Consider the following 72,089-nt stretch of genomic DNA (forward strand, 5'->3'; position numbering starts at 1 on the left):
AAGGAACTCTGGATTGACGTTTCCAGTTGTTGGAGTCTGAGTGTGGGAAAAACTACTTCGTATTATCACTTTTGTGCATTTTCTTTTCACTTTGTTTTTTGTTTCTTCACCTTAATTTTATTGTTTTATTTTTAATTTTTGGCTCTTTTTATTTCTTTTTCGTTTTTTCATTTTCCCCATTATTTTAAAGGAACATCTAGAATTCCGGGTTGTCAGAGTTAAAAGTGGAAAACCACTTTTGTGCAAATTACTTTTGCACATCAGTTTCATTTTTTATAACAAATTATTTTTTATCTGTTTTTCACTTAAATTTTATAGTTTTCTTTTTTGAATTTTTCTTTTTTGTCCTTTTTTTTTAAAATTCATTTTTGTTTGTCTCCTGCTATTGGAGCCTGTGCGTGGAAAATCTCTTTTGTGGTTCAGTTTGCGTGTGTGTATTGAAGGAAGGAAGGAAAGAGGCTCCTGAGGCTCGCTCCTACGCTGGGGATCATGGACATTCTTTTCCCTTCCCCGAACAACATGGACAAGAGTGTTCTGCCTGTCCTGCCCACGCTGACTCAGGAAGGTAGGGGCCTGGAGGGGCTCGGAGGGGACCCTTCCCTGAGCTCTGCGGGGTGGGTGAGCCCCCAGCCAGCTGCTATCCTCCTGCCAGACTTCCTGCTGGAGGCAGTAACGGGCTAGCCAAGCTGTCTGTCTGGGGGCCTCGCCCTCCCTCGCTAAGCTCCTGGCTCTGTATTCAGGGGACCATGCAGAGCCATGGGTGGAGCTGGGGCCTCACCTGGGTGTTGTCTGAGTGTGAGAATGTATATGCTGTGCTTAGGTGGGGTGGAGCATAAAGTGTTCCATAAACGTTAGATGAAAACGACTACCAAGGGGTCCATTCTCAGTCCCCTTCATGCAAACGTTACTGCTTTTACTGCTTCTTAGCCATACCTGCATGTGCGCACAGCTGACTGCTGGCTCAGGCTCAGGGCTGAGGGCTGGAGGTCTGGTGCAGGTGCCCAGGCTCAGGCCTTGCCTGCTGTGCCCCTCTCCTGCCCTGCATTGCTACCTGATTTTTTCCCCTTGACATCGGGCACAGTGTTAAGAAACTGCAATGTCCGTGAAGGAAGAGGGCCTGACGCCTCGTGCTGGTGACACAGGCACGGAACCCGTCTCACCTGCTCTATGGCTGACATGCCAGAACTCTTTTTTAAAAAATTTAAAAAAAAATTTTTTTTTTTTAAATTTTGGGTCACACATAGCGATGTTCATGGATTATCCCTGACTCTACCCAGGAATTACTCCTGGCAGTGCTGGGGGACCGTATGGGATGATAAGGATTGAACCTTTCCGCTGTGCTAAGGCTTTGGCCCCAAGCCCCAGGAGCTCTTGCTGAGGCAGTCACCCCTTTCACTGACTGCCTGAGCCCAGGAGAACTTCTGTTTTATGGGTCTGCCTGGCAGTACTGGGGGCCCACAGAAAACAATGATTTTTAATAACATGTATATATATATATATATATATATATATATATATATATATGTATCTCACTATCACTGTCATCCCATTGCTCATCGATTTTCTCGAGCGGGTACCAGTGATGTCTCCATTATGAGACTTGTTACTGTTTTTGGTATATCGAATATTCCAAAGCTTGGCAGGCTCTGCTGTGTGGGCAAGATACTCTCGGTAGCTTGCCAGGCTCTCCGAGAGGGACAGAGGAATCGAACCTGGGTAAGCTGCATGTAAGGCAAACGCCCTACCTGCTGTGCTATCGCTCCAGCCCCAGAATAACTAATATTTAAGTTTGAAGATGTGCTTGTAAAGGACACTGAAAAGACATGGCTAGAAAATAGGGTTGAAAACCCAGGAGAGTTGTGTTGCGGGTCGGAGAGGCCTAGCAGAGGACGAGTGTCTTCACCATAGACAGACCCAACAGAGAAGGTGCCAGACACCGTGAATACTCACACACCCCTTTGTTTACTCTTGGTTTCCTCACCAGGAGCTTTACTAGTTGTAGGACAGAAGCTGATGTCCAATTACCAGTTACTACCTTACACAAACAGCCCGTTGTAAAGACAAGCGAGACTCCTAACCTCAGCTAAAGAAGCTGCATTAAGTCCTGATGCTTTCCAACACTTTTTTTACCTGCATTTAATATTATATAATGATAGCGTGTCAGTGTTGCACTGTGAGTTTGCACATGAGCCCTGGTCAAATTGTTGAAGTCTGTAGGGGCAGGGAGGTCAGTTTCAAATGTCAAGAGATTTTCAAGCACACCACACATCTTTCCATTGTACTGTGCTTTTATTTCTGGAAAACACACACACACACACACACACACACACTTCAACTATATTATATGTGCTCTCATATATTTGTTTAAATTAGTTTAATATTCCATTATCTTTCTGTAACTATTTTAACTTTAGAAGATAAGTTTTGTAAATTAGAAAGCTTTTTTATGTTAATAATATATATGTTAAGCATGTTATTTTATAACTTATAAGGTATGAACAATTTTTAATTTACCTTATTTGGTTTTTCGGCTATGCCCAGTAGGTCTCAGGGCATACTCCTGGCCCAGTCCTGGCAGGGCGCAAGGGATCACATATGATGATATATGATGTTGGGAGTGGTCCTGGGTGCAAGGCAAGCTTCCTGTCCGCTGGACAGGAATTCAGAGTTCTAGTCCCCCAAAGTATGTTGTTATTTTAAAGTGTGTTATAATTATTTTGGAATTTAGAGATAAGTTTTAGTTTATGAAACTAGTTCAGGAAAATTAATTTTTGAAAGTAACCATCTTTTAAAGTTATGTCATTTGTGCATTTTATGCTAACATGCTTATTAGCATTAGGTCCTATCTCATAAGTGCTTACATAAACCAATTTTATTTTTATATCCCTTGAATTTCAGATGTTTCTACCATCTGGGAACTTGTATCAGATTTTATTCAACAGCAGTATTCACTCTCGAAGGTAGGTTTTACAGTTTAATATAGAAGTCTTAAGGGCCTTTTCTTACTTTGCTGAATTCTGTGGGAGAAGGTTGGCAAATTTGTTGCCCACTTTAACTTGCAGCCTTGTGATTTTGTGATGCTCATGTGCTTGGATCCTGTAGCTAACAGATTTAACAAACATAATTTAATCATTAGGTGATGAATTTCCAAGATCTTTTCCTTTAGCGATACATGCATGTTACTGACCACTTGGTATGTGCAGAGGTACTTGGTGAGTTCTTTTTATCTATAATCTAATAGTTCCTCACTATAAGAGTTATAGAAAGACAGAATGCCTTTTCTTGCCTTCTGTGGGTATGAATGGAAATATAAGAATGTAGGGACAGGGCCGGAGTGTACCTAAGGGCCAGAAATAGTACAGCAGGAAGGGCATTTGCCTTGCATGTGGCTGACCTGGGTTCGATCCCTGGCATCTCATATAGTCCTTAAGAACCACCAGCAGTAATTCTTGATTACAGAGCCAGGAGTAACCCCTGAGCCTAGCCGGGTGTGACCCCCAAGAAAATCTCTCAAAACACAAACAAGAATTTAGAGACTGAGCTCAACTTACAAAAAATGAGACACTTCACCCAATGTTGGTCTATTTCTTCTTATTAAGACTTGAGTTTGGATTCCGTAGAACTGGGCAGAGACTCAGTTAGGAAGGGAGACAGCGGGAAGGTATGGAAGAGCAGGAACCAGTTTTCTGGAGTACTGCTTTCACTTTCTTGCATTCTTTTTTCTTGCTCATTGTAGATCTGTGATGTGTGTGGGGTGGGGTGTGATAAAGGGTATAAAGGGTATATATAAAGGGTATAAAGGGTGTGATAAAGGGTATCACAGGTCATACACCCTGTGATCCTCAGGGAGCTATGCTGGACTTCTTTTTTTTTTTTTTTTTGCTTTTTGGGTCACACCCGGCGATGCACAGGGGTTGCTCCTGGCTCTGCACTCAGGAATTACCCCTGGCGGTGCTCAGGGGACCATATGGGATGCTGGGAATCGAACCCGGGTCGGCCGCGTGCAAGGCAAATGCCCTACCCGCTGTGCTATTGCTCCAGCCCCTATGCTGGACTTCTTGCTGTGTAAAACATACACAGCTTGTTGAACTCTCTCTGGCACAGGTATGTTTTGTACCTAAGTATAAGGTATGAAGTAGTTCCAGGGAGAAAGAGAAAAGCATTTGTTTTTACTTATCTAAGATGTATATATGTCTTGGATGCTGGGACTTCTGATTTATTTATTTTTACGTTATTCATAGTTGAGTTTTAGGCATACTCTGTCCTACCACCAGTGCCACCCACAGTGTCGATTTTCCTCCATCAGTATCTCCAGGTTACCTCCCAGCCCCCACCCCCCACCTCAACCTGCCTCTTTGACAGGCACATTTTAAAGTTTGGTTGTGATTTGGATCTCTTGCTTTCATTGCTGTTGAGTTTACCACTCCTCTCTGCCACCCATGTATGATGTACCCCTGAAACTTCGTCCCCCCTTTATTTCCCGCATGCCTCTACTTCCCTGCTTGATTTCTTTCTTTCTCTGTTCTCCTTCCTATATCCTGGGGTCAGGGGTCATCTAGGCAACACCCCTCTCCCCCAATACACTGCATTCCCTTGTCCACTTACTCTGTACACTCCTGAAAGCAAGATAAGCTTGCATCTGTGGGGCTTCTGATTTGTTGTGAAAGACAAAACACCTGAAAGGAGAAACGAGAAAGCAGAAATAATCCCATTCCTTTCAATTCTTTCCATCTAGGGGTTGGAGCAATAGTACAGTGCTTTGCACAGTGCTTACCCCGGTTAGATCCTAGGCAACCCATATGATCACCTGAGCGTGCCAGGTTGATCCCTGAACTCTGAGCCAGGAATAAGCCCTGAGCACTGCCAGGTGTGGCCTCAACCAAAAAAAAAGTGTTTTTTCCTTCATCTAATAGTAAATTATTAAATTTTTGTTTTGTTTTGGGGCAACACCCAGCTATGCTGAGGGCTCACTCCTGGTTCTGCTCAGGGATAACTCTTGGCAGTGCTCAGTGAATCAGTGATTTAACCCGAGTTGGCTGTGTGCAAGGCAAGTACCTGCTGTGTTATCTCTTTACTACATAAAATTTTAAGTAGCATACAGTAAAGGTCAGAGTAGCCCTAGACAAAAAGTCAATGCAGTGATAGCATCCCTACACATTTTCTTTGTCTTCAGTCTTTTTTTTTTTTTTTTTTTTTGCTTTTTGGGTCACACCCGGCAATGCACAGGGGTTACTCCTGGCTTTTGCACTCAGGAATTACTCCTGGTGGTGCTCAGGGGACCATATAGGATGCTGGGAATCGAACCTGGGTCAGCCGTGTGCAAGGGAAATGCCCTCCCCGCTGTGCTATAGCTCCAGCCCCTGTCTTCAGTCTTTTAGTGACAGATTAGGAAGGTGTCATCAGGAAAGCATCATGGATTGGTAGTTACCTTTCATATGAAATTATTTGAAAACATTAGTCATGAGCTGTTAAAGCTACAAGGGATTTTACAGACCACAGAATTCTTTTTGTTTGTTTGTTTAAGTTTAATCACCGTGAGATACAGTTACAAAGCTGTTCATGATTGGGTTTCAGTCATACACTGTTCCAACACCCATCCCTCCACCAGTGCACATTTCCTACCACCAAAGTCCCCAGTTTTCCTCCTGTCTCCCCCTCCCCTCACCCCCCTCCAAGTCTGTCTCTATGGCAGGCATTTTCCTTATCTGTCTCTCTGTCTCTGTCTCTCTCTCTTTGGGCATTATGGTTTGCAATACAGATACTGAGATGGGCTCTTCTCTATCCCTCTCCCCCAGCCCTTGAGGCAGGCTTCCCACAGTGGACTGTTTCTTTTGTTGTTGTTGTTTGTTTTTTGGAGACCACAGAATTCTTTTTTTTTTTTGCTTTTTGGGTCACACCTGGCGATGCACAGGGGTCACTCCTGGCTCTGCACTCAGGAATTACCCCCTGGCCATGCTCAGGGGACCATATGGGATGCTGGGATTTGAACCCGGGTCGGCCGCGTGCAAGGCAAACGCCCTACCTGCTGTGCTATCTCTCCAGCCCCCTTCTTAAGCTCTAAGTTTGATTCTCTCTCTCTCTCTCTCTCTCTCTCTCTCTCTCTCTCTCTCTCTCTCTCTAATTGAATCACCATGAAAACAGTTACAAAGCTTTCAGGTTTAAGTCTCAGTCTTACAATGATCAAACACTCATCCCTTCACCATTGCACATGTTCCACCACCAAGAACCTCAGTATGCCATCACTGCAAACTCCTATCTCTCTGTCCAATTGGCTCTGAAAGGTGGCGGTCGACATGCTGCCACAAAGGGGAAAAGGCTGAGGGGCAAAATCCCCCCACCCTGCCTGTGTGGCAGATGATTTTCACTTTACTCTCTCTCTCTCTCTCTTGTTTTTTTTTTTTTTTTTTTGGCTTTTTGGATCACACCCGGCGATGCTCAGGGGTTACTCCTGGCTTTGCACTCAGGAATTATTCCTGGCGGTGCTCAGGAGACCATATGGGATGCTGGGAATTGAACCCAGGTCGGCTGCATGCAAGGTAAAGCCCTACCCGCTGTACTATCGCCCCAGACCCTACTCTCTTTACTTTGATTACATTCAATTTTCGACAGAAAAGCAACTATTATTATTTGGAATTTTCCCCAATAATTGGACCTGCTGAAAAGGCATCATTAGATAATTTGTTTTCCATTGCTGATAATGAAGAGCATATGATGTTTTGGAATTCTGGTATTTTAGTAATTAAGTCCACAGGTATTTCTGCCAGTAGCCGCTGTGTTCTGAGATTGGTTTGTATCTCTGGGGTCATGGTCTTTCAGGAGTGGAGGAGCCATTCTTGGGCAGCCGCTTGGGGTCTCATCTGGGCGGGTAGCAGGGCTGGTTCTGCCCCCCACTCCCCCATCGAGAGATTTCCTGAGCGCCCCATCACTGCAAACTCCTATCTCTCTGTCCAATTGGCTCTGAAAGGTGGCGGCCGCCATGCTGCCACAAAGGGGAAAGGCTGAGGGACAAAATCCCTCCAGGGGTGACATGGGGCCGTAGCTTAGTTCACAGTCGAGGAGTATTTCTGCCAGCAGCCGCTGTGTTTCCAAGGTTGGTTTGTGTGCCTCTGGGATCATGGCCATTCAGGAGCAGAGGAGCCGTTCTTGGGTGGCCGCTTGGGGTCTCGTCTGGGTGGGGAGCAGGGGATTCTCTTTATGTTTTGGGAAAATAATATTAATTATTTTTTTCTTGATACCGCCAGTAATTTTGTCATTTTCTTTCTTTATGTTTTTAGGGAGTTCAAATTCCAGATCTTGGAATATTTACTTTTATAAGACAACGACTGGAAATAGGAAACAACAAATTTATCATAGCCAAGAGGCCTTTGTTTTTTCTATCGGAGAAACTAATACAAAAACATGGTCTTAAACAGAACAAAATCTATGTTCCTGGTAAATATATTTAATGCTTAAACCTTTCCAAAATATGACTGACCTGGAAATGAAGACGAAAGAGCAGACCTTGATGAGTTGTTACTTTCTGATTGAGAGACTCACTTTCCATGTATACCTACGGGAGGGAGGGCCTAGCTAGGAGAGTAATGGAGTCTTCTGTGTGAGAACAGCTGAAGGTGACCGCAAAGCAAATCTATATCACATCACATCAGATTTCAGTCATGTTTTAGACATGAAGAAATTAAAGGTGCATTTTAAAAAACAGTTCATTTAGGGTTTCTGGCTTGAAAAAATTAGTAGAGGCTGTGAAAAATTTCTCATTTATACACTTTTGCTTCTATAATACATAATTTATAGAATTATGTATATGATGTGGATCATATACATACGATATGTAATGATGTGACAAACCATAATGATATAACAACTGGGAGGCAGGCATGCATTCCAACCTCTCATGGAAGATAGTTCGACTGAACACTTCAGAATTATGCTCTGATGGGAATCCCAAAACCCTCTGGGAGTGACCCAAAGGAAAACAAAACAAAAACTGTACATAAAAGAAACAAATTTGTTTTGAGTATTTTCAGAAAGTTGACGTTTTTTAGTATCTTCAGAAAGTTGGCGTTTTTTTTTTTTTTTTTTTTTTTAGTCAATCATCTTTTTTTTTTTGCTTTTTTTGGGGGTCACACCCGGCAATGCTCAGGGGTTCATCCTGGCTCTGCACTCAGGAATTACTCCTGGCGGTGCTTGGGGGACCATAAGGGATGCTGGGAATCGAACCCGGGTCGATTGCGTGAAAGGCAAACGTCCTACCTGCTGTGCTATCGCTCCAGCCCCGACAGTTCATATTTTGAGCAAAAATGCATTAAACCTTTAGGGAAAGTTGTACTGATTGTTATCTATTAATAACCAGTTGTGTTCATTGTTTATAGGAATGCTGATTGAATATAATTAAAGGCTTCAGGTGAAGGTCAATTGTATTTTTGAATAGTGAGTGAGACTCATAGTTATTTGTACATTGATTTTATATTTGGGGAGCTCAAGCCCAGCGGTGCTTAGGCCTTGTACCTGGCTCTGCACTCAGGGTTGCTTCTGACAGAGCTCAGTAGCCCACAGCAGGTTCTGAGGAGCAGAGCCAGGTCCGGTCCATGGGAGGCAAGTGCCCTACTTCTGGGCCATCTCTCCATCCTTATTTGTACACTTTTGTATGTGACATATGTACTTGCTTTTCCTCATGCAATTTAACTTTTTTTCTCCTCAGGTGACATCCCAGTTGTCCCACTAAGCTTTGTTACAGTAACGCTGCAGAGCCCTTTCAACAAGGATGTGGTGGAAGGCTGCATAAAAGAGACACTGCAACTTTTATCACGATCTATCTCTATGAGAAAACACGTCGAGTTTACTTTTAAGGGAATTGGTGTCCTTGCTATTAAGGATGACAAAGTGAAGATGAAATTTTTTAAAGACTTCCTTTATGGTGTAGATGGCAGCGGATCTTTGGTGTATACCTTAGCAAATGTAAATCAATGTTTTTATTATAAACCCTCCAATCTCATCATAACTCATAATTAACTGAGGGTCGTCACTTAAGAAAAACTTAGTTTGGGAGGCTGGAGCGATAGCACAGCGAGTAGCCAGGAGTAACCCTTGTGCACTGCCAGGTGTGACCCAAAAAGAAAAAAAAAAAGAAAAACTTAGTTTGACATAGTTTGAGTGACAGTTCTAGTTAGAAGAAATACTTATTACTAGATAGTTAATTCTGGAAAAAGGACTACTACAAGGATAAAATAAGTTTAAGTTGTGTTAACTGAAAAATACAAATAATAGTAGAAACTCATGATTCAGAATGTTTCATAGTACTTGATAATTTTAAAAGCTCTTCCACATATATGAGACTGGAGCAAAAGCATAGCGGGTAGGGCATATGCCTTGCATGTGGCTGACCCTGGTTCGATTCCTCTGTCCCTCTAGGAGAGCCCGGCAAACTACTGAGAGTATCCCGCCCACACAGCAGAACCTGGCAAACTGCCCATGGCATATTCGATATGCCAAAAACAGTGACAACAAGTCTCACAATGGAGACGTTACTGGTGCCCGCTCGAGCAAATCAATGAACAACGGGACGACAGTACTATACAGTCTCAAAACATCATCACATGACCATTACTGTCTATTACTATCCTGAAGGTGTGAACCAGAGAATGGTGTTCTGACTATGTGGAAAGCTGAAGCCAGGGTGCTATAACTAATAGGACTGGAATTCAAGTACAGATTCTTTATTCTTTCATTTTGTTGACATTTTTTAAAAATAAAGTCTACAATAAAATCTAATTCGAGTCAAGGAAACGTATTTTTAGCTTTTAATTTACCATATTATAAAAGAAATTTCATAATTGACTCCATCAGTTTTGGCCATTAAATAACCTCATGCTCAGATGGACATAGAATTAAAGGGGATTGAGAATTCAGTAGTCAGCAGAACTAGTTGAGTGCTGAATGTACTTGGGTACATTTCAGGGCACCAACAATGACTTTCTATGAATCAATTGGATTATCATGGCATGTTACAGTAATCCCCTGTCCCACAGAGCAGGTCTGACTTTTAAAGGAAGGCTAATTAATCGTGTAACAGCTATAAACATAGTCTAGTTCTATCCTTCAATTTGTCCTTTCCTTGAGCTCTTGCTGAGAGGTTGGAAACGGAGTCAGATGTGCATAATGAGGCTTTTACCATTTTCCTTTTTTTTTAAATTTTCTTTCTTTATTTTTGTCTTTTTTATTTTTATTTTTTTTTGCTTTTTGGGTCACACCCGGCGATGCACAGGGGTTACTCCTGGCTCTGCACTCAGGAATTAGCCCCGGCGGTGCTCAGGGGACCATATGGGATGCTGGGAATCGAACCCGGGTCGGCTGCATGCAAGGCAAACGCCCTACCCGCTATGCTATCACTCCAGCCCCTTTTACCATTTTCTTTAGAATTCGACTTCAGATAAGGTTGCTAAGAGGGGTCCTAGCCCTGTGTGTATAGAAAGAAAACAGGTATAATTGTGTTTTCTATGAAAACAAAAAGCAAGATTTGAAAAATCGGAAGCAAAGTCAAAGTGCAGACCACTTCTAATTTTAAAGGATTCTGCAGAGCTTCGTTGCTTCATTGTGCATTGTAAAAAGATGTTCTAATTGCTCTGTCACTAAGACAACTTTCAATGAACAATCTTGAAAATTTTTCTATGAGAAAAGGTTTGGATAAGTCGGGGGTGAGCACAGTGGTGTGTTTCTAGCGTCTGTTATTGACAATGAGCATAATAATTAAACACACTAAGTATATTTAATTGTGGAACTTTAGTTTAATTCTATACTTGCTGACTTCTATGAAATACGATTTGAAGATTGCTATAAAGTAGTGAGTTATGAGAAACTACTTATTTCAGTGATGCAACTTTTAATAAAAAACATTAGAGTCTATTTTGGGCATCTCTTCAAAGTAGTTTTTAAAACTTCATTTATTGATTGAATAACAATGAGATACACAATGACAAAGTTGTTCATGATTGGGTTTCAGTTATATAATGTTCCAACACCCATCCCTTCACTAGTGTACATTTCCCACCACCAGTGGGGTTTCCATTCCCCCTCACCTCTGTGGCAGGCACTTATGTTCTCTCTCTCTCCCTCCATATCCATCTCTTTTTCCTCTTTTTCCTTTTGGTCCTTATGGTTTGTAGTACAGAGACTGAAAGGTTATCGTGTATATCCCTTTACCTACTTTCAACTCAGTTCCTGCCCAAAGTGATCAGTTCCAACTGTTATTGTCATATTGGTCCCTTCTCCCCAAAGTATTTTGAAAGTTTATTTTTTTAATCCAGAAGTGAGTCATACATATCTATAACTTATAGCCTCAATGTTAAATTGAGGCTATTGATACATAGTATATGCTAGCGATTTATACAGAGTACTGCATACAAATTCCTTAAATCAGTTCCTATTTTTATTACCACATACCTAATGACTAAGACTGCACAGTTGTTAGCAGTGTGGGGATTTAAACATGAGTCTCTCGGACTCCAGAACTACTTTAAGTACTTGACTTGAGAGTGATTTATAGAAGTAGACTATTTGCTTACTGTCATGATTGTTTGGATAAGTTGGCTATCTTCTAAAAATAAGCTATTAGCTGAGGACAAAATGAGGAAATGACTTGAGAAAAGGCATCAATAGATTTTTACTAGTGTGACTGTTATCCCGTTGCTCATCGATTTGTTCGAGCAGGCACCAGTAACGTCTCTCATTAAGAGACTTATTGTTACTGTTTTTGGCATATCCAATATGCATGGGTAGCTTGCCAGGCTCTGCCGCGTGGGCTCGATACTCTCGGTAGCTTGCTGGGCTCTCCGAGAGGGACTGAGGAATCGAACTCAGACTAGTGTGACTATGAAGAGTAAATCTTTTAATAAATGACATTGTTCCACATTGAACTTTAAGTTCTAGACTTGAACCCTTAAACAGAAACAGCAATAAAGAGTGTCACTGTAACCTTGCCTTGAAACATCTGTACTTTGATTTGTTTGTATCTGGGACAATCGCTCTGTCTAATGTTCTTGATCTTTGTCTTCTAGAGGCCTTACACGGCAGACTCGGTAATTTCTATCACAGAGAACGATAAGATGCGTCCCATCAGCGTCCTTTCCTTTCCAAGGTCAGTGCTTTGCTCTATAGGTTCCTCCAGGCACCAGCAAGTCTTCCTTGCTATTGGACTAGCTAGCATTGTTTCTCCTCTTCTGTTAGTACCCTCCTTCTTAGTCTAGGCTCTTTCTGCAGAATATGGCCATTGCAGATACTTTTTGTAGTCAAGAAGCTGGGGCTAGAGCGATAGGTACAGCTGGTATGGTGCTTGCTTTGCACCTGATGAATGGGTTCGATTTCCGGCATCCCATGTGGTCCCCTGAACACTGCCAGGAGTAATTGCAGAGTGCTGAGTGAGGAGTAATGCCTGTGCACCCTGGTGTGGCCCCAAAATAAAACAAACTAAAAGCAATGGGAACTAGGATATTCCTGTTTAAAACTGCTCTTTGCTGTCTGGAAATTCTGCAGTACCTCTAAACAACATTAGTCTCTGCAATATTAGTTAAATTCTTACCTACTTGGGATCTTCTTTACTTTTCACCACTTCAAGTGACCTAAATTCTTCTTATTTCTGCCCACCCCAGCTCCTATTTGAATTCTGATTTTTGCCACTTGAGGGGGTGAGAGAGGCAGGGTCTGATAGAGCAACTTTAGACGAACACAGTGGCAGTGCTACTAGTATCTGCAATGGAGATGATTACCAAAATAGTAATGAAAACTAATACCAATAAAAAGTAAAATACTAGCTGTCTAGAGGGTGATTCCCCAATGTCTAAATAGCACTTAATACATTAAACACAACTAAGTGACATGTATAATTTTGTCTGGTTTTTGGAGGTACAAATTTAATTATAATTTAAATGATATTTTGTTAAATATTTAAAAAATAAAGCATCATGATAAAGTACTAAGAACACTGCATTAAGAATTAGGAGACTCATTGTGTCACCTTAATCATATGCTTAGTCTTTGTTCTTTTTTTTTTATTATTCTTGCAAGTTATTTTATTCAAAAATTTTTTTTTTTGCTTTTCGGGTTACACCCGGTGATGATGCACAGGGGTTACTCCTGGCTGCACATTCAGGAATTACTCCTGGTAGTGCTCAGGGGACCATATGCGATGCTGGGAATCGAACCTGGGTTGGCCGCGTGCAAGGCAAATGCCCTACCCTCTGTGCTATTGCTCCAGCCCCCGGTCTTTGAATATTTTTATGTTCTTTTTCACAGTTCTTCAGGGCATATTGTTTGGTATATATACATTAATCTCAGTATTTTAATAGGTTATTGATTTTTAAATGTATTTCTATTGATCCTAAGAATACATTCCTCTATAAAAACTGTATTTTCCCCCTCCCCATCCTAAAGATACTGTATTTAAAAATTTTTTTATTAATGAATCACCGTGAGGGTACAGATACAGATTTACATATTTTTATGCTTGTGTTTCAGTCATACACTGCTTGAGTATCCATCCCTCCACCAGTGCCGCTCTCCATTGATGACCTCCCTCCCACCCGCTCCCATCCCCCCGTCCCCCCCACCCCCGCCTCTGTGACAGGGCCTTTCCTTTTGTTCTCTCTCTCCTTTTGGGTGTTGTTATACCTGTTATTTCATGTGGAAGAAGACAAAAACAAACAACTACTCAGATTATTATTTTCTTATGGTTTTAGGCTGTCACATATTCTTGTGTTTGTTGCTTTGCATCAATCCCCTATATAACATAGCTTAGGTGTGAATATTTAATTATGTCTGGAAAGGCAAACTTGGTCATCCCTTTGGATATTTTGACCTATGCAATCCAGGAGGGAAATAATCACTTTGAGTTAAAAGTAAGACATGGAGGAGCTGGAGTAATAGCACAGCGGGTAGGGCGTTTGTCTTGCATGCGGCCAACCCGGGTTTGATACCCAGCATCCCATATGATCCCCTGAGCACCGCCAGGAGTAATTCCTGAGTGCATGAGCCAGGAGTAACCCCTGTGCAATGCCGGGTGTGACCCAAAAAGCAAAAAAAAAAAAAAAAAAAGTAAGACACGGAAACTGCCATTAATTAGAAAATCTAGGAATGATCATGAGAACATACTCAAAACAATTGTTTTATTTATGTGAAGTTTAGCCCCCAAATTTACCGGTATTGTGCTTTTACCTCTAACCCGAGGCCAAAGAAAATCTCTAATTATATATAAAATTAAACTCCTGTTCCCATGGTAAGTTTCTTACTTTTTCTGAGAAGAGGATGGAGAAATGTGGAGAAAAAGAGCAGAGAAAAGAAATTCTTATTTCTGAATTATTTCTTTACCTATTTAATCTTTCTCTTCAATATTTCAAAAAACCACCTTTCGCTATTACATCCCTATGACATCTGGTTGTAAAAGACAAAGACATTAAAACAAATCAGAATCTAAAACTTAAATCTCATCTTTTATATAAAAGATCTATTTTTGAGACCTCAGTATAGAAGTGGAAGGTTTTGGCTTCCAGACTTGGTCTCAAAAAGGGTGAATCTGATTTGTATTCAGCAAACCAAAGCAATAAGCCTCTGACGAGGACATAGACTGATTGCAGAATTTTCTTATTTATTTATTTATTTATTTATTTTTTGCTTTTTGGGTCACAACTGGCGATGCTCAGAGGTTACTCCTGGCTCTGCACTCAGGAATTACTCCTGGCGGTGCTCAGGGGACCATATGGGATGCTGGGATTTGAACTCGGGTCGGCCGCATGCAAGGCAAATGCCCTTACCCGCTGTGCTATCACTCCAGCCCCCTTTTTTTAAAATAAATTTATTTATTTAATCACCATGAGAACAGTTACAAAGCTTTCGGGTTTAAGTCTTAGTCATACAATGATGAAACATCCATTCCCTCACCAGTGCACATTTTCCACCACCAAAACCTCCAGTATACCCTCCACACCCTCCCCCCACCTGTGTGGCAGATGATCAGATGATTTCCACATTATTCTCTCTCTCTCTCTCTCTCTCTCTCTCTCTCTCTCTCTCTCTCCTTTGATTACATTCAATATTTTGACACCAGACTCACCATTATTATTTGGAATTTTCCCCCAACACTCAGACTGATTGCAGAATTTTCCAGCTGACTGATTACACTTCTTATAATTGAGAGTTTACATTGTCACCTATTTGGGTCTAGTTCAGTAGACAAAAAGCCTTGCTTTATTCTTAGGACTGATATGAAGGAGAGTGAGAAAAAATTACGAATGGAAACTATTACTGAAGAAAGTGAACAGAGTAAGCCAAGAACAGCTTTAACAAAAGAAAAGTCAGGCAAAGATGATGACAGAGGTAGGTCGAATTGTTACTAAGTACAGCCTATCTTTATTAATCACTAATCTAGCCGTATTCCTTAGCAACTCCAGCTTCTACAGCAAGTAAAGTTACAGTTGTGAATGATCACTGTACTATCTAAGAAACAACTCCTCTTCCTGGAATCTTGTATCTTGCCCTAACCAGGTAAAATCCTCAGGCTTTTTCAACTGTGCCTTTTGCTTTGTGAGACTCAAACTCAGTGCCTGTGAGATCCTGGAAGGTCATGTAAATGAACAAAGTTTCTTGTATGTAACATAAAAATGATATTATTTTATGATAAAGTAATATATGAGAATAAAAATTGCTATCTGGCTAAATAAGAGATTCTCATATTAGTGTCTTCAGTCTAATGTAATATGTTGCTTTTGCAGAAGAAAGCAAAGATAAATATTAGGAATTGGGAGACTTTTGAAAAAGATACTAGTATGCTCAGAAGTTCTAGGGTACTCTTTGAAGACTGTTCTTTTTAACAGATTGTTAATTTGTAGAAATGTGGGCAAAGTTGCATAATTTTTTTAATTGAATCATTGTGAGATAGACCATTACAAAGCTACTCATGATTGGGTTTCCGTCATACCATGTTCCAATACTCATCGCTCCACCAGTGTACATTTCCACCACCAATGTCCTCAGTCTCCCTCCGACCATCCCCTACACCCCCTCTCCTAGAGGCACCTTTCTTTTTTTCTCTCTTTTCTTTTGTTCATTATGGTTTGCAATACAGGTTCTTAGAGGTCATTGTGTTTGTTCAGGGAGTTCAGTATTTTTATTAGGAGGGTAAGGCTGGAGTAGCACTTCTAAACTGGTGGAGGCTTTGGGGTATGAATGTGACTGCTGAGGCTTCCAGAAGTACAGGGAGGTGGGGGGGCGGTAGCCCATCCCAACCCTGAGAATGTCTGCATACCTGAATTTTGAGCAGATTATGTCTCTGTGGGATCCATCCTGAGACAGTGGAGTCAGGCCAGGGCTATGGCGGAGGTTTTGGATTGTGGGAGCAAGCAACTGCCGGGGGTTCTGGTTGGGCAGACACCAGGCTGACCCACCCCCCTTGATTTACCCCGGTTTGCTCAGTCTTGTGCGGGTCCAAGATTAACTGTGGCTTTTGTTTTCTTTAGAGATTTATTTATGGGTCTCTGAAGCAAGGCCAGTAGGAGAGCTTATATGGTGGTGCTGGAGTCGGTTTGAGGGGTGACTGCTGAAGCTTCTGGGAGAATAGGGAAGTGGGGGGAGGTAGCCCACCCTGGTTCTGAGAAAACCTGAAGATTTCAGTTACAAACACAGCACACACAAATTTTCAGCTTGTTAAAGTCTTGATGACCTCTCAGTGTCTGTGTTGCAAGCCATAATGCCCCAAAGTAGAGAGAGAGTATGGGGAATATTGTTTTCCATGGAGGCAGGGGAAGGGTGGGGAAGGGAAGTATACCGGGGATATTGGTGGTGGGGAATGTGCACTGGTGAAGGGATGGGTGTTTGATCATTGTGAGATTATAACCCAAACATGAAAGCTTGTAACTATCTCACGGTGATTCAATAAAATTAAAAAAAATAAATAGTCTTGTTGAGGTTAGACCCAAGAAAGAGGGGGTCTGGCCAGGGGCATGGCTGTGATTTTGGATTGTGGGAACAAGTGGCTGCCAGGGGCTCTGCTTGGGTTGGCATTGGGCTAACTGCCCCCTCATCCAATGTGCCCCAGATTGTGCAGCATTGTGCAAGTTTGAGGCTAACTGCTGCTTTTGATCTCTTTAGAGATTTATTCACGAATCTCTGAAACAAGGCCAATAAATGAGCTTATATGGCTGAACCAGAGGTGGTTTGTGGGTGTAGCTCATGTGTACCTTACTTTTGGCATTTAATTTCTCAGGAAACTTGGTCCTGAGTTGTTGGGGCCCAGCCAGAAGCAAGGAGGTGGTTGGGGGGTGTGGGAAGACTGAGGGCATGTCAGGTTGCTGGTGTACTTGCCCGCAGGTCCAGGGTGACGCCCTGGTGGTGCTCTGCCCCTGGGGCCTCAGTGCTGATGGCAACAGCTGCCGGGCAGGGACCAGGACTGGGGCCAGGGCTGCCACCATTTCTGGCTTGGGCACTCTGAGCGGGCAAAGCCGCCAATCCCACGGAGCCTGCCCAGGGGCGCAGGCCCCCCTCCTGGGTCTGCAGACAGTTGGTGCTCAGGGAGATCCTCCTGCATAGCATGTGATGGGTGGTGGGGCAAGTCAGGGAAGAAAGGCTGCAGGATGGTCCCTCCAGTAACGTGCTGCTGGCCCCATGGTGGGAGCCCGGGCGCCCCCCCAACACTGGAACCCACGCACTCTGGGGGCACCGAGCTGGGCCCGGGGAGCCTGTTCAGTCACTTTGAGACCTGCTGCTGCCCCTGCACCACGAGGCCGAGAGCTGGGGAGCTGCCTCCGGCCTCTCCAGCCCCGCCGGGTCAGCGCCCTGCGAGTGACCCCGGGTCGGCCAAGGCACCCTTGGAGGCAGGGCACCCAAGGGCCAGCTCCCGCACAGACCCCACGGCGGGCCAGGGAGCGGAAGGCTGCCGCCCCTTCACCGGCTCTGGCGCTTGCCGTCTCGGCCCCAATTCCCAAAGTTGCATAAAATTTTAGGACTTTTCCAGAGAAACCGAGATCCTTAACTTAAGATATTTGTTTTTTAAGGTTGACTATTGATATTTTAAACAAAATGATGTTGATTGGGCATAACCATCAATGGATAAAATTAGATTGCAGATATTGGTTTTGTCATATGTGACTTAGAGGTTTACATATTACATCTTACAGGATTACATTACTAAAAGTTTTTTCCCCAGTTGTATCTGTTGAACGGTCTTTAGTGAACAGATTTTTCTGTTAAGCCACAATGGGGCAAGGGACAATAAATATGTATCCTAGGTAAATATTTTTCTTTGGTAAAATCATGAATTTAAAAGATCTCTTAAATATTAGTCACCTATTTAAGGTGAAAGAAGGCTCACTTTCATTTGTTATGCAGCCATGTTCTCACTAAAGCAAACTCAAGAAAAAGTTATACCCACTGCCAAAGATACCATCTTGTGTAAGTCAGAGGAGAAAGAATCTGAGGCAAAGGAAGTAAAGAAAGAAAGGTAAGGTATTGGTATTTTTTCTATTGCTCTGTTCAAAATATATTTTGAGTCAATTTTGATGTGAGGAATTTAAATATGTCCATTCATTTATCCAGTATTATTTATCAGGATCTGCCAGATTCCCTGTCCCTACTATGTGCTGTTCACTAATTCATTTTCCTTAAGTGACGTTGGACACAGAGCTATGGCCGCATCTTCAAAGACTTTGCATCCATTCACTCTACCTTAAAGCCTTTCCATCACATTTTGCAATGTTACTTCCTTACATTCCACAAGCATTTACTCAGTTGTTGCCTTCTTGGTATGCAATCTTCCCTTACATTTGTGATATAATACTTCCCTCCACCACACCCTGACATACATAGCATTTATGACCACCAAACATGTTGAAAGAATCATGTGTTTATGTGTGTGTATTACTCATTTAATCTCGTGTGCCTAGAATTGTGTACACAGCGAGCACTTAGTGCTTTTATGTTTTTTAGATTGAATATGTTTTGTGTCCATCTCACAGGGTTGATAACTGAGCCTTGGCAAACTTACCCGGTTTGTCTAATGCCAGTCAGCTTTCCTAGCAAAGAAACTGAATTTTGGATCCAGATTTATCTGACATAAAGTATAGATTCATAACCTCTGTACATAGAGATATGTTAAAGAAAACCACCAAGTGGCTGGAGCGATAGCACCGTGGGTAGGGCATTTGCCTTGCACGCGGCCGACCCAGGTTCGATTCCCAGCATCCCATATGGTTTCCCGAGCACCCTTGTGCATCGCCAGGTGTGAACAAGAAAGAAAGGAAGGAAGGAAGAAAGAAAATAAAAAAAAGCACCTAGATATTTTTCTTATATTTTGCTTCCAAATAATCACTTGCTTCCAAATGATTCGTGCTATACAGGTCAACTATATTGAACATTAGTTGATGTTATGTTGTCTTTATAGAGTTTCATTTTCAGATTGTCTGAAGAAAAAGAAGCCTAAAAGTTTCAAACACTCTTCTTGTGAAAATCATAATAAGGCTGGACAGGTACAGTGTCTTCAAACAAAACCTAATCAGAAGTTTTCTCTGACTCATTTGTCCAGTATGTGTGTGTTTCTAGGAACTGAACTGACTTTTGTTTGTCAAAGATAGTCCTAGAAATTTTTTTTATGGTTATAACCCATGGTTATGGCTTAGTACTTGGGACTCCATATTGGAAAGTAACAAATCCATTAGTTAATATCTACTGGTTAGCATAAGTAAGGTTGGGAAGGGAAGTATCCAATGTTCAGTTGCTATAAACACTTCTGATCAAGTAAGAATTCAATAATCTTTTTAAAAAATTCATTGGATCACTAAAAGTCTAATTTTAAAGTCATTAATATACTCTTTTGTAAAATATTCCTATTCATACTCCCAGTCTTGGAGAACTTGTGAAAAGAACATAAAAATAAAGTGAAAATTAAGTTGCCCTAAAATTTGTTGCTGTAGGAACTGTGCTATGTCTGCCTGCAACGGGCACAGCAGACTATCCCAATGTATGACAAGAAGGAGGAGAAAAAGAAAGAGCTGGAAGAGGAAAGGCTCCTACATCAGTGCCTAATGTGGAAAGAACAAAAATCCCTTCTTAAACAAAGGGTAATTTGTTTTGCACTGTTCTGGGGACCAATACAGTGTGGGACTAGAACATGAGCCTCCTGCATGCAAAGCACACATTCTAACATGTTCTATCTCTGGCCCTTCAAATACCAAGTAGTTAAATACCACATGGGAGAGTATTTATCATAGTATCATAGAAAATGATTATAAAATGCCACTTGAAAACATCATTATACGGCAGAGTCTCAACACTACCACAGTGAGCTCCCCGCCACTTGAATGGTCCTGGGTACCCCGTACACAAAAATAAAACCATGCTATCATATATCATATCATATTTAAACATGTATGTCTTCCTGAATTAAATTGTGGAATTAAAAGGGCGTGTTTAAGTTTTCACCAACAATAAGCAGCACTGGTATGGATATAGCACAGCTGAATCTTTGCATATATCACTAATATTATCCCCTTTCTGTCACCTTTCTGCTGGCACTCTCGCCCCATAAGGACCAAATTTTCATGGTGGAATTGATAGAAGTATATGAATTTATTTTTTATTTCTGAAAAAACAATCATGATCAATTCCCTTCCCTTCAAATTCATGGCTATCTGAAGCAAATAAAAGCAGAATGTCACCTTACATTTGTTCTATCTGAATTTTTCCAATAATTATCTTACTATCCTCTCCTACATTTGTGATTTCATGGTTAACCATTTGTGAAATCTTCCATTCCTCTTCCTTTCTGTATCCATAGAGATGGCACAAACAAAAACATTCCCCCAAACAGTTTTATATATAGACAGAGCAATAAAAACAACAGAAAATACTGTTGCAACTAAATGCAGAGGGTTTTCTACCTTTGAAGTAGCATAATTAAAACTTTAAAGACACTATTTTAATATCTGATTTTCCCCTCCTTTTGTTACAAAGATGAAGTGCTTAGCTACAAGAGAACAAAATCAAAAAAATGCTGCCTTTAATCTTGGTGTGGCCGATGCTATAAAGACTCACAAGAAAATAAAGCCGGAGTTCTCTGTAAGAATCTTTTCAATTTTTTTTCTGCTAATAGTATTCAAGTCTATTTGGATTTACACTCTGGCAGACTGTGCCATTTTATAACAGATGAAGTGAAAGTGGGTTATGAAAGGTTGACACTAGTACCCAAGTGCTCCAGCGAGGGTCCCTACACCTCTCACAGTTGCAAGACAACTCCTATTAGCCACATTTACTCTTGTCAGTTATGGAAATTGTTAGCCAAGACCTGTGGCAGTTGCTTGTGGACAGTAAACGTAAGTCCTGATCCAGAAATAGCTGGTCTGAAGAAATCACCATATTAGCTGGCTGCCTGCTGGATCATTTGGACTCTCACAAGTTCAACCCAGACTTCCAAGATAAAACCCATATCTGAGTAAGATCCTCATGATTTGTAGGTGTGAAGTCTGAAAAGGTCAGCTTTGGCAGTGAGTCATATGGTTTACCACTGATTTTATGTGTTCCTTTGGTTTTTAACTCAATTTCACACCATTATCTCGGGGGGGTCTGAAACTCTGGAAATAAAGTTAATAAAACATCTTTTCATTTTTTTAATTAATAGTTTATTTTTAATTAGTGAATCAACGTGAGGGTACAGTTACAGATTTATACATTTTTGTGCTCATGTTTCTCCCTTACATAGTTTGATAACCCATCCCTTCACCAGTGCCCATTCTCCCCCACGAGTAAAGCCAACATCCCTGCCCCCCTCCCCAGTCCCGTCTCCCCCACCCCACACTGCCACTATGGCAGGGTATTCCCTTTTGTTCTCTCTCACTGATTAGGTGTTGTGGTTTGCAATAAAGGTGTTGAGTGGCCATTGTGTTCAGTCTCTAGTCTATATTCGGCCCGAATCATCTTTCCCCCACATGACCTCTAACCACATTTTACTTGGTGTTCCCTTCTCTGAGTTGCCCAGAATGAGAGACCAGCCTCCAAGCCATGGAGACAACCTCCTGGTACTTATTTCTACTATTCTTGGGCGTTAGTCTTATAGTTTATTATTCTATATTCCACTGATGAGTGCAATCTTTCTATGTCTGTCTCTCTCTTTCTGACTCATTTCACTTAGCATAATACTTTCCATGCTAATCCACTTATATGCAAACGTCATGACCTCATTCTTTCTAACAGCTGCATAGTATTCCATTGTATAGATGTACCAGAGTTTCTTCAACCAGTCATCTGTTCTAGGGCACTCGGGTTTTTTCCAGATTCTGGCTATTGTAAACAGTGCTGCGATGAACATATAAGTGCAAAAACATCTTTTCGTTTATAACTATCTACTGAACTCAGAAATGCTGGTCTCAGAGCTGACAGTTAGGGATACAAAGGAGTAAGACTTGGTCTCTCTCAGGGGACTCAGTAGGGAAAACAGGCTCTGAGTGTGGCAGACTAATGTGGGTAATCCCTGGCACCAGGTGGTCAGAGAGGAGAGTTGCCTCACTCAGACCACAGAGTTGTGAAGATTGTGTGAAGTAGAGGAGTTGGGTAGAAATTGAGTAGATGGAGAGAGGGGAGGGAAACACTAATGCCTTTGTGATTTAGACATGATCTGTCCCTCTTCCTAGCCCTAAGTTCTATTTTGGATTTATTACTTCTATGCTCTTTCTTCAGACTGGAGCACAGCAGGTAGGGTGTTTGCCTTGCACGCAGGCCAACCCACGTTCGATTCCTCTGTCCTTCTTGGAGATCCCAGCAAGCTACCCAGAGTATCTCGCCTGCACGGGAGAGCCTGGCAAGCTACCCGTGGCATATTAAATATGCCAAAAACAGTAACAATGGAGATGTTACTGGTGCCTGCTTGAGCAAATTGATGAGCAATGGGATGACAGTGACAGTGACGTTCTATCTCCATCCTGACAAATTAATAGACATTTTAAACTTTATTTTTACCAACTCGGTGGTGCTCAGGTCCTACTCCTTGCTCTGTGCTCCAGGGTCACTCCTGATGGGGTTCTGGGGGCCATCTGGGATCTGGGAATTGAACCTGGGTTGGCCACGTACAAGGCAGGTGTTTTGTCCCCTGTACTTCACTCTGGTTCTGAGATTTTAAATGTTAAAGATTGAAAAGGAAGTTTTGGTTCTCCTCCTCATCACATATAATAGCATTTAGCCACTCCACCTAGAATGATACCACACACCCCTATGGCCTGCTTCCAACCTCCCACAATTCGTGCAATGTCTGGTGTTTTTTCACCCAGTGTGACTACATTGTAAAACTTAACTTCTGCAATATCACTCTAGTATGGACCATTACATTCCTTGTCCTGCCATCAGTTCTTCACAAATTGTTAAGGAAAAAGTATTGCACAACTGTGTAAAGTGTGAAATGACTTTCCAATGAGTTAAAGTTTTTGACTCAGTTTCTGCTGCCCTGAGATCCTCCAAACAGCTACTTTTCTCCTTGCTTTTGAAACCATAATCACCGACATCAGCTCATGAAACATGTCTTGTGTGCTTCTCTGTTCAGTGTCTTTGCCTTGCTGTTCTGTCCCGACACACAGAACCGGGTAATGGGGTTCATGAGGAGAGGGTGCGAGAGTGATAGGGAGAGGGGAGACAAACACACACACACACACACACACACATACAGAGAGAGGTGAGAAAAAGCTACTTTATTGTAACTCCACAGCACATATGTATGCTTAGGTTTCAATCTACTTGTGTCATGGCCTTAAGGTAAAACTAGAAGTAACTAATGGCACCCGGGGCAACTAGGGGAGATAACAATAGATATCCAGAAGGCTGATCTCTCTGTTCCTGTTGGCTAACCATCCTGCTCTTGTAAAAATGTCCCAGTCCTCCTGTTCTTGTAAAATGGCTTTCTCAACCCGTTTATGCAAATGTTTGACCGCAAGCTATATGCTGAAGGTCCGCTCACTACACTGTTCCTTCTGGATAGGACATAATAGAGCCTAACATTTTGCAGTGCACATATTCCGGTTATGTCCACCAAAGGACCTTCTCTGATAATCAACCAACTTAACTTGCTCCCATCCAGTCTCTTACTCTGAGAAGAGTCACAATCACTGCCTTCCTTAAGTTTTCTGATGTAAAGCTTATGTGTTCAGGTTCAGTCTGGGTGAGAGTCCTTCCTTTCTTGGTCCCTGTTCTTGGTCACCAGTGTTTACAGTCTCCAGGCTTAGTGTAAGGGTCCAGTTCTGTCTCTGCCTACCTTCTTCTCATCCTTGACCACACTGTTCACTTACTCAGAATTTCTTTTTCCCTGCATATTAAGGGCTAACTCAGGGTCTCTGCTCCAGGATAGTCTTTTTTCTTCTTTCTTAGAAGTAGGACTTCGGTCAACCCAATACCAGTCAGTCTGATTAGGTTCTCCGCACCTCCAGCCCCCTTATTTCACCGCTCACTCATGGTCAGTATTGATGTTTGCTGGGGATCCCATGTCAGATTTAGGTTTCACTGGGTTTTGTGCTTGTACATGTGCTCCCTGGGAGAAAGAAGCATGCTTCATGCATGTGCACAAATCATAGTTGTGGTGTTTACTGGGGGTCCCTGGGATGTTTACCACAGAACACACTTCCTGGCTTTGGAACTCATGTCACATATCTTTTATGTTTGGTCCTGGGGGAGTCACACCTCTTTTTATGGTTCCTATAGTGTGAGCAGAAATCACTCGTGGTGCTGGGGATCACAGACAGAATAGCTGCCAAGTTCAAACTGAGCCATTATGAGCATGGTTGGTGCATGGGAGACACCAGGGTTTGAACCCGGTATCCTGGCACTCAAATTCATCCTTGGACAACTCCTGTTATTCTGTGGATTAACTATACTCTCTCACTTACCTTTCATATTTGTTGCTTTTGATATGCTGAAATAGATGAATTGGTTTTTTTTTCAATTTTAGAATACCTTTTTATTTGATAAAAGACCTGAGAGTACTGGTATCAATATTGCAAAGCATAAAGAATATACCCAAAGTCTGCTACAACAAATCAGAATCAAACAGGAAAAGGCAAAGAAGGAAAAACAGAACAAGGAGTTGATGGATAAGTTAGAGCGAGAGCAGACCAAAGATATGTAAGTTCTGTTGGACATGATTTAACAAATGAATTTAGAATTTTCATGTGAATCTTAATTCCAAGAGGGACTGGAGCAATAGCACAGTGGGTAGGGCGTTTGCCTCGCACATGGCCAACCTGGGTTTGATTCCTCTGTCCCTCTCGGAGAGCCCAGCAAGCTACCAAGAGTATGCCGCCCGCACCGCAGAGCCTGGCAAACTACCCGTGGCATATTCGATATGCCAAAAAAAGTAACAAGTCTCACAGTGAAGATGTTACTGGTACCTGCTCGAGCAAATTGATGAACAATGGAATGACAGTGCAGTGCTACAGTGTGTATTATTGAATAAACATTGGCACAATTATAACCCACTTGAGCAGACTAATGCAACTGGCAGCCAGTACCATAACATTTCATTAGAAAAAATACAACTGCCAACATTATTATGATCAGTAACAATTGCCAACCTACAATTGATATAGTTAGCATTATTTTGCATTGTTTTGTTTTACTGGTAGTGGAGGAGAGGAGCAGGAGAGCAACCTGGAGGGGGTGTGAGAGAGGGGAATTGCCTGAAGCAGGCATCTTCCCAGCTGAGGCTCTGGTCTCAGTCCTGTGGGCATCCCACAGAAGCAGAGCTCAGAAATGCACGGGGACCTGGAGAACTGGAACCAGGCCTGAGAGGTCATAGAAAAGCCTTTCCCTCTGCTCACAGCCCTAGCACCTTAGACACCATCATCTTTATTCCAGCTCAGATGTGGACAAGTGTTAGAGTGTTCATTCCACGTTTTCAGGGAAGAGAATGAGACTGGGCTTGCTTGGGTCACCTGAGTCCAAGACAGGGTCAGTCTAAACTTAACCTAACTAGGCACACTTCTGGCAGTTAAAAAGCTAGTGTATGGAGGTGAAAAGAGAGTACAGTGGGCAGGGTGCTGATCTTGCATGCAACCGACCAGAATTCAATCCCCAGAATCCCATATGATCCCCTGAGCACTATCAGGAACAATTCCTGAGCACAGAGCCAGGAGTAAACTCTGAGCACTGCCAGGTGTACCCCACCCCCAACACCAAACAAAGGTCATGGTATTATTAATTATATTTCTATGAAATATATTTCTCTAAAATATAGCTGTTTCATTATCCTTACTTGATAGATCATATTGTGTATAACAGAGTCATAATTTGCTATTCAAAATACCCCAAAAGGTGATCTTACGATGAGTAATTTGTAGAGTTGTCATTTGCTGTGCTTTTGTGTGACCTGGTATGGCGTGATATGGGTGATTGCATGCTCAGTCCTGTCTGTCGCCCTGTGTCCAGAGCATTGGCCAGTAAACCAAGATTTGAGTTATTTTCTTAATCCTTAAATTATTATTATTATCACTAGTTTGGGGGCCACTCCCAGCTGTGCTCAGGGCTTACTCCTGGCTCTGTACCTAGAGATCACTGCTGGTGAGACCCAGGGGCCGACACGAGGAGCCAGGGATCAAACCTGGGTCACCTGAGTACAGGCAAGCACTTGACGCGTTGTACTATCTCTTTGACTCCAGTTGTCTTTATTCTTTCATACTTGTTTGGCAATTGAGCCACAGCTCGCTGCACTGGGGGCTTTCTTCCGGCTCTGTGCTCTGGAGCTGCTCCTTGCAGAACTCGGGGTGGGGGTGTGGGGCCAGGGTTCGAAAACCTACCCGCAAAGCATAAGCTCAGTCATTGAGTATGTTTCTGACCCAATCTCGTTATCCTTAAAGCCAAAGCTCCAAAAATATTATATCATTTAAAGAAATTTACCAGACTCTTGTTTCCATTAGTACTTATTAAACATGTTTTGATGATATTGATCTTTATTACTAAAGTGTAACAAACTGTTCATGTTCTTTGATTTTTAACTGCCAGGGCTATTGCACAAAGAGAGAAATTTCTGAAAGATAAGGTGGAAGAGAGGGTCTCTTATAAAAGACAATTGGATATGCAGGTAAGAAGACTAATATTTTTAAAAGTTATGTAGTTGCAATAGCATTTGGAATCTATGTATTGATATTGTAACAACCTGAATACCCTCCATGTCATACAGTGGGTCGTTTCTGAGCCCCTTCATTCTTCTAAATGGTGACATGTCCTAACCCTGCTAGAGAGTTGTACACATGTCATTTCCATTTACGTTCTGTGCCTTCGACTTTCAGGTTAAGAATGATAAACCTTTTCGGCTTCCTGCCTCGGTGGCAGACTCTGATGAGCCCATTTTTGGTAAGGATGATGGTTATGCGCTGATGATCAGTCACCAGAAAGAACTGGAATGCCGGAAGCACCAGCTGAAGAGAGCTGCTTCCAACCAGAGGAAGAGAGTCATCGATGGGCTGATGGACCAACACCGGGACATACAAGCCCTTCAGAATGTTCGGAAAGAGTAAGAGATACTAGCACCTCCTCCTCTCTCCTACCCCACACCTCTGTTCTCCTTCTTCCCATTTTCTCCTCCTCCTCATGAGGATACCTGAAAGATGTCCTAACTTGTTACATTCTTAATCTCATTCTCATGAAAAAAAATTATTAAGAAAAAAATGATTTTGATTCTCTGTCTCCTGCTGTTTCTTCTCTGTATACTCTCTTCCCTGGAGAATCAAACTTTTTGAAGAGTTTTCATAGCAGGACTCCGTTGGCACCGAAGGGGGAGCCAGAGCTGTGCTTTGTCCCCAAGTGGACCCAGACAGGAACTTTTAGGCTCTTCTTAACTTCCACTGGGCCTCTTTTCTTCAAAGAGCTCTGCGTGTAGTCATCGATGCTGATGGCTGCTGCGAGTCGGGGGATGATGCAGAGGAGCCAGGAGACACACTCTATACCATGTTAGCATACTAATAGGTTTAATTTAAAAAACAAAATATCCAGGTTCTTAAGATGTCTAATGTTTCATACTATCAAGGGAGGGCTAATTTTTTTCTCTTTTGTTTGATTTGGTTTTGGGCCACACCTGATAATGCTCAGGAGTTACTTCTGGCTCTGCATTCTGGAATTACTCCTGGTGATGCTGTGGGGATCATATGGGATGCTGGGGATCGAATCCAGGTTGGTCATGGGCCAGGCAAGCTCCCTACCCACTATTCTATCTCTCCAGTCCATTTCTCCGCCTTTATTAAATCACTGTGAATTATAAAATTTCAAAGATACTTATGATTGAGTTTCAGGTGTATATTGTTCCAGCACCAAGCCCTTCACCAGTGCCCACTGCCTCCACCAGCATCCCCAGTTTCCCTCCTGCCTCCCAGCCGACCTTAGTGTCAGGCACATCTCCCCTCCTCCATTGTCCCCTCCCTAACTTATCCCCCTCACCCCTGCCCCAGTGCCAAGCTTTCTAATGAGGACCAGTTCTCCTGTTTGTTGTTTCTACTGCCCTTGGGCATTTGATATCCCCCCCCCCCCACAAGATTTCTTCATTCCCACACATGAGAGAGATAATTCTGAGTCTCATCCTCTCACTCTGGCTTATTTCATTAGGCATGATACTCTCTAGATCCATCTATGTCGCAGCAAATTGCATTCTCTTTCCTTAAGGCTGCATAGTATTCTATTGTGTATACATACTGTAGTGTGTAATCTCCGGGCTGCCAGGGAAAGCCCCAGTGGCTGTCTCTCTGGCAGCCCGTGTTCTGTTGTCTCAGGCTGCTTCCCTAGCCGGGATAGCCCATGCCATGGGCAGATGAAGGGGGAAATGAGGCCGCCAGGCTGGTTGGTGATCAGTTGCCATTTATTCCATTCTTGCCACTTGCCTGTTTCATCCCATTCTAGTGTCACACCGCCCCTCACTCCCATGTCCTCCTGTCTCTCCCGTTCATCTCCACGCTCCCTCTTGCAGCTGCGTCTCTCTCTCCACGCACCTGCTCCTGCATTCTTCCCCTACACTCTTCTCCCTCTGTCCCCCTTGCCAGTCTCTCTGCGCTCCATCTTGCTGTCCTGGTCTTTCTCTTGTCCCTCTCCAACTCCCCAGCATTGGGAGTAGACACCACACCCCGTGGGTAGCACATTCAATGTATCAAAAGTCCTTCCTGATCCCCCATCAGGCTCAAGTACACGGAAATACCACTTGAGGGGTATCTCCTCTCCTCAGTCCAATAACTTAATTAGTATCTTAATTCTACTTCTTAATATTAGTTATTTTGTAAGATATACATTGAGCTTGTAGGGCAGCTCTCCTGGGGATATTTCTCCTATAGATCTCAGACTACAGTGCTCAGGCCAGATTAATCTTTCGTAACCCTAGCAGGGTCCTACTCTAGATGTTGCTTTTTGGATCATGACAGAATTTGTCCATAACCATGCTCTTAACTTATAGTTAAGTATTATGGTGCTTTGGCTAGGCTCATTTCGATGCCAGTGTAGCTCACTACTTGCCCTGGGCCCATGCAGTCCCTCGTCAGGCCCCTGCTTTTGCGGTGCTAGGAAGTAAGGATAACTGAGGCTTAAGTCGAGAGAACAGATGCCCAGGAGTGAATATTATTCGGAGTCAATTAACTCCCAAGTTACAAAGCATAGCATTAACTGTCTTCTTGTGTCTATACTAAAAGGACATTACTGTGAATTAACTATGCAAAGGAGTAAAGAGAAGAGAAAAGCAATATTTACAAGTCAACAGAGCACAAAGAAAGCGGTTACAAATAAACACAGATGAATGGGAGCACTGTGATGGGACTAATCCAGTAAACCTAAGCTCCCTGTGGCAATGTTATTCTACACTACAGTTTCTTTAGTCACCTGTTTGTGGGCACTGGGGTAAAATTTTTTTTTAATTCATTGAATAAATATGAATTACAAAGTTAAAAAGTTAGTCGTGATTTAGTTTCGGGGATACAATGTTTGAGCACTGATCCCTTAACCAATCTCCCCAGTTGAGAGCACTTTTTTCCTTTTCCTTTTTAGGCCCTGTGGTTTACAGTCCTGTTGTTGATTGGGGTACCATGCATATCACTTCACTCCCTTTCAGGACCCTGTCTCTGCCCAGAGTGACCACTTCATTTCATGGGAGGGTTTTTAAACATTCTGACCAGCCCTTTGGCCTTGAGATATCAACTCAGTCTCTTTCTTCCCTTCCCATTTTGCTGCTCTCCAACCTTACTGAGAACAACGATTTTTAATTTGTGGCTGCTTCGCAATGCTCAGACTCCTGATGAACCCAAATCATCAAAGTGCTCAAGAGTACCCAAGAACTTCTGTGCAGAGCTAGTGAATAAAGAGTAGATAATTCAAGTGGACCCTTCAAAGATAGATGGAGTGGTATTATTATAATATTGGTGATTTGAATGGGAGAGGGATATTTGTTCTCTAGATGTAAATGGGAAACAGGTTTTTTTCTAACATAACTTTTAAACTCTAGGCAAATTATTAGCCTTCAATGTTGAAGTGTTGTTTATGTCAGTATACATTCTTAGATTTGTTTATTCAGCAAAGTGAACGCACTTTAAAGAAATACATAGATTAAAACAGGCAACTTTTTTTGTGGGTGTATAACCTCAAGATATTCAAGTGACATTAACAAATTGCTAAGTTTTTACCCCAAAATGTACGTTGGTACTTTTAGAAATGTGAAGATAAAATTTCTAGCATATATAGTTAGTTTTGTCTTAGGATGACAATAAAAAGTATATAATTGAGATATGTGTTCTTTTTGGTTATGTTGGATATAAATTTCACCTAACAGTCAAATTTTCTCTAGCCACTCATCACAATGAAACTGGAAAGCTGCTTGGGGGCTGGAGTGATAGCACAGCGGGTAGGGCGTTTGCCTTGCACGCGGCCGACCGGGGTTTGATTCCCGGCATCCCATATGGTCCCCCAGCACCGCCAGGAGTAATTCCTGAGTGTAGAGCCAGGAGTAAGCCCTGTGCATCGCTGTGTGTGACCCGAAAAGCAAACAAAATAAAACTGGAAAGCTGCTTAAGATAGCCTATGTTCTAGTGTGCCTAAATAAAATTATCTTTAAACAATGAAAACAAAACAAAACAAAGAACTTCCCTGAAAAGGCATATTTTTAGTAGTAGTTGGACTCAAGAAGGTAGAAAAGTTTTCATTACAATTTCATGGATTTTACAAATGTTTAGTGGGATGGTATCAAGAAAGTTCAGGAAACGAGTAGAATAGTAGGCTGAAGACCCCGCAGAAGACTGTAGATGTGACTCAGTGGTAAAATCGTTTCTATGCATGCATGAGTCCTGAGTTCGATCCCTAGCATAGACAAAAGTGTAGAAAACCAGGGCCAGAGCTATAGTACAGTGGTTAGGGTCTTGCCTTGCACGTGGCTGACTTGGGTTTGGCTGACCTGGGTTTGATCCCCAGCACCCCATATGATCCCTTGAACCTCTGCAGGAGGAATCCCTGAGCACAGAGCCAGGAGTAAGCCCTGAGCACTGCTGGATGTGGCCCACAAACAAACAAACAAACAAACAAACAAACAAACAAACACCCTCTGCAAATTATGGTTATGAATAAAATAAAATGACAAGTGTAATTCAATCATTCAGCTCTTGTAAGAACTGAGCTTTAATTAAAAAACCCGAGTTTCCCTGTGTGATGCACACTGGTATTTTCTGCGTCTGATGTCATCTCATCTTTAGGATGATGGCACAAACAGCTATTGGCTCAGTGCTCCTGAGATAAACCTGTGGCTATGCTATAATAGGAAAAATCAATCAGCACAAGGCATATTTACTAACTTTTGTGGGCGGATCCTGACACCTAGTGGCAGTCGTTAGCTCTAGCACAAAACCCTGTGGAGTCGACTTAAACTGTTTAAAGGACCTTCAATGAGGTCGCTTTTGTGAAAAGTTGGTAAGAGTCTCAGTATGGCTAGAAACACATAATGTGATCAACAACAGCTACTGCTCCATGTTTGGAGTAGTGATTTTTATTTAGTTAGTTAGTTATTGGCTTTTTGGGTCCACACTGGCAATGCTCAAGAGTTACTCCTGGCTCTGCTCTCAGGAGTTATTCCTGGCAGTGCTTGGGGGGCCATATGGGATGCCAGGGTTTGAAACTAGATTGGTAGCCCGCAAGGCAAATGCCCTCCCTGCTCTGGCCCCTGGAGTGGTGATTAAGGTGTTTAAGGTGATAATCAACAGCCACTGCTCTGTGTTTGGAGGCCAGTAATAGAAATATTTAACATCAAGAAAGCTAGGTTGCTACAGTTGCTTTAATGCCAAAAATTGTATATGTATACACTCATATGTATGAATATTCATATATATTTTTACCTTCTTTATAATGTTGCTACTTTTTATATTTTATTTTTTTGCCTCGTCATTTCTGTTCTCTTTTTTCCCCCTTTTGGGTCACACCCAGTGATGCACAGGGGTTACTCCTGGCTCATGCACTCAGGAATTACTCCTGGCGGTGCTCAGAGAACCATATGGGGTGCTGGGAATTGAACTCGGGTCGGCCACATGCAAAGCAAATGCCTTATGTGCTGTGCTATCGCTCCAGCCCCATTTCTGTTCATTTTTCTTCCAGTCTACTTTGTCCTGCAAAATACCTCCAGCATCTGCTAGGCTATTTTACAGGCTGCAATAAGAGGGAAAATATCAATGTTTTGATAAGACAGATAAGACATCTGGGATTTTTTTTTTTTTGCTAGGTTAACTCTGAAGGAAATGAAAGTTAAATTTGTTAGTTGAAAAAAGTTTTCAAACTTAATTTAATTCAGATTGAAGATGAAAAAATAGACCCACAAATTGAGAGCTATTAACTTCACTATGTTTACTCAGTGTTCGCTGCTGTTCAAACCTAGTGATTTTTTGTTTAAAAGGAATGGGACTCCTAATCCCTTCCTAGGACACAGTGAATAGACTCACACTCTCCTCTTCTTTTTAGGCTCTTGGAAGAAAGAATTGTTGAAGCGAACAGAGTGAAAAGCATGAATGAAGACTTATTAGACCACTGGGGAAAGTGTGTCCATGAGAAGAGGCAGCGTGAGGAAGAAGCAAAGGCTTTTGACAGGTAACCATGATGGAACCAATTCTTTATTTGCAAAGAAATTCCACTCTTCTATGTGAATTATCTTCCCTAATTCTGGGTGGCAGATAGGTTTTAGGTGGTAACTATAGTAAATTAGTAAGTGGCTACCTAGAAGATATTGAACTGTAACTCTTCTATTTATGTTTCTTTTTCTTTATCTTTTTGGGTCACACCCAGCGATGCACAGGGGCTACTTCTGGCTCTGCACTCAGGAATTACTCCTTGCAGTGCTCGGGAGACCATATGCGATGCTGGGAATCAAATCCGGGTTGGCGGCATGCAAGGCAAAGGCCCTACCCGCTTTGCTCCAGCCCACTTTTATTTTTATTTTTATTTTTTTTATTTTTTTTTTAAATTTTTATTAATTTATTTATTTATTTGCTTTTTGGGTCACACCCAGCAATGCACAGGGGTCACTCCTGGCTCATGCACTCAGGAATCACCCCTGGTGGTGCTCAGGGGACCATATGGGATGCTGGGATTTGAACCCGGGTCGGCTGCGTGCAAGGCAAACGCCTACCCGCTGTGCTATCGCTCCAGCCCCCCACTTTTATTTTTAAAGGCTTATTTCACCTTTTTGATGAACAGGACTGTTTTGTTTGTTTGGGGGCCACATCCAGCAATGCTCAGGGGGTCCTCCTGGCTCTGCAGTCAGGAAATGTTCTGCAGTGCTCAGGAGACCATCTGGGATGGCCGGGACTGAACCAGACTCAGCCGTGTGCAAGGCTGCAGGCTCTGTTATCTCCCTGGACCCACTGACCACTCTCAGCGGCGCGCTTGGGCTTTTTCTTTTCAAGGCTTCCCTTGATACTCCTGGCAGAGGGTTATTCACCCACATGGACATTTCAGCAGGGCAGGAGAGCTCAGCGGCCACAGGGCCCAATGAAGAAAAACTGTCCTAGAAAAAAATGGTCTATTTCGTCTTTAAGCTTTGAGCCTACAAACTTTTGCGCTCCTGGTGTGTCCACTCCTCTCTGCCCTTCTCTCTCCCGGGACCTTGGTTTCCCTCCCTGCCTCCTGGACGGGCACACCGGCTGCGTCCCTGCTACCGAGGCCCGCCGGGCGCTGTCTGCCGGCGTTGCCCGGGGTATGACCGGGAGGTCTGCAGAGCCGCCGTGTCCGGGCTCGGTGACCGTGGGCAGGGGGCAGTGTGGTGGGGGAGCGGCCGGGGTGGGCTGCCGTGAGGACGCTCTTGGAAGCAGATGCGAGGTCAGCGGACGGCACGCGGCGGGCAGGCGGGGTCACGGGGGCCGGGCCGGGCCTGGGGGTCGCGGGGGCCGGGCCGGGGGATCGCGGGGGCCGGGTGGCTGGGCTCACGGTCGTGCATCTGTCCGCAGCGCGCCCGACAGGCTCTTCCTGCTGGACCAGTGCGCGCGGTTCCGGCGCTGCACGCGCTGCCAGCGCAGCCTCTCCAACGACGGCAAGACCCACGCGTGGCCGCTCAACAAGTTCCTGACGGGCTCCCGCGTGTACATGTAGGGAGGACTCGGAGCCGCGAGGCCCGACGGTGCTTCTATGCCCCAGCTGTCACGAGGCGGTGGGGAGCGGCGTGTTTCAGACGGGTGGGAGGACAGGGCCTCTCCGTCGCCGCCGGCCCCTGGCGACCCCCACCCGAGGCTACGGAGGCCGCTTTTTCCCCCCCTCTGCGAAGATGTCATCTCTCCGAATACGTCACCAGAGGGTCTGCGTGTGCCTGGTCTGCACACCTGCAGCCTCGGGGAGGCCGGCGCTCACCCAAGGGAACGGCAGTCTTGACCAAAACATGTTCATTTGTCCTCTTTTCTCAGCCCCTGCCCTAGGCACCCCGATTACCCTAAATAAAGATGAGAGAAGCTCTGAGTTCTGAAGGAAGAACCTCAGACCATTTGCCTTCACCTCCTATCTTTCCTCTCTTAGAAATGGGGGAAACTCTAGGTGAGGGATATAGCTAAAGCATGCCTTTGCCCTACTACGGTTAAAAAAAGGAGAAATGAACTGTGAATAGATGTCACTGCACTGTCACTGTCATTCCGTTGTTCATCGATTTGCTTGAGCGGGCACCAGTAATGTCTCCACTGTGAGACTTCTTACTGTTTTTGGCATATCGAATACCCACAGGTAGCTAGCCAGGCTCTGCTGTGTGTACTCTTTTTTTTTTTGTGTGTGTGTGTGTGTGTGTGTGTACTCTTGATAGCTTGCTGGGCTCTCCAAGAGGGACAGAGGAATCGATTCCGGGTTGTCGAATCCGGGTCATCGGCTGCATGCAAGGCAAATACCCTACCCGTTGTGTTATCACTCCAGTCCGTGAATAGGTAAGAGAAAAATATTAATTAAAACTGACATCAGACAAAATTTATTATTAATTTGGTTTTTGGGTCACTCCTGGCAGTGCTTGGGGGACCTATGGGATGCTGGGGACTGAACACAGATTGGCCATGTACCAGGGAAGTGTCCTGTCTGAAGGTAGCACCTTTCCAATCCCATCAGACAATTTTTTTTTCTTTTTGGATCACACCTGGCGATGCTCAGTGGTTACTCCTGGCTCTGCACTCAAAAATTACTCCTGGCGGTGCTCAGGGGACCATATGGGATGCTGGGAATTGAACCCAGGTTGGCCACGTGCAAGGCAAATGCCCTACCCGCTGTGCTATTGCTCCAGCCCCCCTTCAGAAAAATTTTGTTGCTAATGTTTCTTTTTCTACACCAACAAGTATGCTTGTCTGGAACTTTCTCTCCAAACTTTCTATGTTGCATTTTCTTTCTTCTCAGACCACTCCACACAGATTAAGTCATCACTAACCAGTGTATAAAACAATAGCTCAGGGTCAGAGAGCTAGTTCAGGAGCTCAGGCAGTTACTTTGCAGGCAGTTAGCAGCTTTCATTCTTCCCTGCACTGCTCATGTTCCTCCTCGAATCACTGGGTTCACTCTCGAGCACAAAGCCAGAAAGTGCCCCTGAGCATGACCAAAACCTTCTCCCTGCTTTCCTATCCCCCCCAAAAGACGCCTTTCCTCAGAAGTTCATATTCTTCTGTATGCTTGGAATATATTTCTGTTTCCTACCAAAAAAACTACTGACATGTATATATATAAATTACTGATATATATATTTTACAGAGAAGCAATGACAACTACTACATATATAAAATATTGCACAAATTATAACCGAGTAGACATTTATTTGTTTATTTATTTATTATTACTTTTTGGCCACATCCAGTGGTGTCAGGGTTCACTCCTGGCTCTTTGCTTAGGGATCATTTCTGATGGGGCTCTGGGGTGCTGGGATTGAACCCAGAGCTTGTGCACGCAAGCTCCCTGCCTCTCTACTACCTGTTTGGTCCCTGGATAGACATTTATATTAATGATAGTACTTATGAGCATTTACGTAAAGTTATTGCTCTAGGTTGTGCATTTTGTGCCAGGTACTTAAGTAAATACAACAAAAGAATTCAGCTGTAACCTCATAGTTCCAAGAAAAGCATATGTATCATCTCAAAGAATACTTAACAGGTCAAACCCAGGAAAATTAATAACTAAATGACAAAAAGAATATGGAGATTAAAATTTCAGGTTAAAATATTAGCATGAGGGGCTGGAGTGATAGCACAGCGGGTAGGGCATTTGCCTTGCATGCAGCTGACCCGGGTTCGATTCCCAGCATTCCAGATGGTCCCCTGACCACCACCAGGAGTAATTTCTGAGTGCAGAGCCTGGAGTAACACCTGAGCATTGCCGGGTGTGACCCAAAAAGAAAAAAAAATTAGCATGAAAAGTTTTAGCAGCTAGACTTAGGACCTAGAGTAAGTGCATGTATGTTGGGATTTTAATGAAAAGATCCCCACATTCTCCTTTGCCATTACTCTGACATTGTAAGAGAATAACTCTAGGTTATTTGCTAATTTTTCCTTGCTACTATAAATCACTGTTTGTTTTTAAAGAAACAAGATGGTAATTCACACAAGTGGGCTTAAAAATAAGATTTATCACAAAAGAAATCTAAATATTATTTATTAAAAAATTATTTTTACAAAGTTGTTCACAATAATTTATTACATTCAATATTTCAACACCAATTCCACCACCATTATACCTTCCCACCACCATTATTTAGAATATCCCCACTCAAGCTGGCAAATGCAGATGCTAAATAATTTATTTTGTGTTGCTTACTATGAATAATCCTCTAAAAATGATTCAAAAAGGTTTCCTTAGAGGAAAGTTTGTGAAATTGTTGTATCTCGCCTTGGAGCTATTAAGCCCCTGTGTAAGAGATCACTAACATTGCTGTTACAGGTTGAGCCTTGTGTGCTAATATATATGTTATATATATCGTTCTGTTGTTCATTGAATTGCTCAAGTGGGCACCAGTAACGTCTCCATTGTGAGACTTGTTGTTACTGTTTTTGGCATATCAAATATATATATAATTTATATAACTATATATTAGCAATAAAACATTTTCTATCTAAAACAAATCTATCAATCTGTATCTCAAGATCAGTTGCCTTCTATTTTATACCCCATCAAATGTGGTGTGCTACTCTTAGTATATCAGTGTATAAAGTATGAGATGTTGCTCCAGGAATTAGAAAATTTTAAATAGGGTGCTAGATCTGGAATTAAATTTTTAACTGGGTGGTGATTTTGGGGTCCAGAGGCATCTCTGCAGTGTTTTGCTCTCTTTTGAGATTTATTTGCAAATCTCTGGATTACAGCTTTGAATGAGCCTATGTGACACCCAGAGGTAGCCTGTAGGTGTGACTGCCAGGCAGCAGGAAGCACAGGGAGATGGGGGGCTGGGACTCATCCCCAACTCCACGCAAGCCTGGAGATTTCAGCCACAAAACCCGCACACCTGGGTTTTTCAGTGGATTTATTCTTATGTGTGAGGGACTAGTCCCGAGCCTATAAAGAGTCTAAATATGATTTTAATAAGTTATAAAGTCTTATCAAAAAGCTGGCCACGCTTTAAAAATGAATCTCCACCAATGTCCCCAGTGGAGGGAAGTGGACACTGGTGAAGGGATTGGTGTTGAACATTGTACACCTGAAATGTAATCATGAATAACTTTGTAGTTCATGGTGATTCAATTAAAAGAATCTATTTAACTTTACTAATGGCCTCAGACCTGCCACCTGCCTTCTTATCTACAAAGATGGGGAGATATGGATGGTTCTGGCTCTACCTTCTACTCTGCCCTTCTGGAGGTATGAAGGTAAATATAATCCCTTCAGAGTCCGAAGAGATAGTACAGCAGGTAAGTCACTTCCTTTCATAAGGATGACCAGGGTTTGATCCTGGGCACCACGTGTGGCCCCCCGAGTCCCTCCAGGAACTACTTGTGAGTGCAGAGTCAAACTGTAAGCCCTGAATGCAGCCAGATACAACTAAAACCAAACCAAAACAACAACAACAAAAAAAAAAACAGACTAAAAACTGATGTTGAAATAGTTTCACCTTTTGATCCCATCAGTACAGTTCATGGAAGTCTTTGACTAGTATTTTCTAAGTCAATGGTTGACGTCGCTAAATGCTAAGTAAATAGGATGGTTGTCGATAAAATTGTTTTCAGAGGAAAATGTAGATAGACCACGCAGTGTTGGGTAGTAAAGTAAAGTACCACCACAGGCATCAATAACCAGGGTTCCAGACTCTAGATTTCATCAACCTGGTGATGCACATTCAAGCCACTGAAAGCTACCTAGTGCACATCTATAATGTATGTATTGCTCAAATTCTTCTAGGAAAGCAATTTTTCACAAAACTTGTTTTGAAAAAAGAAAAACAACAAAACACCAAGTATGCAAGAGAGGGTTAAGAGTTTGGGCTTTTTTCTTTCCAGATTAGAAAAATAACCCAAAGAGAGCAATAAAACATTTTTCTGTCCTCTAAAACAAATACAAATAGCCACCCTTCTGGAATCCAATAGTTTTTATTTTCAAATGTGTCCCTTGATTTTTCTCACAAGACAGTCACTCATTATGAACCATGAGTGACATTCACATGACTTCTGCAGCCAAATCCCTTGGTTTCTGCCTTCCTGAGATGTACAGCTTGTGGTCTCATGGCGGAGCCAAATATGCAATGTGCTTCCTCGCAGCCGCAGCCACATGTTCCCTTGTTGTTAGGGTTATTGAACACACACTGAATACTTTGTCTTCAACACAGTCCATTCCTGTTCCTAGAAATGTTAACTGTGCTTTCTTATGGTGAACACTGACTCCATCCTAAGTCCATTCTCCTGATGTGTCCTGGCAGCCTCTTGCCTGATAGGAACACATTAGCTAGCAAGACTCCATGTCCCACACTGAAGCCCGTTAAACTTGAGCACTCAGCCAAGAGTGGCTCCCACATAATGCCAGAAATGCCCCTCAAACAAGAAAATTTCAAAAAGAAAAAGGACAGTGTTTTGAGAAAACCTTCAGAATTTGTTATCTTTTTCACTGATCTTAACTTCTAATATTGTATTCAACTTTCTTATTAGACCTGAATGTATCTTTTTCTAAACCAATTTGAATTATTTTTGTCAAGTTCTATAATTCCCAGAATGATGGTGCTCAAAGGACTACCTGTTTGAATGGTTTCTAATGTTTAGAACAGTCATGAACTCTTAAGAATCTGATGAAAAAAATGGACTCTTTTCTAATATACATTTTCATATACAACATTTGCATGCAGTTAGAGATTACATGGAGTCTTGCTCCATGACTTTGCTCTCATGAATGCAGGACGAAAGAAGCTCAGAGGGCAACAGATACCTCATAAGGCAGCCCCTGCTAGAGACATGCATGACAGGGACTCTAGTGTACCAGGCAAAGCTGGCCCAGCAGGCTGAGTGATGCCAGCAAAGGGCAGAATTAGTGAAGACAGTAGGAAAGGTGGATGTGGACATGATTTATCTGTTGCATATAAAAGTGTGATGGAAACAGAAGAGGCTCCTGGAGAATACTCAGAGCACTGAACAGAAAGAAGAAAAGAACAGGGAAGATAATCAAGGTTAATAAGGGAATATCAGCAAATGGTTGAGACTGAGCTAAAGTGAAAGCTAAATTGTTGTGACATTCTCTGTGTTCAAAACTACCCGCATTGCAGAAGCTGACACGAAATCCAGGAATTCTTTTTATAAAAGAAGAGGGGAAAGCCACGATTATCTGACTGGATTTGCCACAGGAAATGATAAGGAAAAAAGCTGTGGGGAACGTAGTGGTTTATAAAATGGCTAGTGACATTTCTTTTCCTTTTGTTGTTGGGGGGGGTCATACCTGGTGGTGCTCAGTGTCTACTCCTGGCTCTGAGCTCAGGGATAACTCCTCAGGCTCAGTAAACCATATGGGGATGGGGTTTGAGGATCAAGTCTAGGTCAGCCACATGCAAGGAAAGTGCCCCACCTGCAATATACTGTCACTCCAGGCCCACTGTTGTCGTGGGGCTCCACACATTGTCAAATTTCAGTGAAGTTTGTAGAGATGCATATAATTAAATTATCTTTTACCCTGTGTTTCCATATTCTACTGAAAAATTTGTTTGGAGGCCCACTCTCAGCTGCACTCAGGGCTTACTCCTGGCTCTGTGCTCAGGGATCACTACTGGCAGGCCTGGGGAACCAAATGTGGTGCCAAGTATCAAACCCAGGTTGGCTATGTGCAAGGCAAGCTCCCTACAACGTGTACTGTCTGTCCTGCCCCTGTGAAATTCTTTATTCCCCTGATGGTGCCTGTAGGTTGGCTAAAGCAGATTTTGATAAGAGAGAAATGAAGAGAAGAGAGCGGTAAGGACTCACTGACCATGAAATTGTTCGCATGGTAGTCTGACACACTGCACTCCAGTGTGAGTGGGGATGGTGCAGAGCAGAGAGGCTGAAGGAGACAGAAGATGGAACTTGTAAGACATAAGAAAGCAACAAAAGAAAATATTTCTGGCCACCCTTCCTCCACTTCCGATGCCCTTGGAAATTCCATTATCCCTTAGAACCACGAAGTGTGACCTCAACATCTGAACTTAAAGAAAGGTTCCTGTCCAGTTTAAAAACATTTAAAATTTTCCCCCACAGTTTTATAAAGGCAAGAATGAGTCTCTGTGTACTGGTCCCAGCATTTCGGTTCTTTAAGACACTAATGGAACTGAAGTCCGTGGGCCTCACGGGTGGCTGTTGTGAGGTGGATGGGGGAGAGACCATAACTTTCTCCGGATCCGCTGCTATCCTGAGACTGGCTGGGAAAGCGAGGACTGATAAACTCTGTGACGATTCCCTATAGGGTACGGCTCGAAGTCCTGCCAGTCTTGCTCTGTAGCCATTAAGCCACACCTGACGTCCACTTGTTCCTCCTGGCACAGGAGTTAATCCCACTACCTGATCTCAGGGCACGGTGAACTCAGGCTTGGTGCAAGGAATCACTCTTTTCAGGAAGGGAAAGTCAGTCCCAGGCCTTGGCCAGGCCTGTAGGTCCTTGTCTTTATCATGAAAAAGAATCTCAGGAGAAGATGAGCAGGTGAAACAGGTGATTTTTGGGGGGTCTTGTTTTGTTTTTGTTTTTGCCAGACCTGGTGATGCTCAGGTTTCTCATGACTCTGCACGCGGGAATCACTCCTGGCAGTGCTTGGGGCACCATAGAGCTGCCAGGGATCGAACCCGGGTCAGCTGCATGCAGCACAAGCACCCTACCCACGGTACTATTTGTAGCCTGTAGAACAGGTTTAACTTAGAGATTTTTTGAGGAAGGGAAGGAGAGAGAACACCTCAAGGGGTAGATATGGGCACTGTGTGCTTATGGGCACTCTGTCACCAGCAGCATGGGCCCTGGCAACACGTGCGCCTCCCCCCAAACTGCCCCATCCCCAGTCCTGTGCTAGGGTGGCTGCCAAGAGGGAGTTAGGGACAACTGATAGACGTTTTTCTTTTTTTCTTTTTCAAGTCATCGTGAGATACAGTTACAAAGCTGATCATGGTCAGGTCTGAGTCACACAGTGTTCCAACATCCATCCCTCCACTAGTCTACATCCCCACCACCAGTGTTCCCAGTTTCCCTCCCCTCTCCTCCAGCCTGCCCCTCCCTCCCTCCCCCTACAGGGCTTTGTCCAGACCCAGACTCTCCTCCCAGGAACTCTGACCACCTTTTCTCTCAGGATGGCTCCTTGTACTGGCCATATTGCATCTCACTGGTTTTCTGGGCTCCAGAGGAGGGCCCTTTGGTTAAAGTTCTCCATGACTTGGGTTAGTTAGGTTTCAGATGTTGTTTACCCTAAAACACCAGGGCCCCCATCTACCTGCCTACAACAGGTGGCTTGGGTTTCAGACAATGTTTTCCCCAACATTCATTACTAGGGTCGCCTATATTTCTACAGCATATGCGTATAACCTCTGTTGGAGGTTATGGGTATTATTTTTTTTCTAGCAGTTTAAATTGAGTTTTAAACTAAAGTTTAATTTTAAACTAGTATTTTAAATTGTGTGTTGCCTTGAAGTGGTTAAAGGTTTTGGGGTAAGTTCGTTCTAAAGTTTTTTTTTTTTTTTTTTTTTTTTATGAAAAGTGTTTTAAACTGCTGAAAGACTGCTGCTAAGAACATTGGTGCTGGTAATGATGCCGGTGGGCCCACAGATGACTTATGTAAAGCAGGGAGGAGAAAGTCACTTTCTCCAAATTCACCACTGCCACGCGGGACCCAAGGTTACTGTATTCTGGTCTCGCCTTGCAGAGAGGAATTTCAGGAGTAGACAAGCAGTGAAGAAAATAGATTCTTTTTTGGCTTTTTGGGTCACACCCGACATTGCACAGGGATTACTGTTGCAACATATGTTGCAGTAAGATTTGATTAGACAGTCTGAGGCATTTAAGATATGCATGTGAAAGAAATAAACGTTTTCTAGGAGGATCACATAACTGCCTCCTGAGTTTTTGTGCTGTGGCCTGTTGGAGAGCAGCCTGTTCAGACCCCTTTTATTAAGTAGCTTGATGTTTTAACCAATGATATTCAGCCACATAGGCAGAATAAAAAAAAGTCAACAGAAACAGTATCAAAGTCAGTTACATAGCTGGAAGTATAGTCCCTTAAAGTAATAGTAACAGAAAAACAATGTTTACATCCAAACCCAGGTAGGCCTGAGATTATGGGGTGTTGTACACCAACAGATTACTCCTGGCTCTGCATTTAGGAATTACTCCGGCAGTGCTCAGGGGACTATATGGGATGCTGGGAATTGAACCCGGGTTGGCCGCATGGAAGGCAACGCCCTACCTGCTGTGCTATCACTCCAGCACCAGTAAATAGATTTTATTTGGAGGATTTTTGAAGGTGTCTGTATGAGGAGAAAAGGAGAGAGAGAGACAGAGACAGAGACAGAGAGAAAGAGAAAGAGAGAGAGAGAAAGAGAGAGACAGGGAGACAGGGAGGGAGAGAGAGACAGGGAGAGAGGGAGAGAGGGAGGGAGGGAGAGGGAGAGATGGAGGGGGAGTAATGCACTCAAGAGAGAATGCGGGCTTCTTCAAGGGCAGAGAGAGCCCCTACACACATCCCAGCATTAGACAGGAAAGCATGAAAGTACACATCTCAAGAGGGGAGATGCGGGTGATACATGTGCTCAGGCACCACATGTGCTCTGCCGCGTGGGCGCAAGCAGCGCCTGGGCTCGGGTAGCATATGTGTGCCCTTCCTTTGTTCAAGGTGGCCTTTATAGGGTTTCTCCAACCTGCCCTCACGTGGGGCTTCTACCTAGGTCAAAGCCCGTTGCTAAGGAGGTTATCAGAGGGGTTGGGAGTGATGACGGTCTTCGTTGGGCTGAATCACTAAAGTAAATCAGAAAAAGGGAGAGGTCCAAGGGTATTCGAGGAATTTCCTTCATGGGGAGGGGTCCAATCTCCTCAGGGTCTATTGCGGCTCAAGGTCTTATCCGTATCCACAAGGTGGATCAGCCTTAGAATTTTTCTCCCAGAAGTTTTGTTGACCTGAGTTTCGTTGCCAAGGGCCTTCCCCTATCTATCTGCCTACATCAGTAACAGTTTAACAGCCCACAGCTGCACTCGCTAAAGCAAGCTACCATGAAGACGCTATGAAGACACCAGTATGCAGGTTCAGCTCTTCACCTCTTCACCTTTTCAAGAATGAAAATATTGAATAATAAAGATGCCCAGACTCAAAGTTGAAAAGTCAAAAAGTGCATTGAAAAGTAGAAGAGCAAACTTGTTCACATAAAGTGTAATGTCTTATATAATAATATATATATAAAACATCTTATATAATAGATAAAAATAATTATTAAATAATTTATTATATAATATTACTATAAAATGATGATATTTTAAATAAACAAACTGTTGCAACAATCTTGCAGTTTTATTTGACAGTCCGAGGCATTTCACTCGCAGAAGAAATATACATTTTTGGGGAGGATCACATGACTGTCTTCGGAGGTTTTTGTGTTATGGCCAGCCCTGAGAGCAGCCTGTTCAACCCCCTTTTATTTAATAGGTTGATGTACTAACCAATGATATTCAGCCACATAGGCCGAATATGCAAATTAACTTAGCCAACGGAAACAGTAACAAAGTCAGTTAAAGTAACAGTAACAATAACAGAAAACCATGTTTACATACAGGCCTAGCTAGAGCCTGAGATTATGGGATGTCGCATACCAACATTTCCCCCTTTTTTGTTTAAAATGACCAGTAATAAACAATACAAACATTTTCAAAAATCTTTCCAGTAATACCTCAAGAAAATCTTAAGAAAATCTAACCTTATTTTACAGAAATTGTTTTTCATTTTACAATACAGAGTTTACATATACAGAGTTTACACACATTAAGCAATATTTCAGTTCCAGTCCTGGTTCAGAGACATTTGTCAATGAAGTCTCTAAACAAAAACAACATTTTCATGCCATTTCTGGATGAACTTCACAGTCCAGGTTTTTCCACAATCAGTAACTGCTGAAGTACTCCCGTTATCAGATTCTTCTCTCATGGACAAAGAAGAATCACTGGCATCCATAAGTAAAATTAGAAACTTCCTCCCTCTCAAACTTCATAGATGTCCCGATAAAATATGCTTGGAATATCATCCGGTCTTATATAATAAACCTGTTATCTCTTAAAATAAACCAATATCTTTTAAACCTATTTTATATACAATTATTTCAATTCTCTTTTAACATGTCATTTAATAGTTCTTATACTTTATATATTTTTTATTTATTTTATTTTTTTTTTGCTTTTTGGGTCACACCCAGCGATGCTCAGGGGTTACTCCTGGCTTTGCACTCAGGAATTATTCCTGGCAGTGCTTGGGGGACCATATGGGATGCCGGGGATCGAACCCAGGTCGGCCGAGTGCAAGGCAAACGCCCTACCCGCTGTGCTATCGCTCCGGCCCACTTTAGATATTTTAAAACATGAACCTTTTATATCAGTCTTTAACAGTTTTCACCTTGGTTTCATGCTCTAATTTTACAATTCTTAATAAGCTCCAAAAAACACTCAAACTTTTAAAAATTTTTGGAGTAGGAATGCCACTTCTGATTTCAATCTGACTTCAATATTTAAACACTTAACACAGACAGACATACAGAAAGACAATAAAATTACATGCATGTGCATTCATACATACCTGATCCTGATTCTGACCCTCCAAGAACCAGAGAAGAAAAACTGATGGACAGAGAAAGGAAGGGCAGTCCCCAGGGTAAAAATTTCCCTGTTGGCCGATTGGAATTATCCCATTTCTCAGTCCAACTAGCCTGTCTCCTGCTTGTAGAATTGGACCCAAAAAGAAAAGAAGCCCCCCTGTTTTTACAAAGCCGGCAAAAATCCATGAAAAAGGAATCCATACTGCAGTTTTTTCATTTGCTATCCATTATTCACCGAGAAGCTTTAGTCTTTTGTAGGACACCAAAAGTGGTTTATATTTGCTGAAATAAAAGCAAAACCTTGTCTCCACCTTTCCACCTGGCCTGGCATCCAACTCCCAGAGACTGGGCCCTGTAAAGGACCTCAAGTCTCCTATTAATTTTATCTGAATCATTTTTAATTCTATTAGAACTTATTTCTTCTGAGCTATCCTGAGTTTTCCAATGTTTTTCCGCCAATGTCATTTCATCAGAGTAATTCAAAAAATTCAAGGTGTCTCTTCCCCAGGTAATTGGGATTTTCCTCCGGTGACCCTGCCCACCCTGCCCAACGAAGAAGTGCCCTCCTATCACCCCCGCCCGGGATTTGGGGCTTTGAAGCTCCCAGCCCACCTGGCCTCGCTGCTCTCAGTCACCTCTCTGTGCTGCCCTGAGTCCCACCTCTTCCCCAGGTGGTTGGGGGCATGTCCTCACTTTAGGGGGCATGGTATCAAAAGGGGGCATGGCCTCCTTCTTGAGCAGCGGCTGCTCACAGTTATTTCTCCCATTCCATACATCACGCTTTGATCACAATCTGTATAACCCATTCCTGTGAAGAATACCCTGGTCATCTCAGTCACTACATGCTAATAGTCAACTAGCCTATCCTATCCTGATTTCACAAAAACTGTCAGTGAACACATCAAGCTGCACAAAAAGTCCTTTGTATAGAGACCATAGTCCCACATCTTCAACTGAGGCCCCTCACAAGCTAAGGAAGTGCACCTGACAGTAAATGTTATGTTTCTTCATAACAACATGAAGAAATAGTGAAAATCCCCACTGCCAGGAGACATGGAAGAGAGGATCTCAGAAATCTCAACAGGGACTTCCCAGAAATACAACCTCCTCTAGATAAAGGATTCAGAGAGGAAATTGTAAAGATGGTTGATGAACTCAAAGCAACTATGGAGCAAACATCCAATAAATTAAGGGAGGATATGGATGCAGCTTTGAAGCGGTCCACCAAGATAATCCAGGAAGAAATGAGAGCAGAAATTTCAAAGCTACGAACAGAAGTGACAAAATTAAAGAATCGGTTGATGATATAAAAAACTCAGTAGGAGCCCTCAATAGTAGAATGACTACAGCCGAAGACAGAATCAGTGAGCTTGAAGATGAGCTGCAGAAAGCATATAGGCAACAACAAATAATGGGAAAAGACCTCAAAATGGCTCTAGAGCAAATTAGAGTCTTAGGGGATGACCTCAAGAGAAACAACATAAGAATCATTGGGAAGTAACCCCAATGAAAAAGACACAATTAAAGACATCATTGCTAAGAAATTCCCAGAGCTAGAGAATGCGGGCATCCAGATCCAAGAAGTCCGAAGGGTTCAGCTAAAAGGGACCCAAATAAAAAGTCCCCAAGGCATATCATAGTCAGAATGATGGATGCCGTGGATAGAGACACAATACTGCAAGCAGCAAGAGCAAAGAAGGAAATCACAAACAAAGGAACACCCCTTAGATTCACAGCAGACCTATCAGAGGAAACCTTCCAAGCCCAAAGACAATGGTGGGATATAGTGAACAAACTTAATGAATGAACGCCTCACCAAGAATACTTTACCCGGCTAAACTCTCAGTTAAACTTGAAGGAACCATACACTATTTCACGGAGAACCAACAGCTCAGGAACTTCAAGACCAAACTTAAAAGAAGGACTCAAAGGGCTACTATACGACAAGGAAAAGCCCTACAAAAACAACAAACCTTACAGAAAGATGGCACAAAATCCCACGACAATAATTTCTCTCAATGTTAACGGTCTAAATGCACCTATCAAGAGGCAGAGAGTGGCAAAATGGATTCAGAAACTAAACCCAACCTTCTGCTGCCTACAAGAAACACATCTGAATAGCCAGAACAAACACAGACTCAAAGTCAAAGGATGGAAAACAATCCTGCAAGCAAACAACTCCCTCAAAAAAGCTGGGGTGGCCATACTAGTATCCGACAACATAGATTTCAGGCTGAAAAAGATCAGAAGAGACAGCGAAGGCCATTTTCTCTTCATCAAGGGATATGTACAACAGGAAGAAATCACACTCTTACACATATACACACCTAATGAACAACAGAAAAATACTTAAAATAACTCCTAACAGAATTTAAAGGGGACATAACTAGCACCATGATAGTAGTTGGAGACTTCAACACTGCCTTATCACCTCTGGATAGGTCAACAAGAACAACACTCAACAAGGAAACAATGTCTCTGAAGGAAGAAATGGAGGAGACAGGGCGAATAGACCGATACGGGGCTATACACCCCCAAAAGAAAGAATACACATTCTTTTCCAGCGCACACGGAACATTTTCCAAAATAGACCATGTTCTGGGCCACAAATTATACCTTAATAGAATTGGGAAGATAGAAATTGTATCAACTATCTTTTCAGACCATGATGCACTGAAGATGGAAGTTAATCACACACAGATGCGGAGAGCCAAATCAAATATCTGGAAATTAAACAACTCACTGTTGAACAACGAGTGGGTCATGAAGGAAATAAAGGAAGAGATCAAAAAATACCTCAAAACAAATGAGAATGAAGACACAAGCTACTAGAACCTATGGGATGCAGCTAAAGCTGTGTTAAGGGGAAAATTTATAGCTCTGCAAGCTTTCCTCAGGAAGGAAGAAAGGGACTATATAGACAGCTTGACCTCGCAGCTCAAGATCTTAGAAGAGGACCAGCAAAACCAGACCGAAGGAAAGAAATAATAAAATTTAGAGCTGAAATTAATTATATGGAAACCCGAAAAACAATCCGAAAGATTAATGAAACCAAGAGCTGGTTCTTCGAGAAAATAAATAAGATTGATAAACTGCTAGCAAGACAAAGAAAGAGAGAGAGAGAGAACCCTAATAAACCGAATCCGAAATGAAAAGGGGAACATCACAGAAGAAACCAAGGAGATTCAAAAGATCATCAGAGATTACTTTGAAAGTCTGTATGCCACCAAACAAGAGAACCTAAAAGAAATGGACGAATTCCTTGATTCCTACAATCTCCCAAGACTGAACCAAGAAGACTTGAAATACCTGAATAGGCCCATAAGTATCAAGGAAATCGAAACTGTAATCAAAAGTTTTCCCCCAAACAAAAGCCCAGGTCCATATGGATTCACTGGCGAATTCTTCCAAACATTTAAAGAAGACCTGCTGCCAGTTCTCCTCAAGCTTTTCAAGGAAATTGAAAAGACAGGAACTCTCCCAAATAGTTTCTATGAAGCACATATCTCCCTAATACCAAAAGCAAACAAAGACACCACTAAGAAAGAAAATTATAGACCAACATCTCTGATGAACACCGATGTGAAGATCCTCAACAAAATATTAGCAAATAGGATCCAACAACTCATCAAAAAGATCATACACCATGACCAAGTGGGATTCATCCCCGGGATGCAAGGATGGTTTAACATTCGGAAATCAATCAACATAATCCATCATATCAACAAACGTAAAGATAAAAACCATATGATCATATCAATAGATGCAGAGAAAGCATTTGACAAGATCCAACATCCATTCATGATGAAAACTCTCATCAAAATGGGTTTTAGCGGAACTTTTCTCAAGACAGTCAAAGCCATCTACCACGAACCTATTGCAAGCATTATCATCAATGGGGAAAAATTAAAGCCTTTCCTCTAAGATTGGGGACAAGACAAGGATGCCCACTTTTACCACTTCTCTTCAATATAGTGCTGGAAGTACTCGCAATAGCCATTAGGCAAGAAAAAGATATTAAGGGCATTCAGATAGGAAAGGAAGAAGTCAAACTCTCACTATTCACAGATGACATGATACTATACCTAGAGAAGCCTAAAAGCTCTAGTAAGAAAGTCTTAGAAACAATTGACCTGTACAGTAAAGTCGCAGGCTATAAAATCAATACCCAAAAAACCATGGCCTTCCTATATGCAAACAATGAGACAGAGGAAAGGGACATGAAAAAAGCAATCCCATTCACAATGGTGCCCCAGAAAATCAAATACCTCGGAATCAGCTTAACTAAAGAATTAATGGATCTCTACAAAGAAAACTATAAAACGCTACTCCATGAAATAAAAGAGGACATGAGGAAATGGAAACATATCTCCTGTTCATGGATAGGGAGAATCAACATTGTCAAAATGGCAATACTCCCCAAAGCACTATACAGATTTAACGTGATCCCTAGAAGGTTACCCATGACATTCTTCAAAGAAATGGATCAAGCAATCCTGAAATTCATATGGAATAATAAACGCCCACGGATAGCTAAAACAATTCTTGGGAAAAAGATGAGGGGAGGCATCACCCTCCCCAACCTTAAACTTTACTACAAAGCGGTAACAATTAAAACAGCATGGTACTGGAACAAAAGCAGAGCCGCAGACCAATGGAACAGAGTGGAATATCCCTACACACAACCCCAAATGTATGATCACTTAATATTTGATAAGGGGGCAAGAAATGTGAAGTGGAGCAAGGAAAGCCTCCTAAACAAATGGTGCTGGCATAACTGGACAACCATATGTAAAAGAATGGGCTTAGACCTCGACCTGACACCATGCACAAAAATCAGATCAAAATGGATTAAAGACCTCAACATCAGACCACAATCCATAAGGTACATTGAAGACAAGGTTGGCAAAACCCTTCACGATATTGAAGCTAATGGTATCTTCAAAGAGGACACGGAACTAAGCAATCAAGTAGAAACAGAGATAATCAAATAGGACTATATTAAACTAAGAGCTTCTGCTTCGTAAAAGACACAGTGACCAGAATACAAAGGCAATCTACAGAATGGGAAAGGATATTTGCCTAATATCCATCTGATAAAGGGTTGATATCAAGGGTATATAAAGCACTGGTTGAACTCTACAAGAAGAAAACATCCAACCCCATCAGAAAATGGGTCGGAGAAATGAACAGAAACTTTTCCAAGGAAGAGATATGAATGGCTTAAAGGTACATGAAAAAATGCTCTGCATCACTGATCATCAGGGAGATGCAGATCAAAACAACCATGAGATACCACCTCACACCACAGAGAATAGCACACATCCAAAAGAACAAAAGCAACCGCTGTTGGAGAGGATGTGGGGAGAAAGGGACCCTCCTGCACTGCTGGTGGGAATGCCGACTAGTCCTGCCCCTTTGGAAAACAATATGGATGCTTCTCAAAAAATTAGAAAATGAGCTTCCATTTGATCCAGCAATACCACTTCTGGGAATATATCCTGGAGAAACAAAAAAGTATAGTTGAAATGACATCTGCACTTATATGTTCACCACAGCACTGTTTACAATAGCCAGAACCTGGAAAAAAACCCAGTGCCCAAGAACAGATGACTGGTTAAATGAACTCTGGTACATCTGTACAATGGAATACTATGCAGCTGTTAGAAAAGATGAAGTCATGAAATTTGCATATAAGTGGATCAACAAGGAAAGTATCATGCTAAGTGAAATGAGCCAGAAAGAGAGGGACAGACATAGAAAGATTGCACTCATTTATGGAATATAAAATAACAGAGTAGGAGACTAATACCCAAGAATAGTAGTATATAATACCAGGAGGTTGACTCCATAGCTTGGAACTTGGCCTCACACGCTGGGGGAAAGTCATACCAAATGGAGAAGGGAACACCAAATAAAATGTGATTGGAGATATCTCGTGGTAAGGAAAATGCGTGCTGAAAGTGGACTAGTGGCCGAACATGATGGCCACTCAATACCCATATTGCAGACCACAACACCCAAAAGGAGAGAGAGAACCAATTGGAATGCCCTGCCACAGAGGCGGGGCGGGGTTGGGGGGATGGGACTGGGGGTGGGAGGGATACTGGGTTCATTGGTGTTGGAGAATGGACACTGGTGGAGGGATGGGCTCCCGAACACTGCATGAGGGAAAAACAAGCACGAAATGTATGAAAATGTAACTGTACCCTCACTGTGACTCACTAAATAAAAATAACAATAATAAAAAAAATTCAAGGTGAACAGTCCAAGATACATACTAAGAGTCCGTTACAGTATTTACTGGTTCAGAATAATTTTGTGAAAGAGAAATAATTCTAAACAATTCATTCTTCTGAACTGATTTATATGGAGTTTGTAAAACCTTGTCATTTTTCATATCATTATAAGCAGCCTTTCCTTCTTTACTAGCATCTGTGAAAAATGTAACAGCAGACTCATAGGTTCAGCTTTTATTATGTTAGGCCAAATCAAATTAGTAAATTTTAGAAATTGAAATATCTTTTGCTTTGGAAAGTTGTTATGAATTTTGCCCAGATAATTAGTGCGAGCAATTTGCTAATCTTCATCAATTTCCCATAGTTCTTGAATTTGCTCACTAGTAAATGGTACAATAATTTCAGTAGGATAGCTCCCTATTAATTGTTTAGTTCTTCTTCTTCCTTTGAAAATTATTTGAGGTATTTTATTTACATAAGTAACCAATATTTTACTAGACTTGTTACATAAAATACTCCATTCCACAATATTAGTTCCTTGTACCAAAATCCCAGTAGGAGAATGTGAAGTATGCAACACTAACAGATTTAAACTTTCTGAAGAGTCAGTTCTATCCAGCTGAGCCTTATTAATAATTTCCTCAATTATTTCTAATTCCTTTTCAGCTGCTGGGCTAAGTTGCCTTGGACTATTTAAAGAGGGATCACCTTCCAATGTTTGAAACAAATTTTGTAGGGCATAGGTTGGAATACCCAAAGAAGGCTGTAGCCAATTTATATTTCCTAATAATTTTTGAAAGTCATTTAAAGTTCTTAATTTATCTCTCGAATTTGGACCTTTTGAGGTGTAATTCTACTCTTCCATATTATTTGTCCCAAAAATTCCCCAGGAACCTGACGTTAAATTTTGTCCTGTGCAATTTTTAAACCCCATAACTCTAGTTCATAAGTTACAGCTTCATAAACCTTTTGCAAATTTATATGAGGTGGAGCAGTGATAAGAATATCATCCATGTAGTGAATAATTTTGACATCAGGGTACTGTGCCCTAATCATATCCAATGGTTGATTAACAAAATATTGACACATCGTGGGACTATTCATCATTCCTTGAGGCAAAACAGTCCAGTGATATCTTTTAGCAGGAGTTTCACTATTTAAGGAAGGCACAGTAAAGGCAAATTTTTCTCTATCCTCTTCTCTCAAATGGATGGTATAGAAACAATCATTTAGATCAATTATAATAATATTCCATTGTTTTGGAATAATGGCTAAATTAGGTAGGCCCATTTGCAAAGGGCCCATTGGTTCCCTGCAGTCATTAACTTTTCTTAGATCACTTAACATTCGCCATTTACCAGTCTTTTTCTTGATAACAAATACCGGTGAATTCCAGGGACTAGAGCTGAAAACAGTATGTCCCAATTCAAACTGTTCTGTAACTAATTCATTTAAAGCCTTAAGTTTTTCTTTTGATAAGGGCCACTGCTCAACCCAAACAGGCTGAACTTTTTTCCAGACTATTGGGAGAGCTGTTCTTCGAGCAGTGGCCCAAATTAAAAAGGCGATTGCTGAGACACCTCTTTTTCTTTAATGTATTTCACACCAAGTTTTTGCAACAAATCTTGTCCCCATAGGGTGATAGCTATTGGAGCAATATATGGCTGGATGACAGCCATGTCTCCATCAGGATCACTACAATGAAGAGGTTGCACACTCTGTTGAACATCAGTGACCACACCCATACCAGAAAAAGTAATGTCCACACTACGCTTTTGCCAAACTTTAGGCCAATGATGGGAGGCGACAACAGTAACATCAGCACCTGAATCTAATATACCCTCCAGTTTTGTTCCATACTCAAAGGTCATAACCAAAGTAGGCTTATCATTAGTAATCTTTTTTGCCCAAATTACTTCTGCATTAGTGCTTCTAAAATCACCCTTTCTTTTCATGCCTATATTTTTTCCTAGTATACATGGAAGCAAAAGCAGTTGAGCAATACGTTCCCCTTTTAATATTCTAATATCCGCTTGGACAGTGACTATAATTGATATTTCATTCACAAAATCGCTGTCAATGAGTCTCACTTTTACATTAACACCTCGCAGAGTCATACTACTTCTCCCTAAGATCAATCCTGTTCCTTTTGGAAGGGGGACATAAATATTAGTTGGAATTTTATAAATTTTATGAGGAATCAGAAACAAATCCTGTAAAACTGAAATATCAGCTGCTACACTTCCCTCTGTTGCTCTTACAAGGTCAGTGTAGGATAGTTTGTTGCTAATGCCTTTTGGTTTATTGATTGTTATCATGGTAGGGAATGAAGAACTCTTTATAGATTTTATTGAAGATTTCCTGTATTGTTGAAGGGGCCCCGGGTTGCGCCCCGAATCCCGTTTCCCGACGGCTCATTATCTTTTCTATTTTTTTCTCTTTTGTAATGGCATTCATTGGCATTCATTGGCATTCATTGGCCCAATGCTACATTTTCCACAGATACCTGGTTCTTTTCTCATCCTAGAGCTAATAGTTGTACAATTTCGTCTGAGATGTCCCAAAGCTCCACAGCCGTAACATTTTATCTGGTTTACTCTTTTAAAAGCAGCGGCTATTATTTGTGCCTGATGGGTTGGTGTTCCCACTTCCCTACATACTTTAATAAAATCATCCAGAGAGTTTTTTCCCATTAGCTTAGCAGTTTGAATTGCCTTTTGGCAATCTGCTGTAGCATTTTCCACCGCTAAAGTTAGCATAAGCATTTCACGAAGCCCTTCATCAGGTATAGCCTTCTCAAGAGAGTCTTGGAGTCTGGCAATAAAATCTGTGTAAAGTTCATTTGCTTCCTGAAAGATTTTTGTGAATGACATAATACGTTTTGCAGAGGTCTCAAGATAACGCCACACCTTTAGACAGGTCTTACTGACAGCTTCTGAAATGTTTGCCTCTAAATGGACTTGTTCTTCCACTAAAGCCCACTTGCCAGTGCCTAAAATCTGGTTCACAGTGTTATCAATTTGTTTTGGTGTTTTAATTCTAGCAAATTTCTCAGCCTCTTCTCTCCACCAGGATTTAAATTGTACATATTGAGAATTTTCTAACACTGCCTTTGCAAGAGTTTGCCAATCAAAGAGAATTACAGTATTAGCTTTTGCAAAATTTTCTAGAAGGGCTAGCACATAGTTAGAAGTAACACCATAGGTGGTCACAGCTTGCTTAAGCGAGGAAAGAAACTTAAAAGGAACAGGCTCATATTCCCCTGCCTGTCTTTTTCTTTGTATATCAGGATTACAAACAACTGGAAAAGTCATAAACTGAGCAGGCTGTTGACTCAACTTTGCTTTATATAAAGGAGCTTCATATTTTTTGCATCAGAGAATGCAACTCAGGAATTAGATTAAAATGGCAACACAGAGATTCCTCTTTCCTATTCTTATATAATTGAGGGGAAGGAACTGCTAAAGGGTCAGGATCATTGATATCCTGTACAGCAGGTACTATCTTTCTTTCAGAAGGGAGGTGCATCTCAAGGTACTTCATTTGTCTAATTAATTTATTTAATTTTTCATTAACTTTTCTCAGCTCTTGTTACATTCTCTTTTTTTTTTTTATTGAATCACCAAGTGGAGGGTTACATAGTTCTCAGGATTATGTCAGTTATATAATACTCAAACACCCTTCCCTTCACCAGTGCCCATCTTCCATCACCAACCCCCCCAGTATATCTGCCGCCCCCTCCCACCTCCCCAGTCCCCACCGTTGTACGTGATAAATTTCACTTCCTTTACGCTTATCTCGATTACATTCCATGTTTCAACACACAACTCACTACCATTGCTGGGGTTTCCCCCCAAAAAGAAAAAGACAGTCCTATTGCCAAGGAGACATTTGATAGTTCTCCATTGCTAAGAATATAGAGATATTAAGTCCCGCTGTTTGTTACCTAACTTTTCTTTTTCCCCCTTGCCCCGCACCACTGAGTTCACGCCTGTTTAGTAATCGCCACGCTGTCTGACACAGGGAAAAAAACCGAAGAGGATGGTTATTTCCCGTCATCAGCCGGCGTGGGGCTCTGGCTTAGTTGATAGTCTAGTAGAGTGTCTGCAAGCAGTTTCTGGAACCAAAAATCTTGCGCTGGTATCGGCTCCGGCTCGAGATTCCACCAGCGTCCCGCTGTTCCATGTACATAACTTTTCCCCTTATATCCCATTCCCACGCCACCAGGTCTGTTTGCTTAATGGACATCACACTATGTTTGACACCATGCCGCGTTTCTTCCCGAGATAGGATATTTCTTCTCAGCCGGCGTGGGGATATAGCTTAGTTCAGTCTAGAGAGATGGCTACCACTTTGATTGCCTTCAATATTTCAACAAAAGACTTACTATTCTTGTTAGGATCTCCCACAAAAGTCCGACCCATTAAGAAGGAACCATTACATATTGCTGATACTAAGATGACATTAGGTCGCGCGGCCACGACAGCGACCGCGCGGTTTTGGGTTTCTGTCTAAATGTCCAGGGAAAATTCTGCCTGAAATTCTATCACTACAATCTTTTACCCTTTTATGGTGCTCATAAGATGGAAAAACCTAAAGAAATACCGGGCCCCCCGCACTGGCGGAAGTGGGAAAGCTCCCTTGTCCTCCTCAGTCATGCTGGGGCTGCGGGCGCGGCGAAGTGGGGAAGCCCACGTGGCTGCACTCTCTTTAAGTGTCTGATGTGGGCGGAGACCGGTACTTCCCCGCCCTCGATCTCCCGCCAGCCGCGCGGCGCATTTGGGTGCGTCTCTCCATTTTGTGCTCAGAGAAGTGGGGTGGAGGCTGTGCTGTGCTTAGGAGAAGTTGAAGGAGAGAGAGAGAGAGAGAAAGAAAAAGAAAAAAAAAGAGAGAGAAACGCCGGGCCCCTGCACGGGGGGCCTGGCGGAAACGCTCAAATCACATACTGCAGGTTGCTGGCGGGCTGCTGGTGTCCGAAGCAGCTCCGTCTTCTTCCTCCGTCATACTCGGGCTGCGGGCGCGGCGAAGTCTACATTCTCTTTTAAAACCGAATTTTCTGTGTCTGACTTGACACTGTCAGACTCAGACCGGGCAGGTGAATCATCAATTTGATATGATTCACCAGACAAGACAGATGCTGTTGACTTAGCACAAAATTTTGGCAATATCAAAGATTCTTCCCCACTTTTCTCCTCTAACACAGGAGTTTCCCTGTAAGTTGCCTTAGAATTTGATGAATTAGTGGAGAGAGCCGTATGAGAAGATGAAAGAATTGATGAATCAGTGAAGATAGCTGTATGAGAAGATGAGAGAGAAGGCTCCACATACTCAAAGTTAAACTGTGAAAAATTCAGGGCAGCAACAATACAATTGTACGCCCTCCATTCCTTTGCTGGGATCAAATCTCCATTTTTCTGTGCATAACACAGTTCTCTCCCTATTTTCATCCGTAAATCTAGATTGAATTGTTCTATATTTTTTGGCTTAAACCAATGACAATACTTTTGTATCCTCTCAAGGAGGCATCTTATTATCTGTTTCTTTAAAGGCAGACCAGCTACTTTTGTTAGAGAGTTCAAAGTGTCAACATAGGCATCCTGCTGAGAAGTTACAGAATTGCCCATTGCCCCTTTTCTTCTTCTTCCTTTATTTATTCTTTATTTCTTTTCTCCCTTCCTTTCTCCTTTTCTTCTTTTCCCTTTCTTTCTTTCTTCCTGCCTATCTTTCTTTCTTCCTTTCTCTTTTTCTTCTTCCTTCCTTATCTATATTTCTTCTTTCTCCCTTTCTTTCTCTTCTTCCTTCCTTTCTATTTCTTTACTTCCTTCCTTCCTTTCTTTCTTTCTATCTATATTTCTTCTTTCTCCCTTTATTTCTCTTTTTCTTCTTCCTTCCTTATCTATATTTCTTCTTTCTCCCTTCTTTCTCTTTTTATTTTTCCTTTCTTACCTATATTTCTTTATTCCCTTTCTGTTTTTCTTCCTCCTTTCTTTCTATCTATATTTCTTTATTCCCTTTCTCTTTTTCCTCCTTTCTTTCTATCTATATTTCTTTATTCCCTTTCTTTATCTCCCCCCTTTCTCTATTTCTTCCTTACCGAGCCTTTATCTTCGAGCCAGGCGTTGGGCGCCATATGTTGTAACAATGTTGCAGTTTTACTTGACAGTCTGAGGCATTTCACTAGCAGAAGAAATATACATTTTGGGGGAGGATCACTCCGACAGTAGGCCACGCCCACTTTGAGGCCACGCCCACTAAGACACAGGCCACGCCCCCAGTGTCTTCCTGTTGAGGGGGGGACGGGGGGCGTGGCCGAGGGATGGTCCTCGTACCTGATGGACGTGCGCAGTTACAAAGCCGGTTCGGGAGACGGGGTGCGCGGGGCACCTGGGGAGCGGCTTCAGGAACCTAGAATTAATGTTTTTTACTTGGCTTAATTTCTTTTCTTTTTTTTCTTTTTGGGTCACACCTGGTGACACCCAGCAATGCTCAGAAGTTACTCCTGGCTCTGTGCCCAGGAATTACTCCTGGTGGTGCTGGAGGACCATATGGGATACCCAGGTTGGAACTTGGATCCGTTCCATGCAAGGCAAAATGTCCTTCCAGCTGTACAGTCACCCCGACCCTTGGTTTACATTTTATTTTTATTTTTATTTATTTTATTTTATTTTATTATTTTATTTATTTATTTTTAATTAGAGAATCACCGTGAGGGTACAGTTACAGATCTATACACTTTTGTGCTTATACTTCCCTCATACAAAGTTCGGGAGCCCATCCCTTCACCAGTGCCCATTCTCCACCACCCGTAAATCCAGCGTCCCTCCCACCCTCCCAATCCCATCTCCCCCCCACCCCACCCTGCCACTGTGGCAGGGCATTCCCTTCTGATCTCTCTCTCTAATTAGCTGTTGTGGTTTGCAATAAAGGTGTTGAGTGGCCACTGTGCTCAGTCTCTAGCCCTCATTCAGCCCGCAACTCCCTTCCCCCACATGGCCTTCGACTACAATGTAGTTGGTGATCGCTTCTCTGAGTTGCCCTTTCCCCGGAACGTGAGGCCAGCCTCGAAGCCATGGAGTCAACCTCCTGGTACTTATTTCTACAGTTCTTGGGTGTTAGTCTCCCACTCTGTTATTCTATATACCATAGATGAGTGCAATCTTTCTATGTCTGTCTCTCTCTTTCTGACTCATTTCACTCAGCATGAAACTTCTCATGCCCATCCTTGGTTTACATTTTAAAGGGAGGGCCTGAGACTGTAGGAAGAAGAGGCTATGAAATACGACAAAATGTGGCCTTTGTTTTTTGTAGGGGTTAATGAATTGGCCCTTGTATTTAGAAAACTGTTATATCTATGTCCCATAAAAATGAGTGAAATTATCTGATATCTTCTGGAGTTTACTTCCTTCTTCTGACATACTTTATTTAGCATGATTCCTTCTAGTTCTATTCACACTGTTGCAAATGGCAAATTTTCATTTTTTTTTTAATCGCTGAGTAGTATTACACTGTTCACTTCTTTATTCACTCATCTGTCACTGTGAACATATTACTGTGTTTCTGTATCTCACTTGTTGAAAATAGATCTTTAGACAGTGGAGTGTGTATCTTTTTAAAAAAATACCAGTATCTTTACATGCTTCAGATATATATACTTCAGAGCAGAACTGCAGTACTATTATTACCATTTTGAGAAATCTATTGATTTCAGAGACTGCACCTTTTTGTGTTCCCACCGCTGACACAGAAGACTTCCTTTTTCTCCACTCTTGCCAGTCCTTGTTATTTTTTACTTTTTTATATAGATCATTTCCAGTGAGGTATTATATAATTGTAATTTTGATTAACATTTTCCTGATGTGAATAAACGTTTTTATTACTATGCTGATTCAAGTATTTCCTCATTTTCATTATTTTTAGCAGAAAAAAGCAATGTAGACATTATTTAAAAGCATACAGGAGTTAATTAGAAATGTAAATTTATGATTCAGTTTATCACAATTATTAAGAATTGGGATGATAGGAAACAGAACTAGTATTATAAGGTAAATATAAAATTTTAATTTTTCATTGATTTATCATTTGTTTATAATTTTTTTCCTTTTTTGCTTTTTGGGTCACACCCAGCGATGCTCAGGGGTTACTCCTGGCTTTGCACTCAGGAATTGCTCCTGGCAGTGCTTGGGTGACCATATAGGATGCCGGGGATCGAACCCGGGTCGGCCGCGTGCAAGGCAAATGCCCTACTCGCTGTGCTATTGCTCCGGTCCCAATTTTTTTCCTTTTGGATCACACCCAGAGATGCACAGGGTTTACTCCTGGCTCTGCATTCAGGAATTACCCCTGGCAGTGCTCAGGGGACCATATGGGATGCTGGGAATCAAACCTGGGTCAGCCGCGTGCAAGGCAAACACCCTACCCGCTGTGCTATTGCTCCAGCCCCCATGTTTATAATATTGAGAGTATTACTTTCTAAATTTTATTTTTTTATTTTTATTTATTTTTTTTGCTTTTTGGGTCACACCCATCGATGCTCAGAGGTCACTCCTGGCTTTGCACTCAGGAATTGCTCCTGGCAGTGCTTGGGGGACCATATGGGATGCCGGGGATCGAACCCGGGTCGGCCGCGTGCAAGGCAAACTCCCTACCTGCTGTGCTATCGCTCCGGCCCACTTTCTAAATTTTATACTCCTATATGTGTATGATTTTTACCACACCCACTATAAAAATTCCAATGCCATCCCATTTTAAAGCTTAATTCTATTAACCATGGATTATGTTGATTGTTCTGTGTTTTTCTGGGACACACACAGCTGTGCCTAGGGTTTATTCTGGCTCAGTACTCAGGCTTTTCATAATTACCACACCATATTTGATGAGGTGCAAATATGATGTGAACCATGGGAACACCTGTAAGGGCAATTAGAAGCCGCCCTAAAAGCCTCCATTCCTCTCGGAGAGCCTGGCAAACTACTGTGAGTATCTTGCCCGCACGGTGAGCCTGGCAAGCTATCTGTGGTGTACTGGATACACCAAAAACAGTAACAACAATGGGCCTCATTCTCCTGACACTGAAAGAGCCCCCAATACGGCAGTGTTACGAAGGATGAGAAAGGAGAGGCTGATAAAATCTCAGGGATGAACTAGACTGCCAGAATGAAGACGGACTAAAATGATTGTACTTTCAATGCACGTATGCTGGCATTGGAAGCATCTATCGAGGACCAGATGGTGCAAGCGCAGAAAATCAAGTACAACATCATTGGTCTGACCGAGATGAGAAGGCATCGATCACATCACGCCATTTTCAACACTGGAGAAGAACCGTTCCTCGGAACATGCGACAGCAGAGGTGTTGGTGGTGTAGGTGTTCTTATCAACACGAACTTGGCCATGAGCATTGATTCATTTTTTTTTAATAAAAATTTTATTTTATTTAATCACCATGTGGAAAATTATAATGCTTTCAGGCTTAAGTCTCAGTTATACAATGCTGAAACAACCATCCCTTCACCAGTGCCCATATTCCACCACCAAAAAAAAAAGAGAAAAACCCAGTACACCTCCCATGCCGCCCCCTTCCCCCCTCCCGTAACTGATAAATTTCACTTTACTTTTTCTTTACTTTGGTCACATTCAATATTTCAACAAAAACCTCACTATTATTGTTAGGAGTTCTCCACTAGAGTCAGATCTGTTGTGAAGAGATATGAGGCTACCGCAGCCAAGCGGTTTGGGATTTCTATACTTTAGCAACTAAGTCCAGGAAGATTTCTTCCAGATATTGGATCTTTGCAAGCTTGTAACTCTCATCTGTGGTCGTCATAATATGGCGGTCGCCACGCCCTTCACCCCCAGCAAGGAAGAGGTGAGAGAGAGAAATACCTTTCCCCTCCTGGGCAGGCATGGGGCCTCGGCTTAGTTCTCAGTCTGGAGACATTCTGTAAGGAGCTGCCCATACCAAAAGTGGTCTCTGGAGTCATGCTCGTGCACCTGCGGAGAGGCCGCACACGTGCGCCCCCAGGATCACATCTCGACGGCAGGTGGGGCCTGTGCCACCCAACTTCCCGAGCATTGATTTATTTGAATGCCTAACAACCCAAATCGGATGATTACGCTTGAATAGATGTTGCTCACTGCCAGCAGTTTCTATCTATGCACCAACATCCAACTACGATGAAGAAGAAATTGAGAAATTCTACATGGAGCTGGAGAAGTTCTATAAAGAAGACCACACCTTCTACAAGATCATTGTTGGTGATTTCAATGCCAAGATAGGACTGAGAAGGTCACACGAAGAACTCCACATCGGGACCCATGGCCTAGAATGGAATGGACAGGGTGAGAGACTGAGTTCATCATGTCAACCAAGACCATCCATGATAACTCACAGCTCCAGAAGGCCGAATCTAAACATTGAACATGGGAGTCTCCCGGTGGACAGTTCCACAACGAAATTGACCACATCATATTCAATCAACAGTTTTGCCTGACTGATGTCACTGTTGTACCAAAATTCCAAATGGGATTGTACCACTGTCTCCTTCGTGCAAAATTCTACTTCACAGAGCAGGGAGAAAGGACTGCAAAGTTTAAGCTTAAGAAGAGAACTCCCAGAATGACCACCAACTAGCAGCTCTTTGGCACTATTGTGGCAATGTGGGAAGATGCTGTTGTTGACAACATCGATGAAGAATACAATCGACTGGTTCAGCACCTCCATGACTGCGCGAGGAATGCCAAGAGAAAAAAACACAAACAGACGCCTGTCTTCAGAAACTCTTGAGCTCATTTGCCAATGTGGTTTGGCACGAGCCTCAGGCAATCACAAATTAACGTCTGAGCTCACAAAGCTGTGGAGAGAAGCGATAAAGGAAGACCTCAAAGAGAGAAGAGCAGCATGTTGGCCAATGCAGCAGAAGCTGGGAAAAGTATTCGCAATGCTCGCCTGTCCTTCGCCAAGACCAAGATGACTGTGCTCTGACGTCCTGATGGATCTATCACATCTTCCAGAAAGGCAATGGAGAGGATTATTCACGACTTCTACTCAGATCTCTTTGACAGCCATGTCCACCTGCTCACATACCAAATTCTAAAGAATGGATATATGGTTTCCAATGTCCTCCCTTTCGAAATTAGACACACCATTTCGTTGGTCAAGATGAGTGCAGCACCCAGTCCAGACAAGGTCAGACCCAAACACCTGAAGAATCTGCTGCCAGTACTCATCAATACACTGACTCTACACTTCACACACTACCTGTCTGAATGCAAAGTTCCGTCCCAATGGAAAACCAGCAGGACAATTCTGTTGTACAAGAAGGGAGACATCCATGACATCGGCAACTATCACCCGATCTGCCTGTTGTCCATCGTCTACAAATTATTCACTCGAGTCATCCTTAATAGAATAGGCAGAACACTAGACAAAGGACAACCATGCGAGCAAGGCAGGTCCCAAAAAGAATTCAGCATGATCGACCATATCCACAGAGTGACCAAACTCATTGAAGTTTCGAGAGAGTTCAAGATGCCGCTCTGTCTAACGTTCATTGATTTAAAGAAGACCTTCGATTCTGTTGAGACTGAGGTGGTCATCAAAGCCAAACAGGGCATTCAAACTCAGTACATCAAAATCCTCCTTGAGCTGTATTACGAATTCACCACCAGGATCTCACCATTCTACAAGGAAATGATCATCAACGTAAAGAGGGGGTTCGGCAGGGTGATACCATTTCATCGAAACTCTTCAGTGCCCCCCCCACTTGAGAACGTCATGTGATGACTGGAATGGGAAGGAATGGGAGGGAAGATAGACAGCAACTACACTACCTCTGCTTGGATGATGACATTCTAAAAACTCCAAACATTAGCCAAGCAATGCAAATGCTGGCTGACTTCGACATGAGTGTGGAAAGGTCAGACTGCAACTGAATCTCACCAAGACAATGTTCATGAAAAACAAACTAGTCCCTGACGTTCCATGTGCTCTCAATGGAACAAACTTCTCTGAATGCAGTAGCTATGTGTGCCTGGGTCGAGAACTCAATATGAGGAACAATTTGGTGCCAGAACTGCGCAGGAGGAAGAGAGCAGCATGGAACGCCTTTAAGAGCATTGAAGAAGTGGTTAAGAGATGAAGAACCTCTGGCTCCAGGCACATCTTTTCGACTCCACCAGTCTTTCTGCACTAACATATGCCTCAGAGACCTGGGCCCTACAAAAACAGGATGAGAATGCTATTCAGGTATCCCAAAGAGGAATCTAAAGAGCTATGCTTGGAGTATCACATTTCACTCGAGTGAGAGGAATCCAGAGTTCCAACCTCTGTCGTCGATCAAGAATCAGGGACGCTGTCTCGTTTGCCAAGGTGTCAAAAATCAGATGGGTCAGACATGTAATACAATTTAGAGACAACTGCTGGACTAGAGCTGTTACCAACTGGATTCCACGGGACATCAAAAGATTGCGTGGCCGCCCACCTACAAGATAGCCAGACTTCTTTGTCAAAACCCTGAATGAATGTAAACGAAATGCAAACAGGAAAGTTCATAAGTTTGTAACTGTACCTCAGGTGACTCACTAATAAAAATTAACAACAACAACAACAACCCTGAACGAACAGTTTGAGGCTCTTCGTGTTCGTGGAGCGAGCAGATACCATTGGGCTACAGTAGCACGAGACAGGGATGAATGGCACCCGCTCGAGCAAATCGAAGATCAACGAAATGTCAAGTGGCAAGTGACAAGTGACAGTACTCAGGCATCACTCCTGCGGTGCAAAGAGCTATATGTGGTACAGATCATATGCGATCAAAATGGAGTCAGCCATAGGCAAAACAAGTACCTAAACCTTTATACTATTTCTTTCCTCTCTCTGTTTTTAGCACCACACTGGATTCTGCTCAGAGATTATTTCCGGCTTTGTAATCAAGTCTTATTCCTGGTGGTGTTTGGGGACAATAGGTTGTACCAGGGATTAAACTCAGGCAAGTCAAGTGCCTTACCTATTGTACTGTCTCTCCTGTTTTTGCTGTCAGGTTAATAACAATATTGGAAATGAATTGGGAAGTGTTCCCTCCTCTATTTTCTGAAAGTTTGTGAAGAATTGATTTTATTTCACTTTAATTATTTGGCAAAGGTTCACCAATGAAGATAACTTGGCTGGGCCTTTCTTGTGGAATAATTTTAATTATTATTTTAATTTCTTCTTTGGTCTACTCATTTTTGCTCTGATCTTTGCTTCCTTTTCTTTTTACTAGCTTTTTTTGGGAGGAAGGTTTTTTTAATTTTTTTTTTTAATTTTGGGGTTTTGAGTCACACCTCATGTTCAAAGCAAGTGCCTTTCTTGCAATACTATTGCTGTAGCCCAAGGAAGTTTGTTGGTTTTGTCTGTTATTTTGCTTTTTTGCCACAACTGATTATGATCAGAACTTGCCTTTGGCTTTGTGCTCAGGGATCACTTCTGACAATGCTCAGTATGCAGTGCTGGGGGTCAAACCAGAGTCAGCCACATGTAAGACAAGTGCCTTATACACTATACTATCATTCTGGCCTTAAGTTTGTTTTTGCCTTGACAACTGATCCCCTCCCCTTCCACAGAAATAGCAATTTAAGGCATAAAATTTCCCTTAATTACTATTTAACTGGTGATAGCACATTGGGTAGGGAGTTTGCCTTGCACACAGCTGACCCTAGTTCGATTCCTGCATCACTCTCGGAGAGTCCGGCAAACTACCGAGAGTATCCTGCCCGCATGGCAGAGCCTGGCAAGCTATCTATGGCATATTCTATATACCAAAAACAGTAACAACAAGTCTCACAATGGAGATGTTACTGGTACCTGCTCGAGCAAATCGATGAACAACTGAACGACAGTGCTACAGTGCTATTTTACCTGCAACTCATTAATACTGATTTTTTCTCATCCAGTTAAACATATATAATTCATGTTGTGATTTCTTTTTTAAATCATGTGTTATTTGTAAACATAGTGTTGGTTCCCCTCTCCCCCTCCCCCATTTTTGGTGGGAAGGGCATACCAAGCAGTGTTCAGGACTTACTCTTGGCTTTGCGCTCAAGGATCACTTCTGATGCTTTTGGGGGACCATATGTGGTGCTGGTGTGAGGCCGATACCCGGAGTAACACACAGCTTAAATGAGTTCCACAATTGCAATAGTTGGCAGTGTTTTTCCTTTGAAATTCTGAGTGTGAGCTGGCCAGGCTTACATGGAATGTGAGCCTCATCAGCTTCAAGACCCTGGGAGCTGACTTCTATGCTCCTATGACTCCCTTCCCAGGATTTCTCAACTCTTCCCAAGGACAGTAGAAACAAGGACCAGGAGGACTGGTACATGAATGGAAGCCTGACTCCGGGTATCGGCCTCACACCAGCTCCTGAAACTGTGTTAGCCTAACATTCATGGCTTCTTTTTGTTTTATTTTAGGCTACACCTGGTTGTGCGTGGGGCTTACTCATGGCTCTGCACTCAGGGATCATTACTATTTGGTTTGGTTGACCCTATGGCCCTATGGGATGCCAGGATGGAATCCAAGTAGACTGTGTGCAAGATAAATGCCCTACCCACTATACTATTGCTCCAGTCCCTTATAGCTTCCCTGGTATGACTATCCAGCAAAGCTGCATCAGAGCCTGGAAATGCAGTGGTGTTCTCTGAGACTCTGCATTTTCAGATGACTCAGGCAAAGGAATTGGTCTTGGGAGAAACTAGGGAAGTGGGCCTGATGGTCCTTTGCCCTGTTCTCATGCTTTCTCTCTTTTCCATTTGCTCAAATATTTACTGAGCTCTGCAATATGCTAGGATCTGAGCTAGGTTCAGGGGACCCCTGAAGGAAAAACCATAGTCTTTTCTCTGCTGGTGACAAGTGTCGACGGACAATGAAACAGCCATAGCAAACAGAGCAGAATGATGAGCATGCAGAGGGACATGTAGGTGCAGAGCAGGTCAGAGCCATCTGTCTCACCCACAAGAGAGGCCTCCAAAAAGAAGTGATAGAAATGAAGACTGGAAGATCAAAGTAGGAGTTACCTGAGAAGAGGGGAGGGAATAGCATAAGCAAGCTCTTGAGGGTGAGAGATGATGACACTAGGGAGAGGAGTGAGGCCAGAAGGAAAGGAGACCCCAGTGAGGGCGAGGCATTTGGCCTTTATTCTTTATCCAGGAAGCATACAAAGACATGAAATGAGGGGAGTGAATTGTGCAGTTCTACACTTTAGAGGGTCTCTGAGGCTCTCAGAGACATGCTGATTTGAGGAACCAGGATCTCCAGGATGAGATCTGCATCTTGAGGCCATGCAGGCGGTGGAGTGAAGAGACATCCTGAGTGGTCAGGGTTAGGACAGTGGCACCAGTGGTGCTTCCCTGCGGCATGGAGTCCAGTTGCTGGGGGCTGTCCTGTGCAGCTGCTCACGTGCCCATGACTTTGGAACAGTCACTGGATCTCTGTCTTGCTATTTTTGTCTACAGCCTAGGAATAATCACTGTATCTCGTCTACAGAGTTCAGGCAAAGTGAGGTAGTGCATGCAAATCTCCTTGCTTGTCATTTCTCTCCTTGCTTGTCATTTCTCCACGAAAAATCAGATTTCAATGAAGTCTGGTTGACTATAAGTTCCCCTTTCAGAATTCTAGCATTACAGTCTTTGCAGAGCAGATGGTCAGATGGAGGGGACCAGTCTGCTCACAGCAGGTGATTACTATGTAGGAGGGGAGGTCCCTGTGTATTTGATGGACAGGCTTCATGAAGCAACTCAGCCAGACTATCCCACAGCTTTGGGGGAGTGCAGATGTCACAGGAGTTAATAAAAAACAAACAAACAAAACCCAACAACAACATCAAAACCCAAACAGCCCATGTTTTGCATCCAAAACAGGGGAATTTGCTTTCAGGCCTGCTCCAATCAAGACATGGTTCCTCCTAGGTCAAGGGACATTTATTTATTTATTTATTTATTTTTAATTAATTTTATTGAATCACCATGTGGAGGGTTACATAGTTCTCAGGATTATGTCGGTTATACAATTCTCAAACACCCTTCACTTCACCAGTGCCCATCTTCCATCACCAACCCCCCCAGTATACCTGCCGCCCCCTCCCACCTCCCCAGTCCCAACCCTTGCACATGATATGTTTCACTTCGTTTACGCCTTATTTCGATTACATTCCATGTTTCAACACACAACTCACTACCGTTGTTGGGGTTTCCCCCCAAAAAGAAAAGCAGTCCTATTGCCAAGGAGGCATTTGATAGTTCTCCATTGCTAAGAATATAGAGATATTAAGTCCCGCTGTTTGTTACATAGTTTTTCTTTTTCCCCCTTGCCCCGCGCCACCGAGTTCACGCCTGTTTTAGTAATCGCCACGCTGCCTGACAAGGGAAAAAAAAAACCGAAAAGGATGGTTATTTCCCGTCATCGGCAGGCGTGGGGCTCTGGCTTAGTTGATAGACTAGTAGAGTGTCTGCAAGCAGTCTCTGGAACCGAAGGTCTTGCGCTGGTATTGGCTCCGGCTCGAGATTCCACCAGCGTCCCGCTGTTCCTTGTACATAATTTTTCCCCTTATATCCCATTCCCACGCCACCAGGTCTGTTTGCTTAATGGACATCACACTGTAGTTGATGACACACCGCGTTTCTTCCCGAGAAAGAAGAAAATTTCTTCTCAGCCGGCGTGGGGATATAGCTTAGTTCAGTCTAGTGAGATGGCTACCACTTTGATTGCCTTCAATATTTCAGCAACAGACTTACTATTCTTGTTAGGATCTCCCACAAAAGTCCGACCCATTAAAAAGGAACCATTACATATTGCTGATGCTAAGATGACATTAGGTTTTGGGTTTCTGTATAAAGTCCAGGGAAAGTACAACCAGAAATAACATCACTACAAACTTTTACCCTTTTATGGTGCTCATAAGATGGAGAAACCTAGATAGAGGCTCGGCGTCTCCATTTTGCGCTCAGGAAAACCGCGGCCCCTGCGCTGTGCTCAGGAGGGAGGAGTTGAGAGAGAGACAGGTTAAAAGAATTGGGGGATGCCCGGGTCCCACTGCTTCAGCACGCCGTGGGGTCTCTGGTCCCATGCCGGAATTAGTTCAGTGGGCTGCTTGGAGTCCGAGGGCGCTCCCTCGGGCCCCTCCATCATGCTCGCTCCACAGCCGGGTCCAAAAGGCTCAAGGGACATTTAGATATCTCTGTCCATGGCCACAGTGCTCAAGGTTCAGGAGCACAGACAAGGAACTGACCCCTTCCAGAAAGCTGCCCCAGAGGGGCTCATACCTGGTGACATGCCTGAGACCAGGTATGGAAGACTCCATGGCCTCACCTATTTCACAAGCTCACAGCATACTCTGCCACATCCCTCCCAGACCGGCATCTATTGCTGGACACCCTCCACAGATCCATTTCTCTCTGTTCCCATCCCGTCCTACACTGCCTTGGAGACCTGAACTGTTTACTCCCAGGGTCCCCTCTCTTTTGGGTAATACTTGAAATTACTCAGTAATCCCAAGGGGCTTAGTCCTGCCTCTGTTCTCAGGGATCACTTGGAAGAACCAGTTCCTGCTTTTATTAGTTCTTTGTATTGCTTTTAGGTTTTTATATCGTTGATTTCTGCTCTAGATTTTGTTATTACTCTTCTTCTATTAGTCTTTGAATTCATGTGTTGTTGATTCTCCAGACATTTAAGGTGTGATTTAGATTTTCTAAAATCATTTTCTTCTTTCCTAATGTAGAACTGCATTGCTATGAGTTTCCCCCTAAGCACTGCTTAGCAAAAGTGTCGCCGGGACTCCATCTGGAGAAGGTGGGGACGCTGCATCTTCTCCGTCTGAATGCCATCGAATTTAACAACAAAAAAAGAAGGGAGAAACTCTGACAACTGGGAACTGAAAATTATGGCTAAATAACAGTTAATCAAATTGGAAATCAAGAAAGAAATAAAAAGATTCCTTGAAACTAATGATAATGAAGAAACAGTTACCAAAATTCTTGGTGGTGGAACATGTGCACTGGTGAAGGGACGGGTGTTCGATCATAGTATGACTGAGACTTGATCCTAAAAGCCCTGTAATTGTTCTCATGGTGACTCAATTAAAAAGATAAACTAGACTTTAACCTGAAAGCTTTGTAACTTTCCACATGGTGAATCAATAAAAGAATTTAAAAAAAAGGTTAAAAAAATAAAAAAAAATAAAAAGATAAACTATTAAAAAAATTCGATGGCATTGTGGTTTCTCCCCATCTTCTTTCCTGGTTAATGTCTATCCCCTTGGCATTGTGGTCTGATAGGATGATTGGTATGGCTCTTATGTTAGTAAATTTATGAAAGTCAGACTAATGTTCTAAAATGTGATCTATACTCCAGACAAGAACTAAGTGTTGAAATCAGGTAATGGGGTATACATGACAACCTTCAGCAACAGTGTCGCGAGCCATAATGCCTGAAATGAGAGCGAGAAAGAGAAAGAGAAGGAAGAGAGGTGGGGTGGGGGGGACGTGAAGGGGTGGGGGGAAACTGGGACACTGGTGCTGGGAAATTACACTGGTGAAGAGATGGGTGTTGGAACATTATACGACTGAAACACAATCATGAACAATTTTGTATATTTCTCTCATGGTGATTCAATAAAAAATAATGAAAAAGTAAATAAAATATAATTATCCCAGAGAATGTTCCATGTGCACTAGAGAAGAACATGCACTCAGCTTCTTGAGGATTGAAGGCTCTGTGTGAATCTGTTAGTTCCAGCCCTTCTAGCACTTCATTTAGGTCTCTTGTGTTTTGATTGAGAATCTGTCCATTTAATCTATCCAGTGGCGACAGTGGTGTGTTGAAGTATTCCACAATTATATTTCCATTCATGTGTTTCTCTAGGTTTGTGAGCAAAAGCCTTAGAAACTTTGCTCACACAACATTTATTGCATACATGTTGATTAGAGTTAACACTTCTTGATCTATTTTTTTCCTTGATCAATAAGTAGTGTCCATCCCTGTTTGTAATTACCTTCTTTAGATTGAATGCACCCGCACGGCAGAGCCTGGCAAGCTACCCGTGCGTATTGGATATGCCAAAAACAGTAACAATAAGTCTCTCAATGAGAAACGTTACTGTTGCCCGCTCGAACAAATCGATGAGCAACGGGACGACAGTGATAGATTGAAAGCAACTTTGTCTGGTATCATTGGCTTGTAAAATTGTTTTCCATCCTTTTACTCTGAGCCTGTGTCTGTCCTGTGATTTTAGATGTGTTTCCTGTAAGTGTCTCTCGCCGCTTCGACCAGCGAAGAAACACGCAACTTGGAGATCCTTCTTGCTGCGATTTATTAAGGGACTTTCCATTGAAGGGGGAAGAAATGGGAAAGAAGGGGAACGAGGAGGAGGAGAGAGGTACGAAAGAGGAGGAACCTCTAGCCAGATGACTTACCCCCTTATATACCTCTCGCTGCCTGCTTACGCCCACATGTCTGCAGCTGATAGGCTAGTTACAGCTTATGGGCGTGGCAAGACATCCTGTTTCCTTATTAGGAGTTGTTTTCGAAGCACACAGGTGTTGTTTACAAGAATGGTCCAATTTACAAGCAGGGTGCAATTTACAAGCACAGTGCAACTGTTGTTACAAAGCTCGGTCCCGTGGAGGCTCTCCACACTAAGCAGCAAATGGATGGATTTTGTTTCTTTTTTTTTTTTTTTGCTCTTTTTGGGTCACACCTGGCGATGCACAAGGGTTACTTCTGGCTCTGCACTCAGGCGGTGCTCAGGGGACCTTATGGGATGCTGGGAATAGAACCCGTGTCGGCCACATGCAAGGCAAACACCCTACCCGCTGTGCTATCACTCCAGCCCCTAAGGATTTTGTTTCTTGATCTAGCCTGCCACTCAGTGCATTTTGATGTTGATGGGAGAGTTTAGTCCTTTAACATTCATGGATATTATTGATATATAGGGCTGCGTTGCCATTTTACTGTGTAGGATTATTGCTTCTACAGTGGCTGTTTCATTTATATAAGTGACCTTTCTGTTTACATATGTGTCCCATTCAGGATCTGTTTTGTCATCACAAATGTCACCAGCTATTGTTTGTCTGAGAATGTTTTAATTTCTTCCCTCTCACCTAAATGAGACCTTTG

At 42.6% G+C, this 72,089-nt stretch overlaps 1 protein-coding gene across 1 annotated transcript; it reads left to right on the top strand.

The window, feature by feature from the left end:
- Positions 1 to 359: 359 nt before the first annotated feature.
- On the top strand, positions 360 to 35,101 carry CCDC81 (coiled-coil domain containing 81). Its single transcript, XM_055142828.1, has 15 exons — positions 360 to 565; positions 2,899 to 2,960; positions 7,275 to 7,431; positions 8,699 to 8,955; positions 12,051 to 12,130; positions 15,242 to 15,360; positions 18,367 to 18,478; positions 19,418 to 19,502; positions 19,947 to 20,093; positions 20,986 to 21,090; positions 24,956 to 25,128; positions 27,004 to 27,082; positions 27,291 to 27,514; positions 32,962 to 33,087; positions 34,443 to 35,101. The coding sequence occupies exons 1-15, from the start codon at positions 490 to 492 to the stop codon at positions 34,582 to 34,584; spliced, it is 1,944 nt and encodes a 647-aa protein (XP_054998803.1). The 5' UTR covers positions 360 to 489; the 3' UTR covers positions 34,585 to 35,101.
- The last annotated feature ends 36,988 nt before the right edge of the window (positions 35,102 to 72,089 follow it).

Source organism: Sorex araneus, chromosome 1 (genome assembly GCF_027595985.1).
Source record: "Sorex araneus isolate mSorAra2 chromosome 1, mSorAra2.pri, whole genome shotgun sequence".
NCBI classification, from domain to species: domain Eukaryota; kingdom Metazoa; phylum Chordata; class Mammalia; order Eulipotyphla; family Soricidae; genus Sorex; species Sorex araneus.

Coding starts and splice junctions, on each gene's coding strand:
- CCDC81 (XM_055142828.1), top strand. CDS start 490: ATGGACATTCTTTTCCCTTCCCCGAACAACATGGACAAGAGTGTTCTG. Junction 18,479..19,417: donor AAGGAAGTAAAGAAAGAAAG/GTAAGGTATTGG, acceptor TTGTCTTTATAG/AGTTTCATTTTCAGATTGTC. Junction 21,091..24,955: donor AAATAAAGCCGGAGTTCTCT/GTAAGAATCTTT, acceptor TTTCAATTTTAG/AATACCTTTTTATTTGATAA.